This window comes from Bubalus bubalis, chromosome 11 (genome assembly GCF_019923935.1).
Source record: "Bubalus bubalis isolate 160015118507 breed Murrah chromosome 11, NDDB_SH_1, whole genome shotgun sequence".
NCBI classification, from domain to species: domain Eukaryota; kingdom Metazoa; phylum Chordata; class Mammalia; order Artiodactyla; family Bovidae; genus Bubalus; species Bubalus bubalis.
The window spans coordinates 80,782,994-80,854,361 of NC_059167.1; the positions used below are offsets into that span (position 1 = coordinate 80,782,994).

General features: G+C 43.9%; 2 protein-coding genes and 1 pseudogene across 6 annotated transcripts; 2 read left to right on the forward strand and 1 right to left on the reverse strand.

Annotated features, from left to right (window-relative positions):
* Positions 1-6,431: 6,431 nt before the first annotated feature.
* Positions 6,432-27,993, reverse strand: DAD1 (defender against cell death 1). 2 transcript variants are annotated; one of them, XM_006077837.2, is made up of 3 exons: positions 27,662-27,993; positions 16,822-16,996; positions 6,432-6,673 (listed from the first exon to the last, which is right to left on the reverse strand). In XM_006077837.2, the coding sequence occupies exons 1-2, from the start codon at positions 27,870-27,872 to the stop codon at positions 16,866-16,868; spliced, it is 342 nt and encodes a 113-aa protein (XP_006077899.1). In that variant the 5' UTR covers positions 27,873-27,993; the 3' UTR covers positions 6,432-6,673; positions 16,822-16,865. The 2 variants fall into 2 exon arrangements, with proteins under 2 accessions (XP_006077899.1, XP_006077900.1); XM_006077838.2 differs by lacking the exon at positions 6,432-6,673 and adding an exon at positions 13,529-13,656 and having other exon boundaries at positions 27,662-27,982.
* A 14,216-nt stretch (positions 27,994-42,209) lies between these two features.
* ABHD4 (abhydrolase domain containing 4, N-acyl phospholipase B) lies at positions 42,210-54,641 on the forward strand. Of its 4 annotated transcripts, none has more exons than XM_044925289.2 (7): positions 42,210-42,356; positions 45,734-45,822; positions 47,201-47,573; positions 47,721-47,875; positions 49,607-49,718; positions 52,262-52,448; positions 53,198-53,224. In XM_044925289.2, exons 1-7 carry the CDS (start codon positions 42,295-42,297, stop codon positions 53,207-53,209), a joined length of 990 nt encoding a protein of 329 aa, XP_044781224.1. In that variant the 5' UTR covers positions 42,210-42,294; the 3' UTR covers positions 53,210-53,224. The 4 variants fall into 4 exon arrangements, with proteins under 4 accessions (XP_044781224.1, XP_025151841.1, XP_006077901.1 ...); XM_025296056.3 differs by lacking the exon at positions 53,198-53,224 and adding an exon at positions 53,248-54,641 and having other exon boundaries at positions 42,211-42,356; positions 47,399-47,573; XM_006077839.4 differs by lacking the exon at positions 53,198-53,224 and adding an exon at positions 53,248-54,641 and having other exon boundaries at positions 42,212-42,356.
* A 3,934-nt stretch (positions 54,642-58,575) lies between these two features.
* Positions 58,576-63,756, forward strand: LOC102389325 (annotated as a pseudogene).
* The last annotated feature ends 7,612 nt before the right edge of the window (positions 63,757-71,368 follow it).

Below are 71,368 nucleotides of genomic sequence, written 5' to 3' on the forward strand. Positions count from 1 at the left end.
GTCAGGCTGGACCACCACGCTGAGATAAAAGTGGGGCTGCTGCTTCACTAGGCCAGCGCCCAAGTGAGCCTAGAGTTCTCAGCCCACCAGTGTGTCTCTGTTGCCCACAGGCATTTCTCCCCTCGTTATGGCCCCAGGAGCTTCTGGTTACACCATCTTATGCATTTTCTTTCCCCCTCCACGGCTTCCAGGAGAGCTTGAGGGAGGGGAAATTACAGCACTGGGAGGCCCTGGCAAGGCTGCAGCCGATTTTCAGAACAAAGCCAGCCCTCCCGGCCCCAGGCCACTCCGGGCTGCCCACTCTGCTCTTTGCAACATCCCTGAACACTCTTGCTTTTTATCTCTCCTCTCACCCTCTGGGGCCCGCTCTGCTTTCAAAAGGGCCCCCTTGGGGATGCCCTGGCAGTCCAGCAGTTAGGACTCTGCACTTCCACTGCAGCTGGCATGGGTTCAATTCCTGGTCAGGGAGCTAAGAATCCACATGCCACATGGTACAAGCCTCTCCCCCAAAATGGGCCCCCTTGAGTCCTGGCTAGATGTAAAGTCTGAAGGAAAGAAAGTAGACCACCCCACAATGGGTTGTTTCTCTGGGCAGCCATCGTCCCAAGCCAGAACACCATACATCATCCCAGAGGGGTCTCACCACCTTTGGGAAAAGGGCAGCCCATTCTCACTGTTTGTTTTGGAAATATGGGCACACTCCCATTCCAGAGGCAATAGGATCCAGGGGAGAGAGCCCTCCCATTGTCAGATTCTTTAAAAAATCCCCCCGAGAAGCAGAAAGCGTGCTTGTCTACCCTTTTCCTGAGCCACCCACACAGAATTCAGCCAAGGAGGGGAAAAAAAGGAACGATTAGGGAAAGAGCATATAAATGTGAGACATGGTTGGCAGGACTTCAGAGAGTTTGAGTAGATGAAGGACTGAGGTTCAGAGAGTGGTCAACAACTGGTCTCCATTTCATGCTTCTAGCCTTGATGGGAGGAAACTGGGCTAACATGAAACAGGACTTTTTTCCAGTGGAGATGGTGAGACACTATTTTTAGCAAACTCTAGGGAGGCCTTGCATCTCCTTGCTGACCCAAGCTATTCCAGAGATTTACCGGGGGATGTGGGTAAGGCGACATCCTTATCTGGAATCTTTATGAAGAATAGCGTGTCTGTGCAACACCAAAACTAACATGATCTGGCTTTGACCTTCACAGGAAAGCTAAGCAGTAGGCAGGGTATGGTCCCTCCCTTTCACAAACAGAGAAAGGCGAAGTGGCTCCCTTGCCGTCACAGTGAATGAGGCCCACATCAGCGCTAGTGGACGCCCAAATCCCAAGTGGCTCCAGATACAGCCATCACAGAGGAAGGAGCAGGAAAAGATGGGGTCTCAGGACCAACTGATCGCCCACTCCCACCCCTGCCCCAAGACTGGTGTCTTTTATTCTGTCTGAATTTCCCTTCCCTCTTCAGGACTCTTGATCGTCCTCTAGGATTAGAGTAGAGTTGCAAAACAGTTTGCTTAGGAGACACTCCTTCGGTAAATGTTGTTGATTAGTCATCTCCTGAGGCAATGCTTTCTGCAAAAGCAAACTCCAGGACTCAATCACAAGGCAACGAGAGTTAGTAAAGTAATACCTAGACACACTCCAGCTGCCAGTGCCATGACTGATGATAAATGTCTCCTGCTTAGAGAGGCTTTCCTGACCACTATGTCTAGGTAGCTCCCACCTCATCCCCATTCGTAATCAGGTCATACCATTTGTCCTTCACTCCACTTACAGCAGTTATATTCATGTGCTAATTTGGCCCTCTTCCTGACTAGAATGTAAGGCTCAAAAAGGGAGTTACCATGTCTGTTCTGATCACCTCTGCATGTCCTGGAGAGTAGGCACACAAATATTTTTTAACTCAGTGATGGAGTCATAGAAAGAGTTTCCCCATCAGACGTCTCTTATAGTATCTTGAAACTACACAGGGTAGTGAAAGTCACTCAGTCATGTCCAACTCTTTGCGACCCCATGGACTATACAGTCCATGGAATTCTCTATGCCAGAATACTGGAGTGGTTGGCCTTTCCCTTCTCCAGGGATCTTCCCAACCCAGAAATCGAACCCAGGTCTCTCACATTGCAGGCGGATTCTTTACCAGCTGAGCCACAAAGGAAGTCCTGATGGGGTAAAAAACATGGCTAATTTTTGAAGCCAAATGTTGGGTATCTGTAAGTTTATCTCTTGACATGCATGCGTGTGCATTGTGTGTCTGTGACATTTTCAGTAAGAAAAAGTTAAGAAACAAAGCTGTTCATCCCTGGATTTAAAAAGGCAGAGCAGTTTCAAATAGCAGACCCCAGGGATGTCTCTAGGGACATCTAGGGACTCCCTCAGGATGTCTTTCTCCAGAAAAAGAGGAAGACCTGACCTTGGCCACCACAGTCCTTTAGCTGAAAGCCAGTAAAATTGGACGTGCAGCTGAGGGTGAAAAGCAGTATGTGTGGACACTTTCCCGCATTTCTGACGACTACCTTCAGGGTACCAATACATTTGTACAGCAGTCGTATTAACAAGGTACTTTCACTTATATTTTGTTGGGACAACAGTGAGAAGTCCTACTAGCCCCATGTTAGTCTATCATTTTCTCATAAAGTCTAACCCAAGTGCTTTGAAATCAGACAGGAATAAGATTCAAACCTTCACAGTCGTCTGAGTTTCCATTTCCTCATCTGAAAGGGACACTACCTTCTCTTCATGGGATTATTGTTGTTGTTCAGTCACTCAGTCGTGTCCAACTCTTTGCAACCCCATGGACTGCAGCATGCCAGGTTTCCCTGTCCTTCCCTATCTCCTAGAGTTTGCTCAAACTCATGTCCATGGTGTCGATTATGCCATCCAACCATCTCGCAGGGAAACGTAAGTAACAGGACACTTAATACCATGCCAGACATACGGAGGGCACTCAGCGGTAGCCACTCCTGGACAGCAAGGCTGTTATCTTGTCTCTGGTGATCCCACGTGCTATGCAGCACTATGCCTGGGTGCCTAATTATTGGCTAAATTTGAGAGACAAAACAAAAGGTCTTCCGGTCAACAGACAGGAAGTGGCAGAACATGTCCTTGAATTGACACCTTCAGGGCAAGCACGGTACTTCCAGCACCAGCCGGCTGCCCAGCTAGGGTCTTGAAAATGCCTCTCCTTTTCATCCCATGGACAGGTCTGCATAAGCTTGAACCCGCCTATTAATTCAACCTAAGCAAGTATTTTTTAAAATTCCTCAGAAGTCTTTTTTTTCTCCCTCATTTCCTTATCTAAGATCCTTGTTCTGTGAAATATTGTTTCCTCGTGCAGGAAAAATCCATTTATTTATTTTTAATTGAAGGATAATTGCTTTACAGTATTGTGTTGGTTTCTACCAAAAGGAAAAAATCCATTTTTTATATTCGTTAAGTTTTTAAAAGTTAAAGGCAGGAAGTCATACAGCACTCAGACTGTAGAAGCCCTGAGCCACAAGCCAAGATGGGAGCGGACACAGTAACACCGAGTCTGTACACAAGCGCCCCAGCCCCTAGCAACCACCAGGGCAAGTTTGCTGAGCCAAAACCAGAGAGCAGGCCTCTCTGACCCCCACCCCCCAAGTATTTTCAACCATCATAACAAAAGTGTTTTGAAGACTAAGATGAAAGGATGTGATCAAAGAGGCCAAAGGTATTGGCTGCTAAGAGAAGAAAACACCAATGATGGTTTCCATGTGATAGGGGGCAGGAAGTGTGTGGGCAGGAGGTGCTCAGGGCCGGGCTTCCCACCACTGCAAAGAATGGCAGGGAACAGACCGTGTACAGCGCTTGTGGTGAATGGTTTCCGGCCCCACAGAAGAGCATAGAAAATAAAAATAAAGCTACTTCGTAAAGGTGTTCAGCTGGAGACAGCAGAAAATGCTAGACTATAGCTCACTCTGTGGCATAGTACTCAAAATCCACTGTTGCAGCATGCTCCTCTGGGAACCCATGTGTGAGACCCATAGAGGGGCACCATCACAACAGAGCTGATGGGTATCAAGACCCAGGCTGGAAGACCCATTAGATGAAAAAGATGACCCATCCTGGTTCAGTGCCTCTCATCTAAAAAAAAAAAACAAAAAAAAACCTAAGAATCAGAAATTCCATTGGGGAGAGAGGGAATGTACTTTTTAAACTTTTAAATAGTTTCACAGGTAAATTTTCTGCTTCTAGAGTTGAGAACCACTCAGCTATTAAAAAGAATGCATTTGAATCAGTTCTAATGAGGTGGATGAAACTGAAGCCTATTATACAGAGCGAAGTAAGTCAGAAAGTAAAACACCAATATAGCATATTAACACATATATATGGAATTTAGAAAGATGGTAACGATGACCCTATATGCAAGACAGCAAAAGAGACACAGATGCAAAGACTTTTGGACTCTGTGGGAGAGGGCGAGGGTGGGGTGATTTGAGAGAATAGCACTGAAACATGTGTTTTATCATATGTGAAACAGATCGCCAGTCCAGGTTCGATGCATGAAACAATGCGCTTGGGGCTGGTGCACTGGGATGACCCTGAGGGATGAGATGGGGAGGTGGGAGGAGGGTTCAGGATGGGGAACACACATATACCCATGGCTGATACATGTCAATGGATGGCAAAAACCACCACATATTGTAATTAGCCTCCCATTAAAATAAATAAATTTTTTAAAAAAATAAGAGGAGACACCACTGAACAAGTGAACAAAGCCCAAAAATGAAGTTTTATTAAACTGAATTTAAAATCAAGATTCTAAAAGCTTTCTATAGGCTTTTGCCCTACTGCAAACAGTGAGAAGGCAATACGAGATGAATGTTTCCCACTGATGGTCACTGGCTTGGGTAAATCACCTCTGAGGTAACAGCTAACCCGGTTAAGTGGGTGCTTGGTATCTGCCCCGTGTATCTCAAGATCATGGATAGACATTAAAATGTGTGTATTAGAGGCTCTGAAAGTTGTAATGTCTTCCTTGATAAAATTAGTACTATTATTCCCAGTTTTTAAGCCCATTTATACTGCTTTTCTTATTCAAAATACTGGTCTATCGATCTACACTAAAAATTGTTCAGAAGCCTCCTGATAAAGATACATACCTGCACACAAGTTTGAAAACATTATTAGTTATGAGTGAACTAATATCCCTCAGAATGGTAAACCAAGCCCCAAGGACCAACATCCTGCCTTTGTGATACAGTTTTAGTGAAACACTGCCAGATCATTCAGTGATGACGACTTCTGATACAGAGCTATTCTCGAACCTCAGTGTGTATCAGAGTTCCATGGAGAGCTAAAAAACAGAGGCCCAAGCTCATTACTAAGTTCCCAGAGAATTGTGAAATAAACCAAGATTTGAGAACCACTGGTCTGGATGGGTGCTTCTCAAAATTGTAATATGCCTGTGATTCCCATGCAGACCACGTTCAAACAGCTTTTGCTTCAGGAGGGAGTGAGGTGGGGCTGGAGAGTCTCCTTTTCAAAGATTCCTAGGTGACGTCAATACTGCTGGTCAATGGGCTACATTTTTAGGAACAAGAATCCAGTGGTACTTCTCCAATCTGGCTGCATGTTAGAATCTCCTGGGTAGCTGTACGAAGATGCCACCCCAAAGATTTTTATTTAATTGGTATGGGCTGTGCCCTGGGCATTGAGATTGCAAGTTCCCTAAGCAATTCTAATGTGCAGCCAAGTTGGGGAATCTCTAGAGCCCAACATACCAAGGTAGCAGTCAGCTAAATTTAAATAGTGGAATCCTCAACATAGCTTATTTCCTATATACAGCCCCCAAGATGGAAATAAGGATGCCACCACAATACATATAAATATGCCTAGACTTCAGCCAGCAGACCTATTGTTCCACCCAAGCGTGTCATGAACTCTGATCTAAAGCAAGTTACAAATCGGAGCTTCAATTTCATCTACCTAATGAGGACTGGAACCCCTGAGATAATAGTAAGAACAAAGTGACAATACTGGAGAGCAGGGTCTCATAAATAAGCATATACACAAGTCCCACACTTTTTGTACTCTTCTTACACTAAGAGATACGTATATCACTTTTCACCACTAAATCACAGTGAAACAGATATAAATGGGGAAGCACACATGTAGTTCAATTTCTCACAAAGTGCTTACTGATGCAGTTCCAGGAATGCATTGTGTCGTAAGAGCAGAACCACCTGCAACAATTGAAGGATTAGTAAGGGATTACCAGCTCCAGGGAAAAGACAAAGGGCTCTCCTTTCCCAGGGTTGTCAGAGCTGCCTTTTGTCATTAACTTCAAATACACTGAATGAAAACATGGAGGTAGATTCACAGTTGCAAGTTATCAACTCCTAAAGAAATTTGCACAGAGGACTGAAGGAAAAGGATTTTAATACCAAAAAACACAGCCAGAGGCAGAGGAGGGAGTGGCATGGAACTTTTTAATTTGGAAGGCAAAAAGGTTACACTTCGTGGAAGGCAGAAGCTGTGCTAACAAATGCTTATTACAAAATTGTTCTGGCCCGGAAGGAACCTAGGGAACTTCTCTAGGCTCTCCACCTGCACCCCAAGGAGTTGGTAGTGAGCATAAATCTGAAGAAAATCCATGTGTCCAGCAAACTGCCATCTCAAAGAGCTCTTATCCAGGGGAAATTAAAAAGTGAACCTGAAAGAAAGAAGCAGAGAGGTAAGAAGAGATATTCATGGTTTCTAAAATGTCTTGTGATACTACAGACAGGGCCTCAAATCCTTTAACCTAAATTCTAAACCCGTATAGACAAAGGCAGTTACAGGGTTCCCCAGTTCTGGAAAGTATTTAAACCAGGCTAGAACAACCAAAATAAAGCGAATATTTTTCAATGAACATTTTACAGAAGTATCCATAAAAACTAATGCTCAAATCTCAATTCCAAGATAGAAATGACTTGGAACTGTAGACGCAGTTCTAACGCTGGCTCTACAATTAATCAGCTGTGTGACTTCATATAAGTCACTCTGACCTTCCTGATCCACAAACCCTCTTTGTGGTGAGAGGGCTGCAACTTAACCTAAAGAACTTTTCTGGATTTAGAAAGCTTATAAAGCACTAATTTATCATTGGGGTGGGAGTGGTGGGGAGTGGAAGAAAGAATTTGAAAAACCCAGAAAAAGATCCCCAACCTCAGGTTTAACAAAGGACCAAAAGAGAAGGAATAATTTTCATTTAAAAGTAAGACTATTTTTGGCAAGAACGAGGTAGAGAATAACCCCAAGAGAAGTGGCTTTCTTTCTCACCCCTCTGGGAGGGCCACCCACACAGTGTGCTCCAACCCAGTGTGGCCAGGGGTGACCCCTTGGCTCTAGGCGCCCCAGCGTCCCCAGCCGCAAGCAGTGTGCCATCTTCCGTGTGTGTCATGACTTGAGAAATGTTGGAAGATACTACCTTTCAGAAGAGGGGGGCTACCCGCTACGTGAAAGGGCACCACCTTACTTTGTGTATTGGTTCAGGCGATCTGGAGATTCTAGCATCAGAGCTTAAAGGAAAGATCTTAGACTCCTAGCCAGATTGTCATTTCACTAACAATGGCACTTACAGAAATGCTACATAATTGCAGAATATTCCTACATCAGTGGAATTAGAATATGTAAAACAAAGAGCAAAAATTGGGGAGCAAAAGTGATCACAGTGCCAAACAAAGAACAAAGATCTCCTGAAACTCACCTATTCACTCCATCAAATTTCTTAAGCAAACTCTCTGACAACAGACTATCACATCAGTGCTAACAGCCAAGGTGAGAGAGGACCAGAGCACTGGCCACTTCCGGGAAGAGCCCTGACCCACTGAGAATGCTAAGAGAAATCCTCATTTACTAAGAAAGTCAAGTTTTGCGATCTTACGATATTAAAACATTTAAATCTAAGACATTGGGACTGGTCCATCTAAAAAGCAAGAAAATGATTCATGAGAGTAAATTTCTTTGAAAATGGTTTTCAGAAAATTCCTATTTACATAGATCTGCTCCTTTCTTTTAAGGCAAAAGTATATTTACCAGACAGTATTCTAAAAGCAGAGCTTCTAGGAGTCTTTGAATTATTAGCTCAACAAAACTGAACGATTCACCAGGTCAGAAGAATGATTTCAACTGTTAACCAGGGGATAAAGGTTTCAGGAAACTGACTAATAAAGTTTCCTCCCCTGATAACAAGATATGTAAAGTGGAAGCCACCTGCTGAGGAGAGTGAGCATGGCTTCTTCCATCTATCCACCCGAGCAGGAAAGACAGCACCATTCCATCAACCTGTTCCCGTCATCTCAAGAGAAAGCAAGGCACAACACAAAGAACTATTCAAAATACTCACTCTCTGTGAAGTCACAAAAGATGATGTCAGACAGGGGCATTTCCATTTGGAATGTCTGCTTCCTCAGCACCATCTCTGTTCAGACACCAGCACTGAGCAGATATGCTCAAATACCAATTTTCCTTCAAATCCATCTCATCCTAGATTCTACTCACCCAATTAAAACTAAAATTGGAGAAAATAGGAATCAACGCGCATCTAGTCTTCTCATCTTACAGATGAGGCAACTGCCATCTGAGAGTCTGACAGATCTGTCCAGAGCTGTGCTGTCCAACACCAAAGCCACTGGCCGCACGTGACTATTCAAACTGAGTTAACATTAAATAAAATTAAAAATTCAGTGTCTTAGACGTCCCTGGCGGCCCAGTAGTTAAGACTCTGTACTTCCAGTGCAAGGGGTGTGGGCTCAATCCCTGGTCAGGGCACTAAGATTCCACATGCTGCGGGGTGTGGCCAAAAAGGAAAAAAAAAAAACAGTGCCTCAGTTACACAGCCACATTTCTAATGTTTAATAACTAACTACATGTGACCAGTGGCTACCATACTGGGCAGCTGCAGACTCAAGTTTGCCCAAAGCAAAGTTCTATTGGACAGCGCTGGCCCAGGGTCACCCTCTTGAGATAAAGTCAGGTTTCCTGATGTGCATTCTCCTCCATTTCTTCCAGATCATATTAAAGATGACTTATTGTGCAGAAACATTTACCTCTAAGTTTTTCCCATTTAAAAAAGAGAAGCAACTTTGATACTGTTAAAAGAAACCTTCTAACAAGACATATATATTTATCATCCAAGTCTTTGAACACTATAGAGAAGAAGGAATATAAAAGTTTGGAGTAAAAATGTCAGTTAATGAGTTCCTACTCAGTCACTTATTAGTTCCAGGCCCTGGACAAATTAATTTAAATTTCATCAAGGTTTTCTTACCTCATGTATAGAAAGGGATTACTACTATTTGTCTACCTCCATCCCAGCGTGCTGAGTGCCATGCTGAGTGCCAAAGAATTGATGCCTCTGAACTGTGGTGTTGAGAAGACTCTTTAGAGTCCCTTGGACTGTAAGGAGATCCAGCCAGTCTATCCTAAAGGAGATCAGTCCTGAATATTCATTGGAAGGGCTGATGTTGAAGCTGAAACTCCAATACTTTGGCCACCTGATGTGAAGAACTGACTCACTGGAAAAGACCCTGATGCTGGGAAAGATTGAAGGCGGGAGGAGAAGGGGACAACAAAGGATGAGATGGTTGGATGGATCACTGACTCAATGGATATGAGTTTCAGCAAGCTCCGGGAGTTGGTGATGGACAGGGAGGCCTGGCGTGCTGCAGTCCATGGGGTCGCAAAGAGTTGGACACGACTGAGCGACTGAACTGAACTGACCCCAGCATGAGCTGGGGGATGACACAGGTTGATGTGTATAAAAGTGCACGTGGAATGTGTGAGTCCTGCAAACCTGGTGATGTGATAGCGGTACAACATTCAACAAATGTCTAATTTTGTAAAAGGCTTTATACAAGCATTGTGCATTTTTAACTTTTTACCATCCTGATGGATGATGAAAACCTGGTAATGTATAAAAAGCAAAAACTAAAGGAAAAAAGCAAGGGAAAAAAAAGCAAAGCTCAGCTGAGGATCTACACAGTGTGACCCTCCTCAAACACAAGGGGACTATCATGAATACTATTAATCAGAGGCTTCAACAACTGCAAGAGACTCTGATGACCACCCAGGCCAATTCCCTCCCTGTAAAGATAGGGGAAATGAGGGCTCAGCAACAAGCTTATTTCTCCAACTAGTTAACAGCACAGCAAATTCTACAGCACAGGTCTTCTGACTTCTAGTCTCCTGCTCGTGCCCCACTCTACCACCCTTCATGCAGACTGTTTCCTTGGCTTCGTTCTTCTACAGCACACTCCTCATGTCTGAGCATCCACATAACTAAGGATACAGCTATGTTATACAGCATTTCTTGTTGCTGAAAATGATTTACACACCAAACATGCACTATGACTGTTAGCTCTGTGCTAAGCTCTAAGGTCCCTATTCCCTGGGCATTTAAGAGTCCAGTGGGAGAGACAGGAAAATGAATGGTTTCGTAAGTGTATGGTAAGTGCAGCATTAGGGGCAGGTACCGGGGACTGTGAGAGCCCCAAGAGGCTCCTATGCAACCTGGGGGCAGAATGCCTTGCAGCAGGAATCATCTGAGCTGCAAGGGTAGAGAAAATGAGGCAGGGACTTCATAAACACAAATCTGTAGCAGTCCCCTGGCGCTCCAGTGGTTAGGACTCAGCACTTTCACTACCGGGGCCCAGGTTCCATCCTAGTCAGGAACTAGGGCTCCATAAGACACAAAGCTCAGCCAAATTTAAAAAAACAGAACAAAATTTAAAAAAAAATAATAATAATAATAATCTACCTGATAGTCCCTCTTTTTTTTTTTTTTTTTTTTTTTTTTGCTGGTTTTCAATGAACCAAATAAAAAATAGAGCAAAATCACCAATTAAAAGTCATCAGTTATCAGGAGTTTTTTGTAAAAAAAAAAATAAGCAGATTCAAGGTTTTAAGAATAGGTAAAAAACTAAGCTCATTCTCCAACCAAGGAAAAAAAGGGGGGTTGAAAAAAAGACTATGCTAACTCAAAATGTTTTCTACAAATTTAGAGTATTCCCCTTTTTCAGAACTTATCTGATGGCTAATTCAATAAAGGTGAAATGTCACAGAGAAAATGAAATAGAAACTAACCCCTCACACACACACAAACTTAAAGCTGGCTGCCAGGAGAAGAGCAAAACCAGGCCTCAGTTCAGTTCAGTTCAGTCACTCAGTTGTGTTCAACTCTTTGCAACCCCATGGACTGCAACACACCAGGATTCCCTGTCCATCACCAACTCCTGTCCATCAAGTCAGAAACAGGTCTAGAATAAGCCAAAATGGGAGCTCCTGAACTGACAAGAAAAATAAATAAAAAGTACATCTGTGGGCCACTGTACACTTGGTCTTCACATGTAACAAAATCCCATGGTCACTGTAAGGTTGCATGCCCTTTTGTGCCTCACTCGACACTGCCCACTTCTGGTCAGAATGTAAAGCAACCCCCACCTAACATCTAGGCCCACCTGGAGCTCTGCTGCCCTCCTGTGACTGGAAAGAAACTAGGTTTTATCGCAAAGGTATTTGTGGTCTCTTCCCCTAAACTCAGTTTCTCTTTTGAGCTTGTAGTATACTCTCAGCAATGAAATCTACCAGCCACTAGGTGGCAGTAGAGCCTAAAAAAATCACATTAAGATTCCCTTTAGAGGTAATTTTCTAGATTACTACAGTACTGATATTTACTGATGAATTCGAAAAGCCAACAGCAATTGCTTGTTGGAATATAATTCCCAGAGTTATGTCTCCTTGTAGCACCCTCGCTTCAGCCAGGATTAAACACTATGAATTTTTAAAGACAGCAACAGAGACACTGATGTATAGAACAGTCTTTTGAACTCTGTGGGAGAGGGACAGGGTGGGATGATTTGGGACAATGGCATTGAAATATGTATAATATCATATATGGAACGAGTCGCCAGTCCAGGTTTGATGCACGATACTGGATGCTTGGGGCTGGTGCACTGGGACGACCCAGAGGGATGGTAATGAGGAGGGAGGAGGGAGGAGGGTTCAGGATGGGGAACACAGGTATACCTGTGGCAGATTCATTTCGATATTTGGCAAAACCAATACAATATTGTAAAGTTTAAAAATAAAATAAAATTAAAACAATAAATAAATAAAGTCCTGCAGAAGACCCTCCACCATAAAAACAAAGTAACACTAACAAGGTTTCAGCACAAGCTGGTGGCCAACTATCTCCCCCAGGCTAAGCACACTTCCAAGCGCAGGTCTGTCCCTTTGTCAAAGCCCTGCTCACTCCTCCCCCTGATTCGGGGAGTCATCAGGAACTTCCCTTCCCAAGCTGTGATCCAATGTAGCTAAGTCTCTCTTCCCTTCCGAACACTTGAGGTAGGCTGACATTTTCCGAAAAGAATTTCACAAGGAGACATGAAAAAACAAAACAGGAAATATTCACCTGTAGTTATGTAAATCTTTAAATATTCAAATCTACTGAATATGATGCATTCAAAATAGACTTACTGCCACCTAAGTGCCAAATACCAACACTTTAGAGGTGCATGGATTCTCCCAACTCAGAAGCTCACTGGGAGCATTTTTCCTTTTTATAATAATTTTTTAAATATTATGAAGTCTATTCTTAAACCTAGCAATAGCCACCTATACCAGTGTTGCCAACTGAACAGCTACCTTTTACCACAGGTGTCTCACTCTGCTATCTCTGGACATGTTTTCAGGGGGCCACAAAGTCTGAAGTTTGGATAAGGTTGTGTTAACAGTAGTTTTTACATATTTATAAACTTTAAGAAGACAGTAAAGTCTTACAGCAGAGGGAAACAATGGGGACTGGAGGGATTCAAAGGAACTTTAGCTTAGTTTCTGTTCAAAATCTGTTCATTGCAAGTAATGAACATGGGGGTGTTATATTATTCTCTGTACTTTTCTGTATTTTTAACATTGCCATACAAGCAAAGAAAGTAAGTAATAAAGGAAAAGACGGTGGTAAAATAACTGTGGCCACATTTTAAACACATTTCTCTGACTGTGCAATTGTCAAATACTTTATAATAAGCAATTTTTTTATAAGCAATTTTTTTAAGAAGGGTGATTTTTTTTTATATATGTATTTATTGACTGCCCCGGGTCTTGGTTGCAGCACGCAGGATCTTCAATCTTCATTGCAGCAGGATCTTTAGTTGGGATACAGGAACCTCACTTGTGGTGAAGGAACTCTTAGTTGTGGCATGTAGGATCTAATCTCTGACAGGGATTGAACCCAGCCCCCTTCACTGGGAGCATGGAATCTTAGCCACTGGACCACCAGGGAAGTTCCTATAATAAGCAATTTTAAGCAAAAATTAGGGCTTCCCTGGTGGCTCAGATAGTAAAGAATCTGTCTGCAGTGCGGGAGACCCAGATTTCCCTGTGTCGGGAAGATTCCCTGGAGAAGAAAATGGCAACCCACTACAGTATCCTTGCCTGAAGAATCCCTATGGACAGAGGAGCCTGGTGGGCTACAGTCCGTGGGGATGCAAACAGTCGGACAAGACTGAGCAAGTAACACAAGCAAAAATAGAGATTAAAAACATTTTTTTACATCAGACTGGATTATCAAACTTAAAAGATTTCCAGTAAGGCTCTTTGAATCTTAGTTTCCCGTTCATAAATGGAATTAGCAAGTTTATCCTCAAGAGGTTTGTTCTGAAAATAAAACAGAATAAGAAGCACTTAAAACCTGATCCATGTGAGCATTCACTATCTGCTAACTTCCTTACTTCTCCTTGAAAACATTTCTTTAACTCAATGCCATTTTCTTCTGATCTGCCTTTTTCAGAGTCGCTGCTGGTTTTAAATACTACCCCAAAATTCACAAAAAGCAGTACGCTATATATGTTTATTCTTTTTATACCCAACTCCCAACATACTTGGCAAAAATGGAAAGTATTAAATTTTTGTTGTACCCTCTGATATAAATATTGAAAACTCACTTAAAAACCATTTTTAAAAGTGTTTTAGGACACTGCACATAGAACTGAATTAGAAACACAGAAAAAGAGCAGAAAAATGTCTATTTGAAGATTGAGAGCAGGACAGTATACTGTATGTCAAATGAAAGATCTCTGGGAAAAAAAAACCCTGATGAGTCCCCCACAGAAGAATTTCTCTATGAATACACCCTCTATAGAATGATTTAACACTGTAATCTGGGATTGGAAGATTATGCTGTACCCTGGACCTATAATTCCCAGCTGAACAGGTGGCCCTAGGTCGTTAATATGGTCTGTAGTATGCAGACTCAGTTTCTGCTGAGCCTGCTTTTTTGTCTGTTTTTGTCATAATTTTGAAATACTAAGCTCTCTGCAGCAGAGTCCTCTTCCAATCATGACAGCCCTAAGAAATAATTTTTCATGATTTGGTATCTCCCTGATCCTAGAGAACATCCTTGGACTGTATGCTCTGTCCCCTTGTTAAAGCATACACCACCATGACTCATCTAGAAAAAAGTAAGGCATTTACTTTTTAGACTAAGGCATTGCTCTAAAGTAAGGCATTGCTTTTAGAGGAAGGCAGTCAGAAGACTTATGACCTTTCCAGCATTTTTACTATTGGAGCCCAAGGGTTACTCAGGACGTTCACAGGTCAATGAAGGTCAGTGTTTTTGGCTAAGTTTTCCACCTGCACTGAAGAAGCTGTCATTGGTCAGACACCTCGCCTGCGGCCTCTGCTCCCAGAAAGCATGGCAGCCACCTTCTCTCAGCCCCCACAGCACTTTGTTCAGGTCTTTAGCATGGCTCTAACTGCTGTGGGTACATGCTTCTCCATTAGACTGTTCACTTCTTGAAGGCAGGAACTATGTTTTCCTTTTCTTTGTATTCCCAGTATCAAGGCATTGACTGGCATATGAGAGAACAATTCAAGTCCTGATCAGGTCTCCAAAAAATTCAACTGTATTAGGATAGTAGAAAGAAGTGGTTCTCAACCTCTTTCACTGATATAAACCATCTCTGTCAACTTAACTATTGCCAAAAGTGAAACTTCACCTGAACTAACAGAACTGTTTTTGAGACAATATAAAAAATGGAAAGGCTTTATGTAATATACTAAGGAACTGATTGACTTATGATAGAAATTGAAGTACAGTCAGTCACATTATTACATTTACCTTGCCCATGGCTGTTGTAACTCATGTGTTAGATTTCTGATTAATACAAAAATGACAGCTTTCCAAGTACAACAGAAAGAGGTTGGGCCTCTTCCCCCAGAGACGGTAACATTTCCTAAGGTTCTCTTTTCTCTACCCCAATAATAGCAACATTTAATTCTGTAGGGAAAGGCAGAGAATAGAGTGCATTTACTCATCAGTAGGCAACATAGGATATTGGAAGAGCACCACTGGACTAGTACACTGCTCTGCTACCACTGAGCTGCATGGCCAAGGAAACCCACTAGACTGTTCTGGAACTCTCTTTCCTCATATATAAAATAAGTATTAATACAAAGTCAAGTGCTTCTCAGAGCTTTAGGATTCTGCTTAGGAGGGAAGGATGGAGGGGAGGGCATACTACACACGAGGAGAGCCCAAGCAAAGAGGGCTTTTCAACTCTGTCAATCAAAACAACCCTGGCTCCTCTGCCATTTTATATATTGAGATTCTATTTTTTGGGCTCCAAAATCACTGAAGATGGTGACTGCAGCCATGAAATTAAAAGGCGCTTGCTCTTGGAAGAAAAGTTATGACCAACCTAGACAGCATATTAAAAAGCAGAGACATTACTTTGTCAACAAAGGTCCATCTAGTCAAGGCTATGGTTTTTCCCGTTGTTATGTATGGATGTGAGAGTTGGACTATAAAGAAAGCTGAGCGCAGAAGAATTGATGCTTTTGAACTATGGTGTTGGAGGTGACTCCTGAAAGTCCCTTGGACTGCAAGGAGATCCAACTAGTCCATCCTAAAGGAGGTCAGTCCTGGGTGCTCATTGGAAGGACTGATGTTGAAGCTGAAACTCCAATACTTTGGCCACCTGATGTGAAGAGATGACTCATTTGAAAAGACCTTGATGTTGGGAAAGATTGAGGGCAGGAGGAGAAGGGGACAACAGAGGATGAGATGGTTGGATGGCATCACCGACTCAATGGACATGGGTTTGGGTGGACTCCGGGAGTTGGTGATGGACAGGGAGGCCTGGCGTGCTGCGGTTCATGGGGTCGCAAGGAGTCAGACACGACTGAGCAACTGCACTGAACTGATTGAGATACTTAGGAAATAAAAGAGCTCTACTGCTAAAAAAAAGGAAAACTGACAAATGAACCAAACAGCATCTCATTTTATATTTTAAGGTGTTTTCCCAAGCTAATCCAATTTTCCCATTAATTTTTAATTTAGCACATATATTAGCAAGAAGCTGTCATCATGAAGCTATCATTCATTTAGCATATACTATACATGTATCAGGTGTAAGCACTATACTAGGTACTATGGGAACAATGGCCCAGCACTTGAAGTCATCTGAAAAAAAATTATAGAGCAAAACTAAAACCAAAATCTACAATTTATGTCTCTTCCAAGATCTCAGAGTCATTTTCATGGGGCTATTGGTGCAGAAATTAATGTATTAGCTATAAGCAAACTCCCATTTTCTGCTATCTTAATGATTTCCAGAACAGTGAGAAGAGAAGGCAATGACCAAGATCAGCAGAACTGATGAATCATGATGATATTAACACAAACTTTGCAGACCAATATGGAAAATTCTGCAAACCTCTCATCAGCACTATGGGAACTCTGCCAACCATGTTCAAAACCAGCCCTCCAATCTCTATTCCTAAAACCAACATCATGTGATAAGTGCTAAGATCATCACTTACATTCTTCTAGTCTCCTCCTCCTCAGTTAAGTAAACAGGAATGATTCAGCCAACGAAGTTCATGACGACAAGGTGAAGGATGGTGCTGGCAAAGAGAAAATCAGCAAAGGCTCGCTCTGGGGAGATGCCTTGGAAATCCGCCTTGTTTTGTGGGTTGATCTGTATTCTCAGACAAACTGTACAAGAACAAAAACACAAAAATGATTATCAAGTATGTAACACGTATGACTAATGCACATACTCAGACCCTCTGACCCAATAATTCTATTCCAACAGAAGTCATACCTAAGTCTATCAAAAGACATGTACAGGAATGATACCCATGGTGGCCCCCAAATGGATGCAATCTAATATCTATCAATGGTAAAATAGAGGGTGTTCTCCAGCAGTTCAGTGGTTAGGACTCAGCACTTTCACTGACAGGGACCCAGATTCCATCCCTGGTTGGAGAACTAAGATCTCACAAGTTGAGCAACCCCAAAAAAAAAACAAAAAACAAAAAAAACCCCACAAACAAAACAGTAAAATGGGTAAATTAAGGCATATGCATACAACAGATACCATAAAGCAATGAAAGAACTTCACATCATGGATTTCCACAAATATCATGATGAGCAATACAATCCAGACGCCAAAAAGTACATTCTTATGATTCTACTTCTACAAAGCTTAAAACCGGCCAAAAACAATCTACAGTAATACAAGTCAGGATAGTGGTTTTTAATCTTTCACAGGAGAGATGACTTGGAAAACATGCGGAGAGACCTTTAGGGTGCTGGTAATGTTCTATATCTTGATGTGGTAGTGGTTAAAAGGGTAAATTTTTTAAAGTTCATCAAGTTGTACACTTAAATTTTCTGCTGTTGTTTGTTAAAGGGAATAATATGACTTCTCAGAGTTAAACTAAAAATCAAAAGCTTACTTAGAAAAAATATATATACAACCAGAAAATCTTGAAAACTCTCTTATCTCCTGACTTAAGTTTATAAACTTTTTAAGATGGAGATGTAGTTGAGGTAGTAACAAAGAAGGCAGGCTGAGACCAAGTTATAAAACTGTGAATTATTTCCAACAGAACATGTATATTAGACAGCAGAGATGCGTATCCACGAGGACCTCACAGTTATAATCTTTGATCTCCCAGTTCTAGCAACTGTTGGTCTCAAAAAAGGCAAGAAATCTAAATTACATATAGCTCTGACAGAGAACTCTCCATTGCCACCTTCTGTACCCTTGAAGATTACAACCTGATACTGTAGCCACAGTGACCATCTGACATGAAAAGAAAGTTCTAGGGATACACTTTTCCAAAATATCTTTATACCTGTGACAAATGATTACAGAACTTAAATTTACTTCAGGCTAGCATCTGTTCCCATCACTTCATGGCAAATAGATGCAGAAACTGTGGAAACAGTGACAGACTTTATTTTTGGGGGCTCCAAAATCACTGCAGATGGTGACTTCAGCCATGAAATTAAAAGGCGCTTACTCCTTGGAAGAAAAGCTATGACCAACCTAGAAAGCATATTAAAAAGCAGAGACATTACTTTGTCAACAAAGGTACGTCTAGTCAAGGCTATGGTTTTTCCAGTAGTCATGTATGGATGTGAGAGTTGGACTATAAAGAAAGCTGGATGCCAAAGAATTGATGCTTTTGAACTGTGGTGTTGGAGAAGACTCTTGAGAGTCCCTTGGACTGCAAGGAGATCCAACCAGTCCATCCTAAAGGAAATCAGTCCTGGGTGTTCATTGGAAGGACTGATGCTGAAGCTGAAACTCCAATACGTTGGCCACCTGATTTGAAGAACTGACTCACTGGAAAAGACCCTGATGCTGGGAAAGATCGAAGGTAGGAGGAGAAGGGGCTGACAGAGGACGAGATGGTTGGATGGCAACACCGACTCAATGGACAGGAGTCTGAGTAAACTCCAGGAGTTGGTGATGGACAGGGAGGCCTGGTGCGCTGCAGTCCATGGGGTCACAAAGAGTCAGACACAACTCAGCGACTGAATTGAACTGAGCATCCATTTTACCACTAACCAAGAGAAGGCAATGAACTGAGATCTAACCCAAAGGTCAGAAAACTACTAGACTAATTCTCAAGAGTCCATCACTATGGCAACAGAGTTGTCATTATGCTTAAACATGGAAACAGTCCTGATGTTTTCAGGAACCTGGACTCTACAAAACATGAAGGACACTGACTGAAACAAGGGTGGCCAATTAAAATCTGCTGGGGCAAGTACAGCTTGCTTCATCCATTTGCCAGGGCAACTAGCAACATCTATTATAATGTTTAAAATGTTGCCACCTTTTAACTTAAGAATTTATCTTACAGAACAAGGACATTCTAACAGCATGTACCTAAAGCTGAAAAAAAAAAGTGAAAACAGTCCAAATGACATCAAGGGATTATTTAAATAAATTACACTACAGACATGCAATAAAACCCCATGCAATTATTCAAAAGAATGAGGTGAATTCTCAATAGGTTGACAGTAAAGATATCTAAAATACATTAATTGAAAAAGAGCCAAAAATATTCTACTATTCTATTCCATATTTCTCTTCAAGTAAATATATTTTCTCATTTTTCTTGGAATGTAGGAAAAAATCTGGGGAAAGAGATACCAAACACAATTAACAGTGGCGACTGGGGTGGAAGGTGGGAGTGGAGTAATGCTTGAGAATGGGGGACAAAAGTAAAGAGAAACTCCACATGAAGGTAGATAAGGAAATGAATTGATGTTACCATTTTCACAATCACAGTAACCGAACTTACTTCAATAACAACGTAAGAGTCAGAATCTTGCAGAGATGCAAAGGACCCTGAATGTCATAGAGACCAACATCCCTTACGATGCACAAAATGCCCAAGAGGTGGTGGGGATGGGTATGCCAAGAGGGCTGCGTGAATCAGCTGGGAATCATTTCAAAATATACTTACCATTTCCAGAATCTGATAAGTCATGTCCAGGTAGAGAATTACAAACCATCCAGAGCCTGTGTTATCACAGAGGCAACTATCCCCCACATGCAGGGGTGAAAAAAAAGGCAAAGAACGCCTGTTCAAAAAGTGTTAGTCTCTCAGGCATGTCCAACACTTTGTGACCCCATAGACTGTAGTCCATAGAATTCTCCAGGCAAAAAGAATACTGGAGTGGGTTGCCATTCCCTTCTCCAAGGGATCTTCCCAACCCAGGGATCAAACCTGCATCTCTTGCATTGCAGGTAGATTCTTTACTGTCTGAGTCATCATGAAAGCCCTCTGTTCAAGAAACAACCCCCCACATACAAATAGTCTCTCCCTGAGCACTTCCAAAAATGGAAACGTACTACCTCCTGAGGCAGCTTGCTCCATTTTAGTGGTTCTAATTTAATCTCCTTAAATGCTCATTTATTCAGCAAAATATTTACTGAGCATCTACTATGTGCCATGCAGTGTGCTAGGATTTTGGCACAGAATAAGACAAGAGTCTGGCTCCCAAAGAACTTACACTTCAATGAAGAGAAACATAATAAACAAAAAAAAAAAACAAATAAAGAAATATGAGGTAGAGATACGTGCTCTAAAGAAAACAAGGTAATAGAAGAGTGACTAGGAAGCTATTTCTTATTTGATGGTAACAGAAGATCTCTCTAACAAGGTGCTATTTTAAGACCAAAATTTGATAGGAGCCAACTATGGAAAGATCTAGGGGCAGAGCGTTCCAGGCAGCAAGAACAATGTTGACATGCTCTAGGTACAACATGTCAGACTGACTAGACTCATGATCAAGGGCAAGAGGGGGACAAGGGCCAAATCCAGTGGGGTTTTGTAAGCTTCAGTAAAGACTCTGGATGTAGTTCTAAGAGCAATGGAGTAATATTCCTAAGTTTTGAGTAAAATAATCTGATTTACATTTTCTAAGGATGGTAGAACTGCAATATAGAGAATGGTTTGCAGAGTTAAAGAAACAAAAGAGTCATGTAGAAGCCAAAGAGCTTGGGCAATGGTAATAAAATGGACAGAAGTGGAGAGATACAGGCTGTGTTTTGGAAAAGGGCTTGCTAATGTAATGGATGTGGGAGATAAGAGAAATCAAGGCATCAAGAAAACCTCCTAAATTTTTAGCTTCAACAATTTAACCAACATTGACACTATGTTCTGACTGGTGAAGAGAGGTGGTTGGGCCAGAAGGTTCAATTTGGAGTTGTGTGTTAGACATCAAGTGAAGATGTCAAGTGGGCAACTGGACTTACTAATTTGGAATTCAGGGAACAGGTTAAAACTGAAAATATTAACGTGGTAGTTGCAGTTACATAGGTATTATTTACATTCACCTAAACAGAGAAGGCAATGGCGCCCCACTCCAGTACTCCTGCCTGGAAAATCTCATGGATAGAGGAGCCTGGAAGGCTGCAGTCCATGGGGTCGCTGGGGGTCCAACACGACCGAGCAACTTCACTTTCACTTTTCACTTTCATGCATTGGAGAAGGAAATGGCAACCCACTCCAGTGTTCTTGCCTGGAGAATCCCAGGGACGGGGGAGCCTGGTGAGCTGCCGTCTATGGGGTCACACAGAGTCAGACACGACTGAAGCGACTTAGCAGCAGCAGCAAAGGAAAGAAATAGAGACTGGGTCTGGAACCACACCCTCAGACCGAGAAACACCTAGCACAAACAGTAGGAAAGAAAAACCAATGAGGTGAGAAAGAACCATCAGGAAGAGTGTGGTGTACAAGTTTTGAGAAGTACTTCATTCACGCAGAAGGACGCAGCCAACTATGTTAACTGCTAAATGTTGCCGAGCATTCAGGCAAGGTGAAGTGTGTGCCATTAGATCTGGCAAGATGGAAAGAGTGGTTTCACTGTAGTGGTGGGGAAAGACCACCAACAAGAGTGGGTTAAGAGCAAATGGAAAGTCAGGAAGCAGAAACAACTAGACTATTTTTTCAAGGAATTCCGTGATGATGGAAAAGAAATGGAACAGTAGCTAGAGGGGTATCTGGAGTCAAATTAATTTTAATTGGATTAATTAATTATGCTCTAATTAATTAGAGCATATGTGTATGATGGGAATGATCCAGTGGAGGGAAATTAATGGTACAGAATGCAGGGATGATTACAGAAGCTGAGTCCTTGAGTGAGCAAGAGACATCAAGATGCTCTTCACACGTGGAGGAGGTGGCCTCTGATAGGAAAGGGATATATCATCCACCATCACAGGAAGTCAGAGAGCAGGGGTACAAGTGGAGGTGAGCTGCTATGATTCCTTGCTGGGAAAGGGAAAGCAAAAAAACAAAGCAAGATCAACTGAGAATAAAGGAAAAGAGAAAAGACAGGTGAGAGTGCAGAGAGAAACTACGAAGCATATCTTGGAAAAGCAAACATATTAGGGAAGTGTTACAGGAGCACTATTCTCACCAATACTTCTCCATCACTGCACCACATCCATGTACTTGCCTGCATCTCCCACCAGATTATAAACCCTGTGGGAGTAGAGACCACATCTGCATGTTCCATAGTTAAATTCTCAGTTCCCTGCCAGGAAACCTGACATATAAATGTTCAACATTCCTTAACTTATCAGAGGCACGCTCACAACTGAATATCCATTATTAAGCACTGATTGATGAACAGAGCATTACACACCTACAGAACATGGAAGGAAGACTTAAATCTCAAGAGCCAGGCAAGGGCTCAAAGGGAAGCAGCACTTGAGCTGTCTAAGAAGTGAAGGAATTTTCCAGGCAATCAAACAAAGGTAAAATAGCTTAATACACCTTGGAATGTTCAGGGAATAATAAGTAACACAATAATACTGGAATATAAAATACAGAGGAGGTGGAGACAAGAGAAGAAGCTTGCGATGTGTCCAGAGCCAGATCATCAAAAAGCCTCTACACCATTAAAAAATCTTTTAAATTTCTCTTTGGATACAGACACATTTTCTGTGGGGAGTAGAACAGTTAGATCTGCAAGTCAAATCAAGCCTGCAAACATAGCGGAAGAGGGACTGGAGGGAGAGACAAGAGGCTGGGAGATCAATAAGGAAGATTACAGTAGTCCAGATAGCAGATATTGAGAGCCTGAGTGACAGAAGACAACAGCTAGCAATGGATATGAGATTTAGAAACAGGACTGTCAGGCATAATGCTGCCAAACTCCCAATCTCTTTGATAACAGTTATGGGCCTAGGAATCTAATAGATAATTCCCAAAGAAACACTGGACTCCAGTCTTCACAGCCAAAGAGCTGCCATGAGAAAGAAAACACTCTGAATTAGGCCTCCTTGTCTTTCAAATTCAAGCCGTTTTGGATCTATAAACCAGGGGAAACAAAACTTTGTTAATTCCAAAAGTATTTCATAAAGATTAGAAAACAGAATAGACAAAAGCTGTGAAACTACTTAAAAACTGATTTCAAGATCAAAGACTTATTTTAAAGACAGTCTTAATGTTTTCCACACATCCCTCCTAAATAGCACTTTAAAGGAGCAAAAAGAGGTATTTCAATCAAGTAAAAAAGGAAAAACTAGAAGGGCTGCCAACACTGGGATGCTATTCTGAAAAGGGGACAGGTGTCTCTTCTAGAGATATCTAACCACAAGATAAACAGTCAGCTGCTGAGGATGTCTGAAATCTGTCTGGAAGAGAAAAATATTCTATCATTGAAGTCCTCTACACTGTAAACTGTTGATCAAAAAAAAAAAAAAAACAAACAACAAAAAAAATTTCTCAATGGCAATTTTCTACCTCTGGCTCCTTCTTGAAACCATGGGTAAGTCTCCCCAGTCATGAGGAAATAGAAGAAAACAGATCATTTTCATTGGGCCCAAATAATATCAGGCTTTAAAAAAAAAAAAAAAAAAGTGACAGGATCCTGTACTGATTTATAATGTACTAGTCAATTTCCAAACAGCATATGCTAAATAACACATGCAGAAGGGATGGAAGAGAACAGACTACCAAAAAGAAATTAAGGGAAACAGGTTAGAGAACTTTCCCCTCCAATTTATCCTACACATTAACACCAATTTTAAGTCTCTCCTTCATTCAAATCTAAAAACATTTTTAAATGTTTTAAATGCTTAGACGCATTCCTATTACCTACAGGATAAAATTCCTTGGCCTGGCCCTCAAGGTTCTAGCACCCAGAACTACCTAATCTTTCCACATAATCGCCTACAATTCCCTTTCTCAGCCAAACTGACATCCCCCCTTCTCTTCCAATAGATAGAACAACTTGGGGAAGTTAGAAACCCCAGCACAAGAAACAGACACAAGGCAGCGGTGGATTTAGTAAGGTCAAAGGTGTCAAAAGAAATGCAAACAAAAAAGGACAAATGGGACCAAATTAAACTTAAAAACACTTGCACAGAAAAGGAAACTATAAACAAAAATAAAAAGAAAACCCTCAGAATGGGAGAAAGCAACGGACAAAGGATTAACTTCCAAAATATACAAGCAGCTCACACAGCTCAATATAAGACAAACAAGCCAACCAAAACATGGGCAGAAGACCTAAACAGACATTTCTCCAAAGACGCATCAGTTCAGTTCAGTTGCTCAGTCATATCCAACACTTTGGGACCCCATGGACTGTAGCACGTCAGGCCACCCTGACGTCCATTACCAATTCCCAGAGTTCACTCAAACTCATGTCCATTGAGTTGGTGTTGCCATCCAACCATCTCACCCTCTGTCATCCCCTTCTCCTCCCACCTTCAATCTTTCCCAGCATCAGGGTCTTTTCCAGCAAGTCAGTTCTTCAAATCAGGTAGCCAAAGTATTGGAGTTTCAGCTTCAGCATCAGTCCTTCCAAAGAACACCCAGGACTGATCTTCTTTAGGATGGACTGGTTAGATCTCCTTGCAGTCCAAGGGACTCTCAAGAGTCTTCTCCAAAAGCATCAATTCTTCAGCACTCAGCTTTCTTCACAGTCCAACTCTCACATCCATACATGACCACTGGAAAAACCATAGCTTTGACTAAATGGACCTTTGTTGACAAAGTAATGTCTCTGCTTTTTAATATGCTGTCTAGGTTAGTCATAACTTTTCTTCCAAGGAGCAAGCGTCTTTTAATTTCATGGCTGCAATCACCATTAGTGATTTTGGAGCCCAAAAAAATAAAGTCTGACGCGGTTTCCACTATTTCCCCATGTATTTGTCATGAAGTGATGGGACCAGATGCATGATCTTAGTTTTCTGAATGTTGAGCTTTATGCCAACTTTTTCACTCTCCTCTTTCACTTCCATCAAGAGGCTCTTTAGTTCTTCTTCACTTTCTGCCGTAAGGGTGGTGTCATCTGCATATCTGAGGTTACTGATATTTCTCCCGGCAATCTTGATTCCAGCTTGTGCTTCATCTAGTTTCTCATGATGTACTCTTCATATTAGTTAAATAAGCAGGGTGACAATATACAGCCTTGACATACTCCTTTCCCGATTTGGAACCAGTCTGATGTTCCATGTCTAGTTCTAACTGTTGCTTCCTGACCTGCATACAGATTTCTCAAGAGGCAGGTCAGGTGGTCTGGTATTCCCATCTCTTTCAGAATTTTCCACAGTTTATTGTGATCCACACAAAGCCTTTGGCATAGTCAATAAAGTAGAATTAGATGTTCTTCTGGAACTCTTGCTTTGTTGATGATGCAGCAGATGTTGGCAATTTGATCTCTGGTTCCTCTGCCTTTTCTAAATCCAGCCAATAAACACATGAAAAGATGCTCAACATGGCTCATTATTAGAGAAATGATCTAAAGAAATCAAACAACAATGAGGTATCACCACCTCACACTGGTCAGAATGCTGCTGCTGCTGCTGCTGCTGCTAAGTCGCTGCAGTCGTGTCCGACTCTGTGCGACCCCATAGACGGCAGCCCACCAGGATCTCCCGCCCCTGGGATTCTCCAGGCAAGAACATTGGAGTGGGTTGCCATTTCCTTCTCCAATGCATGAAAGTGAAAAGTGAAAGTGAAGTCGCTCAGTTGTGTCCGACTCAGTGACCCCATGGACTGCAGCCTACCAGGCTCCTCCGTCCATGGGATTTTCCAGGCAAGAGTACTGGAGTGGGGTGCCATTGCCTTCTCCGCTGGTCAGAATGGCCACCATCAAAAAATGTATTATACAAACAATAAATGCTGGAGAGGATATGGAGAAGAAAGAACCCTCTTCCACTGTTGGGAACGTAAACTGAGGCAGCCACTATGGAGAATAGTATGGAGATTACTTTAAAAACTAGGAATAAAACTACCGTATAACCCAGGAATCCCACTACTGGGCATACACCCTGAGAAAGCTGTAATTCAAAAAGACACATGTACTCCAAATCTCACTGCAGCACCATCTACAATAGTCAGGACATGGAAGCAACCGAGATGCCCATCAACAGATAAATGGATAAAGAAGCTGTACATACATACAATGGAGTATTACTCAGCCATAAAAAGGAATAGATTTGAGGGTGCTGAACTGAGGTGGATGTACCTAGAGCCTGTTACACAGAGTGAAGTTAGTCAGAAACAAAAAAACAAATATCATATATTGCCACATATATATGGAATCCAGAGAAATGGTACTCATGAACCTATATGCAGGGCAGGAACGGAGAGGCAGACAGTAGACTTGTGGACACAGCAGAAGAAAAGGGTGGGATGAATTGAGAGAGTAGCACTGAAACATATACATTACCATGTGTGAAACAGATAGCTAGTGGGAGGCTGCTGTGTAACTCAGGGAGCTCAACCTAGTGATATATGAAAACCTAGAGATGGGGGATGGGAGTGTGGAAGTGGGAGGGAGTTTCAAGAGGGAGGGGATACAGGTATCCATATGGTTGATTCACTCTGCTGTATGGCAAAAACCAACACAACATTGTAAAGCAGTTCTCCTCCAGTTAAAAATAAGTTTTAAAAGAACAAAATTTAAAAAGTAAAAAGAAATGCAACCAATACCCTTCCACAGCAACTATGAATTGCCCTGAATCCTTTTTCCTAAAGCAATTTTCATTTCTTAGACCCAATTACCTATTACTCAACAGCTATGAAATCACAATCCCCCACAAGAACTCCATTACTCCCTCTCACTAGGCATTTTCTTCAATGACAAGCCATCAACTTCTCATTGGGGAGGAAGTTAGGGGGTCTGCCAATTCAATTTTAGCCACAGCAGCCTCAAACCCAAAGACATGGCATAAAGAAAAATAAAATTCTTCTGATTGTATCACACCAATAACAGAATTATGAGAATGAAAGCTGAGTTCAAGACAGTAAAATAACAGCTTCAGAGTTGGGTTTTCCGTTTTAAAAGTTTACCAACTTCAAAGCTGTGTTAAACTTAAGTTAAAGATGAAATGCAGTTTTCCCTGGACCAATATAAAGTGAAGTGGATCACCAGGTTGAGGAGCAGAATGAAGGTGTTTCTAGATTTAAGTCCAGTTCTTCGGCGGCTTTTTCGCGTTAGGTACGACAACTTGAATGAGCCTCAATTTCCCCACTCACAAAAACACAGCAATGCAGATTACCCTCACAACTTCAGAAGGCGGTGGTCTGATACAGAACCGAGTACTGTGGAAATAAAAGTAAAGTGAAGTCGCTCAGTCGTGTCCGACTCTTTGCGACCCTGTGGACGGTAGCCTAACAAGCTCCTCCGTCCATAGGATTTTCCAGGCAAGAGTACTGGAGTGGGTTGCCATTTCCTTCTCCAGGAGATCTTCCCGACCCAGGGATCAAACTGGGGTCTCCCACATTGTAGGCAGACGCTTTACCTTCTGAGCCACCAGGGAACTGTGTGGAAATAGAAGTACGCACCAAAGCAACACATTATTATTGAGATCACTTATAGAATCATTACCCGCTAGGATGAAGCTCCCCACACAAGAGATGAAGCCCGAGAGGAAGGAGTTGAAGGGGAAGGTCCCCACGAGGAGACAATAACCGAATTGCAGCGCTCCAGTCAGCAGTATATACAGGAGGTACGCATCCAACAACTTCAAACGCTGAGGTGTGGCGCTCAAGTACTCTTCTAAAAACCGCGAGATGACCGACAACACAGACGCCGACATGGCTACAGTCGGCTACAAGCTGAATATTCCCGCCGGCCTACCCTCAAACTCCTAACTGAACAGACCACCACACGGGATATAGGCTTGGCGCATGCGCACAGCTAATATGCAAGCTCCGCCCTCCTCGAGTTGCCACTTTGCGCAGGCGTATAGGCCGGCCAAGGCGCGAAACAAGTGATGCGCAGACGCAGAATACGTCTACGGCATGAGAACCACAGCCAGAGAAAGCTAGTGCGCCTGCGCAACGGATCTGTCCCGGAGCTGGAGACGTGTACTCTTTTTGTCCTGTTTCCGCCGTCGGGTTAGTGACGCCCACAGTTGCTCTAGCAACAGGGTAGCGTGAGAGGAAGAGGAGGACAGGTTTTTCAGCGGACAGTGTGGCTACCCGAGGGTTCCGGCTTTCTTTGGTTCTTGGGCGTCCTTATTGGATCTGCTTTAAGTCAATGTCTGGCGCTTCCTGGGTTTCGGTACCCGCTCGGCCCTATATCTGTTAAGAGCACTGACTGCAGATGCCTGTCCCAGATCATTAGAGGAACTCAAGTTGTCCCGCAGTGAGAACCACCGGAGCCGGTCACTGCGAAGGCATCAGTTTAGACTTGGTTATTGCAGAAGGCAAGTGCGGTGCGAAGGTGCGGGAACCTCCGCCAGGCCCTGAACTCGATTTGGGAGCTGACCTCTTGAGGACGCTTAGGAATAAGCGCGGTAAAACCTAGTCCCGCAGGTGTTCATTCAATCAGCAGACATTTATTGGACGCCTCCTCCAGCCCCCATTTTGCTAAATCGTAGGTCGTTACGCTAAGAGTTGGACACGACTGAGCGACTTCACTTTCACTTTTCACTTTCATGCATTGGAGAAGGAAATGGCAACCCACTCCAGTGTTCTTGCCTGGAGAATCACAGGGACAGGGGAGCCTGTTGGGCTGCCGTCTATGGGGTCGCACAGAGTCGAACACTCCTGAAGTGACTTAGCAGCAGCAGCAGGTCGTTATGCTAGATTCTAGGTATCCTCAGGGAAATACGATATAGTCTTAAAAGAGCTGGTGATGGGCAGGGCGGGGAGAAAGTCCATTAAATTGCATAAGGGTATATGATGAAGTTTGCTGCTGCTGCTAAGTCGCTTCAGTCCTGTCCGACTCTCTGCGACCCCATAGACGGCAGCCCACCAGGCTCCCCCGTCCCTGGGATTCTCCAGGCAAGAACACTGGAGTGGGTTGCCATTTCCTTCTCTAAGTTTAGCAGCCTTCTAATCCCAAACTATCATCTTGAACCTGTCGTACTATCCAGAATGACAGCTCTGAAAGGCCTGTAAGAGCATTGCCTGGTGCCTGGTTCAAACCCTACCAGCTCCGACTTATTTTGCAGAGGAAACTATAAAGGTTTAAGGGTTTGTATTTTAACAAGTGAGATCAACTATTCATATCTAGCATTTTAACTTTTTTTGAAAAATAAGATATACCTTAATTTCTGGCATTTTCTGCGTTTTAATTTCATATGAATCTGACCTTCCAGACCTAGTCTTTCTCCCTCTGAGCTACAAGTAGTACATGAACCAGGTATTTTTACAGCTTACATTTAATAACTTTGAACTATTCTAGGCATTCAAGCAAAATTCCTAAAATAGCAAGTTTCCTTCATTCATTTTCACTTTTTATTTGTGTTTAAACTGGAACCAAATGAGCATCACAAATGTACTGATTAACAGTCGTGAGCAAAACCTTGCTTAGTTCTAGAAAGAAGAGATGTAATCCATGTCCTCAAAAAACTTTATAATCTATTTGAAGATATATTCACACTCATGGAGATTTACACTGTTATCAGAACTTCAATCTAAACTCTCTTATATTGCTGAGAAAAAAGTGCAAAACCATGCCAGTTCTGAATTTCAATATAAGGCAAGAAGCCTCAGTTTCTCTGACAAGTTGAAACTTTCTCCCTGCCTCATCAGTAAGTAGGACGATAGCTTCCTCACCAGTATTCAACTTCAAACTTGAAAGACTAGGCAGATGCTGTTTAATCATTTAGGAGTGGATTCCTGAGGGGAATCATCCGGGCTCCTTCCAGTAGTCTCTCCCTTACGTTTTGTCTACCTTTGATCCTTATCTACTATCATCATTAGCATCTCCACAGGAACTCCCAAAGGGGGAAAGCGCAAGAGATGAAAAACATCAAATTCACTCACCGAATACATCCTTTTCCAAGATCTGCAAAGTCAAACACCGATATAATGAACTAAAGTTTTCTCGACTACCTAAAACAGCAAGTAGTCTTCTGTGTTCAGTTTATTATTCTGTTAGGGGAAGCACACTGATTGAAACCGCCCACCCTGGCCAGGCACCATAGTAACTATTTGCATGAGATTCTGGTAAGGAATACGGAACTAATAAGCCACCACCAACTGAAAGAGTTCGGGAAAGGTCGAAAGGAGACACCGCGTGTCCGTCCACTTCCCAGAATCCCTCTCGCTAGCATCCATCTTGGCTGAGCGATGCGTGTGCCACCAGGAAAGACTCTGAATTAGAATGATTGGCCAAAGACCGACCACCTGGAAACTAATCCCATCACCATAAAACCCGAGACTGCAAACCACGAGACAGAGCAGTTCTCCTGGGTTCCCTTACCCTACTGCTCTCCACCCCGGTGCCCTTTCCCAGTAAAATCTCTTGCTTTGTAAGCACATGTGTCCCTTTGGACAATTCATTTCCGAGTGTTAGACAAGAGCCCAGTTTTGGGCCCTGGAAGGGGTCCCCCTTCCAGCAACAATTCTATAATCATTGAAACATTTTTTGGACTGATCTCTCAGTGGGAAATTGTTAATACTAGTGTTAGTTTGAATATTTTAAATCAGAATCTCTATGTAAAAAGTCACATCCTAAGTAGTGGACATACTCAAGAGTCAGACAATCCTGGATTTGAGCCTTGATCCTGCTGTTTTATTGTTGTTTAGTCGCTAAGTCATGTCCGACTCTTTGCGACCCCGTGGACTGTAGCCTTCCAGGCTCCTCTGTCCTTGGGATTTCCCAGACAGGAATACTGGAGTGGGTTGCTATTTCCTTCTCCAGAAAATCTTCCAGACCCAGGGATCAAACCCATGTGTCCTGCATTGGCAGGCAGATTCTTTACCACTGAGCCACCAGGGAAGCCCTGCTGTTGACTGGTTCTCTAATCCAGAACAAGTTAGTTAGGTTGACAGCCTCATTTTCCTCTTGTTCAAGATAGAAAGAACAATACCTGGCTTATTGGATTGTTGACTGAAGTAAAAATGCACAAGGTGAGAGCTGTGAGTTTCAGTTTTACTTGGGAATTTACTGAGGACTATAGCCCAAGAGACCGTCTCAGGTAGCTCTGAGGAACTGCTCTGAAGAGGTAGGGGAGAGGTGATCATGTCTTTGATTGTGGAGAAGGGAGTGGGTAAGTGCTGTCAAGCACATCTTGGTAGAGGGCTACTGCTAGTCACAAGGCACAGATATCTTAGTTAATTATTTTAGTGCTTTTCTAAGTATGGGAAAAGGCAAGAAGTTGTGTTGCAGGAAAATGGGGCATGAGAGGATGGTCACTTCACAAGTCTTCGGCAAGACCCCAGGATAAGCCACAAAGTGAGGGTCCTTAGCTTCCTAAAGGAAATAATTCAAGAACTAGATGAAGTAGAGTGAAAGCAGGTTTATTGAGGGAGTTACATACTCCATAGACAGAGCGTGGGCCATCTCGGAGAGAAGCCCCATGATTGTAGTTTTTATAGGTTGGGTAATTTCATAGGCTAACAAGTAGGAAGATTATTCCAACTATTTGGGGAAAGGAGTGGGGGTTTCTAGAAATTGGTTTACCGCTCACTTTTTGGGCTTTTATGGCCAATCTCAGAACTGTCCTGGTACCTACGGGTATGTCATTGAGCATGCACATGTATTACAGTGAGCTTATAATGAGGCTCAAGGTCTATTGGAATTTGAATCTCCCACCATCTTGGGCCTACTTGGTTCTAAATGGTATTTTTCCTATCCTCTATTTTTTTTTTTTTTTTTTTGTGGGGGGGGGGGGAAGGGAGGGGGATGGAGGGCAGGCCACATGGCTTGTGGGATCTTAGTTCCTCCATCAGGGGTTGAACCTGGGCCCCTGCAGTGAAAGCATCAAGTTCTAACCACTGGACCACCAGGAAATTCCCCTGTGTATCATTCTTTTAATGGTTGTGCCCTGCCTCCTTCCCTCCTGTCTCAATTGGATTCAAATTTTCTCCTGAAAATATCCATCTGAAGGCCTGTTCTGCCAGTTTTCCCAAAGCACAGAGTGCCTCATTCCTGATCTCTACCCTCAACTCCTTTCAGAGTGTGTTGAAGGTCAGCCACCACAGTGACTAATGACTCAGTCCTTTTAGAGATACATGACAAGCGTGACATTCTTTAGTTCAAAGGTTGTGGGGATTAAATGAGATAATGTTAACAGTAACTAACACAGCACTTGACATAAAGTAAATATTAAGGAAATATTTGTTCTTATTAACTATCTTAACCCAGGTAATTAACTATGTCTGCTTTGTTATTTCTCTGAATAATTAGAAGTTGGGCAAAGCACAGAGCCCCAGTGTTTGGGCGTGCAAAATAATGGGTACTGGAGGGACTGCAACTCTTATGGCTTTCAGAGGACAAATCAAATTAAGTTGAAGCTGAAATCAGTGTAGAACTTAGACCTTTTGTTACTAAAACAGTTAGAAAAGAAAAACTGTTTCCCTCTACTCAGGTTCATTGGGCCTATAATTAGACTGAGGAAAGACAGATTAACAAGAGGAAAACCAACATGTTTCTTAACATATGCATTGCACATGCACGGGGAACAGTCAGTTAGTAGTGACTCAAAAGGGTGGTCAGAACTTGGGCTTATCTAATGTTAAAAAGCAAAATTCAACTCAGCAAATGTAAAGATTTTATTGGCTTTATTCAATAATTTATGAGGCAGCATCCAACCAACAGATATAAAGGTGCTCTGAGGAGTTATCTAAAATAAGAGACTTTTATAGGCAGAAAGGAGACAGAACAGTTAATTATACTAGACAAAAATTAGATTAGTTACAGCAAGGTCATTTTCCTTTAGGGGATGAAATAAAGTGAAGTGAAGTTGCTCAGTCATGTCCAGCTCTTCGCGACCCCATGGACTATAGCCTACCAGGCTCCTCCATCCATGGGATTTTCCAGGCAGGAGTACTGGAATGGGTTGCCATTGCCTTCTCCAGAGGATCTTCCTGACCCAGGAATCAAACTCAGGTCTCCTGCATTGTAGGCAGATGCTTTACCATCTGAACCACCAGGGAAATCCTTTTAGGGGATGGCAGGGATCTATCAGGCAGATTACCTTAATAGTACAGCAAACTACTCCAGTATTCTTGCCTGGAGAATCCCATGGACAGAGGAGCCTGGCAGGCTACAGTCCATAGGGTTGCAAAGAGTCAGATATAACTGAAGCGACTGAGCATGCACACAGTACTGATCAGGCAATCCCTGATTGTCTGGTTTAAGATTTCATCTCTGGGAGCACTGAAATTGTAATTAAGTTAGCATAAGTGACTCCATTTTAAGCCTGTTGTCTTGTTTTTAACAGTAGTATCTTAACCCAAGAAAGCAATAAACTTTTAGAGAAGTAACAGAGGAAAATGACTTTGAGTTTAGATATTCAAAGCAAGTTGTGAGTAAATACATGAAGTTGAGCAAGTAAATATATGAAGCATTAATGAAAAATAAGGGCCAGTTAGTAAAGTTTGTTATGTAGATTCCTCTGGTGCCCTCTCTGGGCTGATAAGGTCAAGAGTTTTCTGTCCTTCCTAGTAGAGAGAGAAGTAGGAACACCTTTCTGTCCTGCTTTTAGGCAAATAAGAGGAGGGCAGAGAACCTTTATTTTTAATTATTTATTTTTGGTTTTGGCTGTGCTAGGTCTTCTTTGCTGCTCGCAGGCTTTCTCTAGTTTTGGTGAATGGGGGCCCCTCTCTAGTTGTGGTGCATGAACTTCTTATTAAGGTGGCTTCTCTTGCAGAGGCTTTAGGCATTCAGACTTCAGTGGTTACGGCATGTGGGCTCAGTAGCTGTGGAGCACGGGCTTAGTTGCCCAGCAGCCTGCAGAATCTTCCTGGATCAGGGATCGAACCCATGTCCCCTCCATTGGCAGGCAATTCTTAACACTGGACCACCAGGGAAGTCCAGAACTTTTCTTGTATCTGTGTCTTCTCAGTTGCTTTCAGCTCAAAATAATGCTATACTAAAGTGGAATAGTTTGGGGTGGCATATTCTGCTACCCTTGAACACTCAACATTATAAAACAATGGGAAAGTGGAAGGTCATGAAGGTCCCCTGATAAACAAAAGCCATGAATGTACAGTGTATCTCACTATGGTAAAAATGACATTCTTTATCAAAAGAAACATATATCTTCCTAAAAAGAGGACTCTTCTAAAGATAATCTTTGTGTGAAAAAGTCTGTTTTCCAGTTCTTTTCCCTTTTATTTTCACTTTCTCCTTCAAATCCTTTTTTTTCTTGTCTCTGCTATTGCATGTAACAGCTCCACCCTTTAAACTTTGGCCTAGTGTGGCCAAAACCCCCTTTCTTTGTATGACAGTATGATACAATAAGAAATACATATTTGTTCTTCATCTCCAGGTCTGGCACATAGCTTTCAACCCTCATTATTTCCTAAGTGGTAAAAGCAATAGGAGCATCTTTTGTTATATTTGTTTTGGTCCCGTTTCTGAAATAGCTCCGGAGCAATAAAGGTGGAAGGTATGTCTTTTGTTTTTCATAACAAGGCCTTTTCACCACACTGGAGTTTATATTAATGAAGTGACTTTTGGAAAGCCCCTAAGGATGGAGGCTGGATGCCAGGGGAGCCAACCACATGATTCCCAGGTTGGAACTTTCGTTTCCTTCTCAAGGTCCAGTGAGGGGAGAAGGGCTGGAGATTGAATTCAATCACCAGTAGAAAATTATATAATCAATCATGCCTATGTAATGAAGCTTCCATAAAAAACTCTAACCAAAGGGGTTCTGAGAACTTATGAGTTGCTGATCACATTTAGATGCTGGGAGGGTGACACAATCTAAAAGATAAAGGAAGTTATGTGCCTTTTCCCCTGTATCTCACCCTGTGCATCTCTTCCTTATGGCTGTTTCTAAATTGTATCTTTTTATAATAAACCAGTACTCTAGTGTTAGCAAGAATTCAACAGAGTAAATTTTAAAGATCTAACTGCCTTTACTGAAAAACTCATAAATCAGGCAGCATCCCAACTTACCATTAGAGAAGAGCTCCAAAAAGTTACAGAAAGGGAGAGGTTTTCAGAAGCAAGACAAGAAAATCATAAACAAAAAAGATTATTTCAGGACTTCCCTGGTAGTCCAGTGCTTAAGTCTCCATGTTTCCTCTGCAGCAGGGGGCAGAGGTTTGATCCCTGGTCAGGGAACTAAGATCCTGCTTGCCTTTCAGCACAGTCAAAAAATCAATAAATAAATAAAAAGATTATTTCACGTTTAGACAACCTAGCTATGGGAGACAGAATGGGTCTTTGTGACAAATTACCTAACCTTTCTTTGGAGGATGGAAAGCATCTCATTGGTCCTGACCAGAAAATTCTGCACTCTCTAATTAGAAATTGGTTTTAGCACAAGTGACTCCATTTTGGACCTGTTGTGTTTTTTTGCTTGGTTGGTTTTTGTTTGTTTTGTTTTTGTTTTTTAGTTCCCTAACCAGGGACTGAACCCACATCCTTGGCAGTGAAAGCACAGAGTCCTAACCACTGGACTACCAGGGAATTCCCTGTTGTTTCTCCTTTAATATTAGTAAGTAAATTGTTTTCCTGGGGTCTGCGAACCATTGCAGTAAGTTATCAAACCTTAGGAAGGGGTCTTGGGAACCTCCAAGTTATAGCCGGTGATCAGAGGCACAGGTGAAACCTGAACTTGAGATTGGCATCTAAAGCAGAAGGAGGGGAGAGTCTTGTGGGACTGAGTCCTTAACCTGTGGCATCTGCACTAAGTCAGGGCAGTCAGTGCCAGAACCGAGTAATATTAGGAACACCGAGTTGGTGTCGACCGAGAACTGGGAAAATGCCTCGTATGGGAAAATCCACAGATTTGGTGTCAGAAGTGTTGTTGTTTGAGTACAGAAAAAGGAATCTTCTTTTCTTTTACTTTGTTTTCTAATATAATAAATAGGTTATTATTTTCTTTAAAAAAAAATGTTGAGGAATCTAATTGCAAACAGCGCAAAGTCAAATTTCTCAAGTATCAAGCTTCAGATCTAAGCCCTAGTACGGCAGCAAATAGCTTCAGTAAGCCCGTATCACTTCATCCTAACATAACTGTCCTGGTAGTCCCTGATGGAACAGAATAAATTTACAGGCTCCTTTCATTTTCTTCCCTTCTAGTCTTAGGGAGTCCCATAAAGAAAAACCCTCATCTTGCTTCCTCCCTGACACCCATAAGAGAGTTTACCATATTGTCCTTTTCAAAGGCCAAACACCCTCCATAACATGGGACTGAAATCATCACTGCTTGAGCAACACTGTCCAACAGAATTTTCTGTGATGATAAAAAAGCCTCTGTGCCATGCAATATATGGTAGCCACTAGATACATGTGGGTGGCTGTTGGGTGCTTGAAATGTAGCTAATGTGACTAAGGAACTTTGATTTTTTTAATTAATTCAAATCTAAGTAGCCACATGCAGAGAAGGCAATGGCAACCCACTCCAGTATTCTTGCCTGGAAAATCCGAGGGACGGCAGAGCCTGGTGGGCTGCCGTCTCTGGGGTCGCACAGAGTCAAACACGACTGACATGACTTAGCAGCAGCAGCAGCAAGTAGCCACATGTAGCTAACGGCTATCATATTGGAGAGAGCAACTTTAGAGCTATTTTACTCACTTTCTTTGTTTAATCTGAGGGTCAGACCTTAGTCATAGTTCATTCAAAAGGCAGTGACACCCGTTTGAAACCAAAGAACAATCTATCCCTGGCAGGCATAAGCTATCAGGTCATCAATTCCACCTATTTCCGGAAAATTTAATGTGATTTACAGGCACAGGAAAGAGGGTTTGTTAAAAATTAGTTTCCATTCATAAAGACCATATTCATACTTTAATCATACATAAATCATACATAATATCACATATGTTAGAGGTAAAAGATACACTTGTACACAGTGTATTTTATCTTGAAGCTAGGGAGAAACAAGTACCCTGCAGGCCTAGAGCAGGCCCTGAGAGTCTTCTCCATTCTATAATTCTAACAGATCCAGCCTAACCCTGAGATATCTCAGCTCTGGGGATGAAACCAAGCAGAGCCCTATAGGACCCTCCCTGGTACAAAAGCTCCTCTGTGTCCCCGTTTCTTGTTTGAAGAAAAAGGCTTTGTGGCTTCCCTGGTGGCTCAGTGGTAAAGAATCCGCCTGCCAAGGCAGGAGACATGGGTTTGATCCCTGATCTGGGAAGAGCCCACATGCCCTTGTACCACAGCTCTCGAGCCTGTGCTCTAGGGCCCTGGAACTGCAACTACTGAGCCCAAGAGCCACAGCTACTGAAGCCCGCAAGCCCAGAGCTTATGCTGCACAACAAGAGAAGCCATGGCAATGAGAAGCCTGTTTACTGCAATGAAGAGTAGCCCCAACTAGAGGAAAGTCCGAGCAGCAAGGAAGACCCAGCACAGCCAGAAATAAATAAATAAATAAAATCATTTTTTAGAAAAAGTCTTTGGTCTCCTAGGCCTTCCCTGAGTGCCAAAGAGCAGACCCAAGCGGTTACTAATTAGGGAGATGAGGGAATACAGAAACAAAAGACCGGCAGTTAAGAAACAATTTAAAGCAGCCCTGGTTCCTCCCCAAAGAATATACATAATGATCTGACATTTATGTTTGAGGTGTTCTGCAGGAACTAACGCCCCCAATCCCAGTGGAGGACGGTGACTACGGGCTGAACACAAGCTCATAGACCCCAGACTGGATGGAACCAGAAGGCTGATGATTAAAACTCCTGAAACCTCACCCTGTTAGCTCACCACCAACCAATCAGAAGAAAGTCATGCACCTTGTAACCCTCACCTCAAATGTTCCCTTTAAGAATGTATGTATGTGTATAACTGAATCTCTCTGCTGTACAGAAGAAATCAATGCAACATTGTAAATCAATTATACTTCTATTAAAAAAAAAAAGTGCTCAGTCATGTCTGACTCTTTGCAACCCCATGAACTATAGCCCACCACACTCCTCCATCCATGGGATTTTCCAGGCAAGAGTATTGGAGTGCGTTGCCATTTCCTTCTCCCGAGGATCTTCCCAACCCAGGGATCGAACCCAGGTCTCCCGCATGGTAGGCAGACGCTTTACTGTCTGAGCCACCAGGGAAGTCACAATATCTATTAAAATATATTGATTTTAAAAAATTTTAATAAGTTTTTTTTAAGAAGAAAAAATAATAACCCTTTCCTGAAAGCCTTCAGGGAGTTCAGGTCTTCTGAGCAGAAGCCACTTGTACTTCTGGCTGGGAGCCTACAATAACCACTATACTTTCCTTCACCACAACCCAGTGTCAACAAATTAGCTTTGCTGCTCAGCGAGTGGACACAAGTTCAGTTCAGTAACAGGGACATCTTAAGAGATCTCTTAACTTTAGTTATAAAAGGCATTTTCCATACGTTCAAGTTTCCCACTCATGACCATCCTCTACAGTAGAGGTGATTTAGCACACAAAGACAAAATACAAACACCTCTGTACTGCCTCAAAAGTTGAGGTCTCGAGAGATCTAATATCAGTTCCAGCCAGGTCATCAGTTGAATTCAGTTCAGTCGCTCAGTTGTGTCTGACTCTTTGCGACCCCATGAACTGCAGCACGCCAGGCTTCCCTGTCCATCACCAACTCCCAGAGCTTACTCAAACTCATGTCTATTGAGTCAGTGATGCGATCCAACCATCTCATCCTCTGTCATCTCCTTCTCCTCCCACCTTCAATTTTTCCTAGCATCAGGGTCTTTTCAAATGAATCAGTTCTTCACATCAGGTGGCATTTCAGCTTCAGCATCAGTCTGTCCAATGAACACCCAGGACTGATCTCCTTTAGGATGGACCGGTTGGATCTCCTTGCAGTCCAAGGGACTCTCAAGAGTCTTCTCCAACATGACAGTTCAAAAGCATCAATTCTTCAGTGCTCAGCCAGGTCTGCTGCTGCTCCTGCTAAGTTGCTTCAGTCGTGTCCAACTCTGTGCAACCCCATAGATGGCAGCCCACCAGGCTCCCCCATCCCTGGGATTCTCAAGGGAAGAACACTGGAGTGGGTTGCCATTTCCTTCTCCAATGCATGAAAGTGAAAAGTTCTACATCTTACAGGTTTTCTGAAAAGTGGGAGATTCTGTTAACCTGTCTAACAGTGATGTAACCTGGAATATCCTGTATGGTACAGCTTCCAAAAGCCCTTGACACTGTCAATCAGAGAAAAATTGCACAAACTGAAAGTTGAGAGTTAAGTTTTATTTGGGGACCTTACTGAGGACTATAACCCAGAAGACAGCCTCTCAGACTGCTTTGAGGAACTGCTCCCAAAAGGGAGGAGCCAGGATATATTGCAGTTTTTGCTGGGGATGGGGGGTGAGGGTGGGGGTGTCAGGGGGTGGAGGCATGTAGTAGAACATGGAAATCACAAAAACCAGACATCTCAAGTTAGTGATTTTAGTCCTTGACTACCTGTAAGAATTATTCCTTAGATATGCACCTTAACTATCTAGGACAGACAGTTTCCTGTTTATCTCCATCCTGAATTCCCTTCAGGGCACACCATGGAGGGGTGGGCTGAGTGGGCAGCCAGCAGTTGCTCTGGCTGATGGCCTGATGGCAGGCAGCATTCATTGTTTACTGGAACGGCAGGTAACGTTCTTTGTTTATTGGAATTATATGCAACATTCCCTTTTCATAACACTTAGCACCTTGTTTTTTTTGGTGTGTGTTTTTTATAATTAATTAATTTGGCTGAATCAGGTTCCAGTTGCGTCATGCAGGATATTTTGTTGCAACGAAATGAGTCTTAGCCATTGGACTACCAGGAAAGTCCCTGTTTCTTTACTTTTGATAATGGTGTTCTTAGTGCTTAACACTGGAGAAGGCAATGGCACCCCACTCCAGTATTCTTGCCTGGAAAATCCCATGGATGGAGGAGCCTGGTAGGCTGCAGACCATGGGGTCACGAAGAGTCAGACACAGCTGAGCAACTTCACTTTCACTTTTCCCTTTCATGCATTGGAGAAGGAAATGGCAACCCACTCCAGTGTTCTTGCCTGGAGAATCCCAGGGATGGGGGAGCCTGGTGGGCCGCCGTCTATGGGGTCGCACAGAGTCAGACACGACTGAAGCGACTTAGCAGTAGCAGTAGCAGTGCTTAACATAATGCTGGGCTTTGAATAGGTATGTTAATAATAATAGTAACTTTTTAGCATAAACAATGTACTAAATGTTTGAATTATCTTGGTTAATTCTCACAACAAGATAGGAGACAGAGGAAGAAAATTTAGAGATGCTATATAATTTACTCACAAACATGTAGCAGATAAGCTGCAAAGCCAAAATTGCACCCAGAATTCTGACCCTAGAAACATCTTCTAATTTCCAATGAGTCCTACTGAACTTTAGCATCTGAAGTGCTTCCTAAAAATGCAGCTATTAGCATCAAACCAAACTTAATGAATTAGAATCTCAGAGGGTAGGGTTTAAAAACTTTTTTTTTTTTTTTGGCTGCACCTCACAGGCATGTGGGATCTTAGTTTCCCAACCAGGGTTCAAAGCCTGCATTGGAAGCATGGACTTAACCACTGGACTGCCAGGGAAGTCCTGGAAACCTGAATTTTTAAACAAGCCCTCCAGATGATGGTCATGCACCCTGAGGTTTAGGACCACTCTGGTAAGAACAAGTGACAAGACGGGTCCACTTTTGTTAGTACTACTTTGCCCCACACCTTGCAAATTCCCAGACCCCTAAGCTCTAAAAATGCCCATTCTCTCTTTTTTTAATTAATTTTTATTGGAGTGTGAAAGTGAAAGTCGCTCAGTCCTGTTCTACTCTTTGCTTGATCCCGTGGACTATACAGTCCATGGAATTCTCCAGGCCAGAACACTGGAGTGGGGAGCCTTTCCCTCCTGCTTTACAATGTTGTGTTAGTTTCTATTGGACAGCAAAGAGAACCAGCTATACGTATACATATATACCCTCTTTTTGGATTTCCTTCTCACTTAGGTCACCACAGAGCACTGAGTTCCTTGAGCTATACAGTAGGTTCTCATTAGTTAACCTATTTCATACATAGTATCAATAGTGTATTAAATACCCATTCTCTTGAACTTCCTGTCCTAATAGTGATAATCAGATCAATTTAACACTGTGTTACATGAAAGAAGAAATCTCAGACTCTCCTGAGTCCAGCAGAAAGCCTAAAAAAAAAAACCAAAAAAACCCACCTTGACAAACCCTACCATCAGTATTCTCCCACCCTCCACTACTTCTAGTCTGGTTTTAACCTTATCAAGAGGATGCCTGCTTCAGGGACATCAGGCCTTGTTACCCAGTTCAGGCAAGTTCTGGAGCCAGCCAGCCTTAAGATTTGGCTCCTCTACTGAGCAAACCAATCAGGACCTCTCTCCCCCTCACCACCTCCCCCAACCCCCATTCCAGCTACTTAAAACCGACCCAGGTTTACAGGTTAGTTCTTCAGCTTCCCTCCTGGGGGGAGGGGAGGCAGGGATCGTCCAAACTGATGGAGACCTGGGGTTGAGCCACCTTGTTCCTGAGAACCAGGCTGGGGCCAAAGACATCCCCGGGGCTGAGGAATGTTCATCTTGGCAGGCGTGGCTTAAGTTTGGGGTGGCCAGATAAAATACAGGATGCTCAGTTATGTCCCAAATATTGCACAGGACAGACTTACTCTAAAAAAGTAGTTGGTGTTTATCTGAAATTCAACCTTAACTAGGCGTCCTGGTTTTATTTACAAAATCTAGCAGCCTATTTGGGCCACAAGCTCCCAGGCCCTTCGTAGGAGCGTTCCACCGTTGGTACTGTGTCCACAAACATCTTAAGCATCTGGTTAGAAGGAACGCTAAGGAGAGGACCTGGGAGGACTGGGGTCTGTAATAGGGAAGATTGTGGGAGCGTGCAGGGGTAATTCTGTTACCTTTTAATTATCAGAGAATGGAGGTTTGACGGAGGAACTCGTAGTTTCAGTACTACTTACCTCCCTCACTGTCCCCAAACGTGTGGCCGGACTGCGGTCCTAGCTTAGGAGGGGCTCAGAGACAGCTCACGTGTCCCGGCCGGCCCAGCCTGAGTCCTGCGACCCCGCCTCCCCCGCCGCGGCGCTGGCCACGCCCCACTTTGTTATCCGACGCTTTTCTCGGTCAGCTGGTGCTGGCGTCAGGTGGAGGGATGGGCTGGCTCAGCTCGACCCGGCAGGGCTTGTTTACTATGGCCGATGATCTGGAGCAGCAGTGAGTTAACCTTGTCTCTTTTCTCTCTCTCCCTCTCTCTCTCGGGGCCGTGAACCTGGGACTGTCTGTGGCTGAGGAACAGTTTTAGACATCTTCCCGCCTTTCCTTTTCAGGTCGGCTTCCGGGGAGGGCTGGGGGCTGCGTTTGCTTGCTTTGCTTTTGCCCAGGAGTTGCGGCCGCGAAGCCGAGGGAGCGATGGAAGATAACGCTTGCCTGCAACCCAGCGATTCTTACTTTCCACTTTAGTCTCGGCGATCATTCCTCGCTCCCCTCTAATGCCTGCGCCCTGGGATTAGATTTAGTGGTGATGTCTCAGATCCCTCAAAGCAAGCGTGTGTGGACGCGGGTGCGGGGGTAGCAGCCAGGTCTGCTGCTAGTCTGCGTTTGCTCCCCGACTCGAGTCGGAGGTGTGGGAAGAGCATCGCTTAGCCCCACAACGCGAAGGCTTGGAAAGCGGAGAGAGGGCTCCCCTGGGCTGGGATTGGTCTGGGTTAATAGGCTTGCAAGTTCCTTTAGCTTTCGCCCGGCGAGACGCTTAGTTGCCAGCAATCCTAGTTGATAGTTTTTAATCATCATTAACAATCTCCTTAATGCTACGGTTTCAGAATTAGAGCTTTTGGATTTTGTTACCGCGATCTCAATGACAAGTTTGGGATGCCACCTGTAGGTGGTGTGGCAAGCAGTTCACCGTCTGATAGGAACAAGGAAAAGTTGCTTGGAGAATGACTCAGCTTCCACCCAAGCCCGGGTTATACCAGAACTGGGCCTTTCCTGAATCCCGTGTTCCCCCCATTTTGGAGCTGCTTGCAAAACTAATAACGTTATGACAGTAATAGCTTCCCAGGCTTGAAGGAATTGCCAAGGAGAGTGGTACTTTCCAAAATGATGCTTTCAAGAGGAAATTTACAATACCTACAATGACTTAGGGAAACACAGAATATTAGAGTTGATATTCAGTCAGTGCAGTTTCTTTCTACAAATGAAGAATCCAGTGTCCAAAAAAGTTAGACCGCAATATCACAGAGGTCTAGAACAGGCTTCTTACAGCACAGAACCTCTTCCGGCTCACCCACCATCAGGGTAAAGATCCCTTGACCCTAGAGGGATGAGACCACCCCAGTCAGGCTAAGCTCATGGCTAAGGGGCCACTTTGCTTCTTGCCTCAGTTCCCCACCCCCAGGCCTCCGCATCTCCCCAGGGGTACTGAGCAGATAGTGTGCCAGGTGCTATACCTCCAGCACTTTACTGGTAACATTTTCAGTGAAGAAGAGAGGCGGGATATCTGAGGATCTCTGCAGAGCAGCCCATGATGCTGTTGTTCTTTGGGACAGCATCTCTCCTGAGTGCTGCTTTGGGCAGATACGAGGCCATGTGGGGTCCAGATGACATGTTCTGACTTGTCACAGTCTCTGTAGGATGGAGAGAAAGTTTGCCTCCTAAGACCAGCAACATTCTATGGTCTTGGTGCCCGCACTTCAAGCCTGTAAGGAATTCCAGTGGATCATTTGAAGGGTTCTGAGTCTTCGTAGGATTGAGACCAACAGCTCTCATCTGGCTAAAGCCACTGATGGACCAGTTTCAGCTGTAGCTCCAGTAATTCAAACCTCTTAAGATTTGAGTAACTGAGATCTGCTACTTGAAAAGCACAGAATATGGATAGTTTATGATTTGGCCAGGGGAAAGAACATTTACTGAGAGTGTGTACTGTGCTAGGCATTATTCTGTGCTTTAATTTATTCGATCTTTATGACAACCCTATGAAGTAGATACTATTATTACCTCCCTTTTAAAGATGAGGAAACTCTGACAGAGAAAGGCTAAATAATGTGCTAAGGGCACATTGCTGGTGAGTAGTGATGCCAGGATTAGAACTCTGACCTTTGGCTTTAGGTCACATGTCCTTTCAGAAAGCAGGCAAGTGTAAAACTGGTTGTATATTGAGTATCCATGTGTGGCCTTAAAAAGCTGAGGCTGGAATGTCCAGAGGAAACACAAGGAGAAACCTGGATTTGACTTTTTTTTTTTTTTTGGCCTTGTTTCTCAGCAGTGAAAGCACGGAGTCCTAACCACTGGACCACCAGGGAATACCTGAAACCTGGATTTGAGATCCAGGTCCTGGTTCTGCTTCTTTTTCTAACTAGATGTATGGCCTCTTTGGGCATCACTTTGCTCATCTGTTAAATTAAGAGGCTGGACTAGATTTCTAAGGAAGTAGCCTAATCTAAAATTCTGCACTTCAAATGATGCAGCACGGTGCCCAGTGTGTAGCGAGAGGGGATTAGTAGTGGTTGCCCTCACTCCTTCACAGAATGCCCCTGCTTGACTATTCTGATGTTTACAAGACCTTCCTATAGCTGGTAATGTCCATCCTGAAATCCACTTCATCCAGGCAGAGTTCAAGAAAAGAATAATATGGGATGGAAGAGGAATAACAAAAGCGATTCATTGAGCATCTGTTTTATCCCAGGCACCTTATGAGATTCCTTTCATTTCTGGATGCTCAAAGACAGATTATTTATCAGGCCAACACCACTGTGCTCATAAATGACATTACTATGATGTAAATCTAGGGTTTTTTAAAAAATTACTCTAACACTGGTCTGTTCAACCTGTACCCTGCAATGACTTAAAGTCCCCTGGCTGTAAAGTAGAAAACAAGATAGGTTATCTTACCTGTTTTACTGCAAGCCATTGGTGGCAAACTTTCTACTCATTTTATAATCTGGAAACAAGGCCAGAGGCAACATGTGTCCTATCAGGGAATCAAAACTGAGCTTGAATCCAGGTCTCCCTCCTCTTACTCCCTGCCTATCCCAACACATCATTCAAGGCTGGACTGATTGCCTGAGAGCCCCACTGGCCACTGACACAGTGCTCTGGACTCCCAGGGGCTGGGAAGCAGGCATACACCAACCCTGGTACTCTGCCAGGAGGGCAAGTGGCATGGGAATTTGTCCTACTCTAAAGGAACATACAGTCCTAGGGATGGCAAAGGAGAACTGAAACATTAGTTAAAAGTTGGCTTTTTCTCCCCCCTTGTAACCTCTTTGAACATTATAATAACCAATAACAAAGGGGAGTTGTAAAGCTCAAATGAGATAAAAAATGTGAAAGAGCTTTATAAACTGTTAAGTACTGTACACATAGTATTCTGAGTATCTGTTGAAACAAAGGGTATGTTGTTGCTAATAACCATTTACCAGAGAAGAGTAACAGTTTATCAGGCAGCCATGGAATTGCTGACTGCCACAGGGGCAGGTTTCCTGAGCCTGGGAAACACCCTGCACCCTGATAACTCTTTTGTAACTGCCAGCAAGACTGGGGGTATCAATGTTTGCAATATTGCTAGTGAATGTTTCTGTGTGTTCCTGTCCCAGGCCTCAAGGCTGGCTGAGCAGCTGGCTGCCCACTTGGCGCCCCACTTCCATGTCTCAACTGAAGAATGTAGAAGCCAGGATCCTCCAGTGTAAGTAGAAGGTGGCTTGTGCCACCTCCCTCAGGAGCCCCAGGATACAGGGTCTTCCCAGAGCCTGGCCCACTGAGCCCACTGATTCCTGGTTGACAATGCTTGATGTGAAAGGAAGGGATGTCCATGATTGGAGGGACGCAATTTGGGCAGAGGATGCACATTCTATGATAGCAGTTCCTTAACATCTCCTGCCCTGTCCATCAGAACAGAAACCATTCAGCAGAAACCATTCTGCCACATCCCACAACTTCACCTCAAACCCTGTACCAGCTATTAATACACAATGTGTACAAATACACATTCACTTCTTCCTTCTCTTATTCTTTTTCCATTTCTCCCTTTCTCATCAGACAAACACTTAGATTTACCACCTTCCTAGCCAAGGACCAGCAATCCTATATTCTCTAATAATACTGTTCCTTGTATTCTACCCAATAAGCCACCCTTCCCCTTCATCCAGTTACCAGAGTAGTTGGGGATTCCCACTGGCCAGCTCTCCTAGGCAATGTTCTGTGGGGTCAGGGCATCCCCCTAGGAGCACCAGCAGCCACCAGCTCAAACAAGCCCCTTGGGCCCCATCTTCCCATATTTTTCATATGATCTTTCCTGCCCTGCACCTATTGCCCTAGCCATGGCTACCCTGTCTCTTATGGGCCTGAGTAAGTACAGCCACAGAACAGTCAGTTTTCAAGCCTTTGTCTGAAATTCATGTGACTTACCTCAGGTAGCTCTGTTGTGTGACTGCCTTCACGCCAGCAGAGCAAATACTGCCCACCTTCATCTTTCCCTAAGAAGGACCTGGCTTGACCCTCCCAGATACCCTCAGTGAGGACACACTCTCCCTCCGCCAAGCCCCAGGCATATACAGGTACAAGAGTAATGAATGCCAGAGCTCTGTGGGGTCACTTCTACCCTGGACCCAAAGGGAGCCCAAGGAATACAATGGCCCCTCTTAATGCCTATGGATATCTACAAGGATCTTCCCTGTAGCTCAAATGGTAGAGAATCTGCTTGCAACGCAGGAGACCCGGGTTCGATCCCTGCATCAGGAGGATCCTCTGGAGAAGGGTATGGCAATCCACTCCAGTATTTTTGCCTGAAGAATCCAATGACAGAGGAGCCTGGCAGGCTACAGTTCATGAGGTGGCAAAGAGTCAGACACAACTGAGCAATTAAGACTACTAACACTAGACATCTACAAATTGTACTTGGAGTTGAACTCTTAGGCTGTATGATCAGAGAGTTGTAAAAGGAAAGGTGAGAGAGGCCAGGAAGGGTTTGGGGATGAGAGAGGGCTGAAAAGTGAGAGTCCAAGCAAAAAGATGACACGGTCAGCACACAGTCTTATCCCTTTGCCCTGGACCCCTCTCCCCAGGCCTCCAGAACAAGTTCCTGGCTCGATATGTGTCCCTCCCAAACCAGAACAAGATCTGGACAGTGACAGTGAGCCCTGAGCTCAGGGACCGCACCCCACTGGTCATGGTGCACGGCTTCGGGGGCGGCGTGGGCCTCTGGATCCTCAACATGGATTCACTGAGCACCCGCCGCACATTGCACACCTTCGATCTGCTAGGCTTCGGGCGAAGCTCGAGGCCAACGTTCCCCAGGGATCCAGAGGGGGCCGAGGACGAGTTTGTGACCTCAATAGAGACGTGGCGGGAAAGCATGGGAATCCCCAGTATGATCCTCCTGGGGCACAGTCTGGGAGGATTCCTGGCCACTTCCTACTCGATCAAGTACCCTGACAGGTAAGGAGGAGCCACCTGTCTCCATCACAACAGTGCCTTGCTGGGAGTCTTCCATTACTCATTTCCAGTTGTTCTCTTCCTGGGCAACTTAAGGGCTATGGTACCTTCAAGCAAAGAAAACTTGTCTTCTCCCTTTCCCTCTTTTAGAGTTAAACACCTCATCCTGGTGGACCCGTGGGGCTTTCCCCTCCGACCAGCTGACCCCAGTCAGGTCCGTGCACCCCCGACCTGGGTCAAGGCTGTGGCCTCTGTCCTAGGGCGTTCCAATCCACTGGCTGTTCTTCGAGTCGCTGGGCCCTGGGGTGAGTAGCCTGCAGATAGAGAAACTGTCTCCTCCAACCACAGCTGTCCCATTCTAGAAGGCCCCCCCTGCGTCTGGATGCTCACCATCCCCTTTTGTTCATGAAAAATGGGAATAAGCCTAGCGTTATTTTTTAATGTTAATCTGGACCAAATGTCTTGGTCGGCAGTTTCAGAAGGTTTTTTTTTTCCCCCCTTCATCTGCATGGAAAAAGTTTTTCTATTCAAGAGACAGATGGAACAGAACTTCTACTCTGTGTCCCCAGAGAGAGAGAAAGGGGTTTCGAGATGACTCTTCCTCTACTGAGTTTTTATGCTACATGTGTGGGTTTGTGGCAGCTGTTGGTGTTTCAACGTGGTCACTATGGATCCCATCTCTGCAACTCACCCAGCATCTGTTGCCAGGAGAGGTCAGAACCAGAGCCTCCAGTATCACCTACAGAGGCAGACAAGCCCCTCTACACCATGCCCTGCCCCAGTCAGACACCACATCACCACTTAGTAGCTGTTAGCAAATCCTGTGAGTGAAGGGAGGAAGGAGGCAGGGCAGCCAGAGTGCATAAATTTAGTAGGCCCCAGCCTTCTGACCTCACACTGCTGGCACCTTCCTGTCTGGAGAGGAGCCTTTTAAGGAAGTAAAAGCAGCTTCCCTTTATGGTAAAGGTGGGCGACGCTCTATCTTGCACTGATGGCTTATATATACACGGTAATGTTCAGCAGCCAATTATTAGGGGTTAATTGCTGGTGGCTGAATAAGAGTTGTCTCTCTAGGCCCTTCAAGAGAAACAGAATGGCTCTGGGTAAAAGAGAAAAGCGAGCATATGAGCAAAAGGTAGGAGTCTGGGGAGAAAGGAAGGAAAACAAGAGACACAGGTGCCAAAGGGTACTAAACGGGCAGAGGACTGGTCTTCTTAGGGTGCCCAGCACTGTACACTCCAGCAGACCTTCCCTAATCCTCCAGGCAGGAGCCCTGTCCTAATCACTGTCCCCATCTCTGGACTTGCCTCTGGCCAGGGCCACACATAGACATCAGAGCTAGTATGGTAGGGGCAGGTGGCTGGCAGCCATGGAGGAGGGCGAGTGCCCAGGGGATCCTGCCACACCTCCCTCTCACCCCTCTGCACACAGAGAGAGCAGACTGGAAGAGAGAGAGAGGCCAGGAGACTAGGCCCAATTTTTACAGTGTGTTTCAAGTGCCGTACTGCTTGTGTATGGACTATTTAAAGAAAGGTGAAAGGAACAGATTTCTCTAAAACTGTGCCCCGAGTCTGAGATGCCAGTGTTAGGTTTGCCTCATCACTTGTATTCTGTTACAGGCCTGAACCTGAGAGGGCTCTTGGTTCCATCCACTACCCTCAGAAGATTAAAAGGCCACAGATGGTCTCAGGGAGAAAGAGAACATAGCTCAGACCATAAAAGCAAAGCATCTCAACCATGGACTCTTGTGGGGTTTGTGATCCTTGGAGGAAAGGATCTTGGGATTTCATTGAGCTGCAAGTAATCCAGTTCCTCAGTGACCTTAGACTGTCCAAATTCTTTGGCAACTAACTGACTCTCATTTGAGGTTACCTGGAGCTTCCCAAAAGACTTAACATGCTCTGTGACTATAACCTTAAGTGTACAAAGCAAACAAACCCTTAAGAGAAATAACGTTTGGTTAAAGTTGTTAAAACAATGACAGGGGTCTTTCCTCCCCACTCAAACTGGCTCCCCCACGTTCTGTTCTCTCCCAGGGCCCGGCCTGGTACAGCGATTCCGACCGGACTTCAAGCGCAAGTTTGCAGACTTCTTTGATGATGATACTATATCAGAGTATATCTACCACTGCAATGCACAGAATCCCAGGTGAGGGCAGCTCTGTGAGTCAGCTCAGCGTCGATGGGTTTGGAGTGAAAACTCCAGAACTATCCCAGGATCAGTCTGTGCTGTATTTTTTTCCTTCCACAGAGCTCTCATCTAGTTAGGAAAACATAGGCGTTAGCAGGCTTGCTTATTTCCAGAGACTTCCCCAGGGATAGGCAAAAAGGGATGGAGAAAATAATAGATTAATTAAACATACCACCTCTCTCTATAGAAGAAGACCCTTACTCTTTCCTGGAGGTAAGCAGTTAGCCTGACAGGCAAAGAGTCTGGAAAACATTTGCAAAGATCTTTTTTTTTTTTTTAACTGAAGAAGTATTATGAACATGGTATTGTTGTAAAGGAAAAGAAAGGAAGCAAGTCCTCTCCTGTCCCAGACCTGTAATTCCCTCATTTTCTTGTTATTTTCTCTCTGAGATATCATGTGATATTGCTTCAGAGAACCTCCTTGTGTATCTTCCTTGGCACATGTGTGACTGTACCGCTAGGCTATAGTCCTACAAATAGAATTGCTGATGGAAAGATTATACATTTTAAAACGTAATGTTTGTGCACCTTGAAATATTTACTGTTGGGATAGGAATGCCTTTTCTGTCTTTTGGAGAATTGAGGATGTCCCCAGAATCTGAACAAGTTTATGTTTGTGACAACTCAGACAGTGGGCCCCTGGCCCGTACCCTGTGATCCACAGTCTTGGCAGCCACCAGCCAGGGTGGAGTCAGGGAGGTAATCTTCCCTTGGGCAGTGCCATGTGAGCTGCTGATACCATGAGGCACCACCTCTGTGGGGAGTTCACCCCAAGCTGCTAGGAGGCGTCACAGGCGAGCCAAGATCACTGGGAGCAGCAGTACTGCCCTGCCTCATTTCAGGCCTGTTCAGCCTGAAGCTGTGAAGCAACTGGGACTTTGCATTCCAGTACCACTGTCTGAGCATTAACCTCAAATTCAGACTGCTTTCAGGCAGCGTGGGAACTGTCCATCTAGCGTTCCTCAGAAGCTCAACTGATGGAAAGGCCCTGCTTAAACAGCAGTCTAGAAACTCAGTTCAACAGTCAAATCAGCTTTCTGCTCGTGATCCCTCTCAACTGGGCTCGGTGCCAGTCTCATACCCCCTGAGGCCTTGCAGGCCCACCCCTAGTCCTTTCCCCAGAGTGTTCCCCAGTCTCAGTCCTACTTCAGTATAATGAATGGCCTCCCATCTAAGCCACAGAGTATGTTGTCACACAACTCACTCAGGTCCTGGAAGAAGCAGAGATGATATTGGTGATAACCAGCCGCTTCCCCCGTTTGGGGGGACCATCACTCAATTTTATAAGCCCCTGAGTCTTTTTGAGTTGTAATCTTGAGTTCATGGTAACTGTTACCATTCCCTTGGAAAACATAATTTAGCCAAAGAATAATATTTGGGGGGTGGGATACTTATTTCGCTTCACTAAACTTAGGGACTTTGTACGTATTTTCATTTTCCCCATAATAACCTCAAAAAGTGGGTATAATTTCTCTCCAGTTTGTAGATGAGAGAACTAAGGTGTATTCTGGTTCCACAACTTGCTAAGAAAGTAGAACCAGGATTTATAGGTATGTCTCTCTGACTCGAGAGTCCATGACTGTTCCACTGTGCTGCAGTGTCTTAGAAAAGGACTCTGTTCCTGGTGACCTGTGCAGAACTCAGGCTCCCCTTCATCTCAGGGATGCTAAGGAGACTGGGGACATAACCCCTGAACAGACCGAGCCTGCTGGGTGCCAGTCTCCCCAACCTTTCCTGCTTCCCACAGCAGTGACAGAGCCGTCCGGACAGCTGGCTTCCCCTCCAGCCTTGCAGACCCCTCCTGACACAGCCTCTGAAGGCTCTCCCTCAGGAAATGACCAGGGAGCAAAGTAGATTAGATTGGCCGTCCTTGCTTCTCAGGTAGCACGAACTGCTACTCCCCCTGGGTCCTCGCAAGCCTGACGTCTCATTCCCCAGGCTCCTCAGTTAACCCTCTGTGCTTCTGTAGTCCTTGCCCATCAGAGCCCACCTCAAGGAGCCCTTCGACCCTCTCCTCCAGCCCCAGCCAGCCAACTCCCTAGTCTGTGTTCTCCTAGAACTCCACTACCCTTTCATAATTCTTGGGAAATCTGAAGTTAAGTTAATTCATTATGTGATGCCTGAAGGATGAGGAAAATGGGAACTCTGGGAGGGCAGGCACTGCATGTGTCTTGTTCATATGTGCCCACCCTCCACCCAGGCTGCCACATCAATAGCTGTTAAATACATATTAACCTGTATTACATACAGGTTAATATGGCACTCCTCAGTGCCATGGCATGGGGTTTTCACAAGTGTGTCCCTCCTACCTCATCTGTGTGCAGACCCTCTGGAGATTCAGTCCTGTCTCGTAATCTTCCTAATATTTAATAAGCCTAATGCTGAGCTCGGAGGTAAACAAAAAGAGGCCAAAGATGCTGCCCCAGCCTCCGAGAGACCCGCAGATTGACATTTTATGCTGTGGCATTTACTCATCGCCTCACCCTGTTTTGCTTTTCCAGTGGGGAGACGGCATTCAAAGCCATGATGGAGTCCTTCGGCTGGGCCCGGCGCCCCATGTTAGAGCGAATTCACTTGATTCGAAAAGATGTGCCCATCACCATGATCTATGGGGCCAACACCTGGATAGACACCAGCACGGGAAAAAAGGTGAAGCTGCAGCGGCCGGATTCCTACGTCCGAGATTTGGTACGTTGCCACCAGGGCAGACAGACTGAGGTGGAAATCTTGCAACATGCAGCACATGCTGATTTGACTCAGTGTAGCTAAGAGACCAGGTAGCGAAGGGTGATGGGAGAGTCAAGGAGAAAGAGTGGAAAGTTTGAGATAGGGTCATGAATTTGAAAGGGTTGGCTCTCTGTAATATCATAATTCAGGGTTCCTTGCCTCTGTGTAGCCAGTCAAGCTAAAACGAAGGTTCTTGTCCAGTAGTCAGGCCTAGGGAGCATGCTGCCCTCTTCCCCTGTAATTCTCACTCCAAATCAGAGCTGGGTACAATAGAGGCTGCCAAGAAGCCTTCCCACCATTCTCCTGCCTCCACCTTCATTTGCTAAGGAGTGTGCTTACTTATGGCTACCCACTCCAGTATTCTTGCCTGGAGAAGTCCATGGACAGAGGGGCCTGGTGGGCTATAGTCCATGGGATCACAAAGAGACATGACTGAAGAATTTTCACTTCGTGCTTACTTAGACTGGTGCCTCACGGGTCCTGGGTATCGAACCTGTGGATGACATGAGCATGGTGGGACTAGTGTGGAAGGAAAGATACAATCAGGGACCATAGGAGAAGTAAGGATGAGATATTGGGATTCACTGGTTGCCACTGGGAAGTGCCAAGATATGGGGAGAAAGGTGGACAGTTGTCTTAGAGAAAATAAGTGCTTATGGCAGCAGGCGAGCAGGTTTACAAGAAAAATAAATGGTGTGGCCACTTTCCAGTGCCTAGAATAAAGGGCCATCCTGCCCCTGGCGGGGTCCTCCCTCCATAGGAGATCGAGGGTGCCTCGCACCACGTGTACGCAGACCAGCCGCACATCTTCAACGCGGTGGTGGAGGAGATCTGCGACTCAGTCGATTGAGCTGCTCTTCCTGGAGGACGAGGAGAAAGCCAGAGAGTTGCTCTCACCTTCCTGTCTCCTTACTTACCCCTCTGTCCTTTCCTCACTGACTAACATGTGCCAGCCAGGTGGAGTCTCGGGCTGTCCCCAGGGCAGGACCACAGAAGAACAAAGAGCACTATGACCCCACGCTGAAGGCTGGAGGCAAAAGCTGCTAGAGGCCTTGCGCTCCCCACCCCGGGGAAGCATAAAGGGTTGTAGAGTGCCACCCTATTCTCTCCATGCCAGCGTCACCAGGCAGTGGTTGTGAAGGGACTGCACCAAGCCATGCCTCCCTGTGCCAAGGGAGGGCAGCTGCTCCTCCTGGACAAAGGAGAGGCTCTTAACAGCTTGCCCAGGTCTGGAGTGTGTCTGCGGGAGGAGGGGGGAGGTTCCATGCAGGACATCTTTCTCCTCCATCACCCCAGCCCCCCAGCCCATGCCAGTTCTGTTCAGGGGCTGGTTGGGGAGCTACCAAGAGCAGGTCCTGGAGCTCTCATGACCTAAGAGGTCATATCCAAAGCTCTCATTAGCAGAGGAGGCAAAGGGCAGGGCATGGCTGGTCCATGGAGAAACAGCTCAGGGCTCCTGGCGGACTCTGTTTGCTAAGGTTTGAGGCAGGCATGGAGGCCACGGGGCAGGTCCTGGCCAAGGATAAGCCCACCTGGCCGCACATTCCAGCCTCTTTGTACGGGGATTCTGTTTTCCTGCTATGTCTCAGCCCTGGCTGCCTAAGCCGGGAACACTCAAGTGCTTCCTTCCCTGCCCCTTCTTTATCCCATTGGGAGGCCTCTGGGCCTCCCTCTGTGCCTTGGGCCCTGAAGCCCCACCCATAGTACTGAGAACAGTGAACCCTGATGGAGAGAAGGGAAGGCCCTTTGACCCCAAGCCGTGTCTGGATCCCCATCCTCTCTAGTATCTGCAGGGTTTTTTTGCCTGCTCACGTGAACCTCTGCCCAGGACCCAGTGGGGAGCCTCCAGCCAGCAGTTAGTTCCCTGTCCTCATCAGCCACAGGATGGTTCTCACTGCCTGGCCCTCCATCCCTTCTGCCTGTCCTTCTGGTCTCCAGCTCATCTGTCCCCGACCTACCTGTCACTCTCTCCCGGGGACTGGTTCTGGGCAGTAGGCGGGGCCTGGCCCCAGAACTAGGCTAGCTCCCACCTACTTCTTCACTTTTGTAAAGCCAACCCTTTCACCAGAATAGTATTAACTCCTGGTGCTTTGTACTACTGGTCCAGCTGCCTTGGGCTCCTTTTCTATATTAATAAAGAAATGAATAAAAATCGCTCATGGTGATGATGTTTAATATTGCTCTGACAAGAGTGCTGGGGGTGGTGCTGAATTCACAACCTCTCCTGTGATGTCTGAGTCAGAGGAGGGGCCCTGAGAGGTACCCATGCACAAGCCCCCCCGCCCCCATCCCATTTAGTGCATCATCTGCCCTCTGGACCCCGCCCAGTCTCCAGGTCAGCACAGGTCATCTCAGCCAACCACTTGAGAGGATCGATGAGGGGTGGGTGGGCCAAGCCCCAATTCATAAGAGAATTAGGCTGAACCGAGTGCTCCCTACTGTCCATTAAATAGCCCTGTCATCTGAAGTTCACCTTGGCCTCTACCTGGACAGCTCCCTCTGCCCTATTCTGCTTGCCCTCAGTATTAGCCACTCAGTGGTGTCCAGCTCATTCCGACCTCATAGACTGCACCCTGCCAGGCTCCTCTATCCATGGGATTCTCCAGGCAAGAATACTAGAGTGGGTTGCCATGCCCTTCTCCAGGTGATCTTCCAGGCCCAGGGATAGAACCCCAGTCTCCTGCAATACAGGCAGATTCTTTACCATCTGAGCCACCAGGGAAACCACTCATCCTCAACCTCAGTTCAAGTATTCCTTATGCATTATGCAGGGAAGCCTGCCACTGACCCCCTCCCCAGACGAGACCTGCATCCCTTCTTCTGTGTCTCTGTGGCTTACTCAAATGCCCCTTTGTAAAACTTACACTTGTAGTCACTTGTTTCATGTCTGTCTTTCCTCCCCAGACCACAAGCTGCTTAAGCAATAAGGGGCATGTCTGGCACCTAGTTCTTGTTCAGTAAATGTTTATTTTGATTGAGCCAAGAGAAGTGAGGTGTGCCAAGTGTCCAAACATGTTCAAATCATTACCAGCAGTGCCTGCTGTGCTGGCTGACTCCAGCTAGGCACAGAATTCAGCATCTCAAAATGGCACTTAATACTGCATTTGCCATTATGAATGAATAAATAGACAAATTAGTAATCTGTATGTGATTTTATTACATAATGTAATTTGGGTATAATTACAAAGCTCAGGTCCATCCCAGGACCTGCATCTTCTCTGTGACTGAAGATTGCTTGATTGCCAACACCTGCCATATGGAGGCCAGGATGGGGGGGTTGCTTTCTTTTTTTTTGGCCACATCACACTCCTTGTGAGATCTTAATGCCCCGACCAGGGATCGAACCTGGGACCCTGGCAGTGAGAGTACCGAGTCCTAACCACTGGACTGCCAAAGAATTCCCAAGGCAGGTATTTAGTGCTTACTGTGTGCTAAGCACTAGGGCTATGATAATGAAGAAACATGGTCCCTACCTTTATGGGAAATTACATTCTACATGGAAACGTGTTTAATCAGATCATTACATCAATCAGTATAAAACTGCAACTAAAAAGTGTGGCCCCTGAGAGGTTGGGAAGGCATACCTGGAGAGATGATGACCTCTGAGCCTGAAGGAAGGGCAGTGAAGGGCGTGGGGGCAGGTCTGTGGATTAGCAGGGACAATGGCTGGGAGATGAGGCTGGAGAGGTGGATGGGGATCTGGGCCTCTGGCTGTGAGAAGAATGTCGTGTTCATCTAAAAGCAATGGGAAGAAATAACCAGAGTGAAGGTCAGAATCTGGGGGAGTGTGACAGAATCTGAGACTAGAAATGACCACTCTCACTGCTGCTATGTGGAGTACTGACTGGTGGGGGGTGAGTCCTTGCAGGGGAAGCTTGGAGGCCACTTCAGTGGTCCAGGCCAGAGAGGCTGGCAGCCTGGACTTGGCCAGGGACTAGTGGACACATAGAAGATTCAAGAAATGTTTAGGAGGTAAAGTCAAAAGGGCTTGATGCCAGCGCTGAGTGCTGCTACCATCCCCTTGGAGAAAAGGCCAAGTGAGACAGTAGTCAGCAAACCTGCTCACATCACAAAACAACTTGGGGTACTTTTTAAAATATAGATTCCCAGACTGTATACCCCAGAATTTGATTCAGTCTACCTGTGTGGAGTTAGACCGTGACATCTGCATTTAAACACATGCCCTGGGAGATTCTGATGCCCCCGTCTGCAGGCACTGATCTAAGGGACTTTGTGTCTCTGACCCTTGACGCAGAAGATCCATGTACAGAAGTAGGGCCTATGGCCCTGAAAGTCCATCCCCTGTGTGCTCCAGAACCACTTCTCTTTGGGAGGCTGCATAACACACTGACCTGATTTTCCAACACAGCGCAAACACATTGCTCAGAAGCAGGTACAAGAAGGATCTGAGGGTATAAATGAACCTACTTACAAAACAGAAATAGATTCACAGAGGTAGAAAACAAACTTATGGCTACCAGGGGAGAAAAGAGGGAGGGGATAAATTGGGAAATTGTAATTGATATATAAAATAGATTGACTAATGTATAGTTATACACTAGTTATACAGGAAACTCTTCTCAATACTCTGTAATAACCTGTATGGGAAAAGAATCTAAAAAAAATGGATACATGTATATGTATAGTTGATTCACTTTGCTGTACAACAGAAACTAACACATTGTACATCAACGATACTCCACTCAAAAAAAATTTTTTTTTAAGTCTGAGGAAGGTCAGTCAGAGTGCCCTGTTTATACTACCACACCCAGCACATGAATGCATGCCAGCGTGTACACACACACACTCTATCTGACAGGGGCCTTCCTAACCTTCCCAGGGTGGGGACTAAGAAATCACTATGAACATACCACCCAATCGGCACCTTTCCTGGTAGGTTCTAAGGATTTATGGTTACAGTTCACGCTATAAATTCAGGCTCCTCACAGGCCTAGCAGTTTATAAGGAGACCGTCCACAGATAGACATAAAGGCCTGTGACTAACTCCAGACTCAGAAGGTCTTGCACTGTTCAGTGGCTAGCAGGAAATGTGCTAAATATAACTTCCTCCTCGAGGATAGACACCAAAATACGTGTGCTAAAAATGCAGTCTGATTTCATTGCCAAAAGGGTGATGAAATCTTGATGAATACCTCTCTTCACTCTGGCATGTCATACTGAAAGCCCACAGCTGCAGGTACAGTTTGTAACCAGATAGAAAATAATCCTACTGACTGATGATAGTGTGCAATAATTGGTGCAAGACACCACTTTTCTCATCATGTGACCTATCAGTTCACACTGAATCCTCCTTAGATGGGGTCTAGAGGGTCTTTTCTCTCTGAGCTCCACCCTCTCTACCAGGGTCCCGGTCTATCTATAACTCTCTCTTTTTAAAAAATATTTATTTGCTGTGTCAGGTCTTAGTTTCAGTACATGGGCTTCTCTTCAGTTATGGCAGTGCATGGGCTTAGTTGCCCCACAGCATGTGGGACCCTAGTTCCCTGACCAAGGATCAGACCCACATCCCCTGCATTGCAAGGTAGACTCTCAACCACTGGACCACCGGGGAAGTCCCCAGGGTCCTGGTCTAGCGGAAAGAAGCAAGTGAGGCACCTGAGATTTTGAGGGTCAGTCCCAACACCATCCAGGGGGAATAGCTCAAGACAAACCATTTCTTTATTTGCTCATGTTGACTGTTTTCCATAGAATAAGTTCACCATTATTATACCAGAGAAGTCTTTACCTTTATCCTACTAAATACCACTCTTCACTAGGGTTGAGGAGGAAAGACAATCCTAGTTTGACACTTGTGAGTATGATGAATTCCTAGATTAAGGAGGATCCGTTAATGCCAATAGATGCACAGAGCCCTCCTCCAACCCAGGAAGACAAGACCCCAGTCTGTTGGTTGGTGATTCTGTAAAAGGGTAGGAGGAACGCTCTGCAGACCTGACCTTGCTAATGATACTCCTTCCTCCAGTGTGTTCTGAGGCCTGATGTGGAGTCTGTTATAATTAGGCAATCTCGTATTTGAGTTGATATGTGTGAAAACAAGTTATACAACTTTAAGAAGCCTGGGACAAAGATGACTCTGAAGGACATGGGGTTGTGGATGGTATTTTCATCTCTGTGTGAAGAGTCTGACTTTGGAAAAGAAAGAGCACAAGGCTGACACCCGATAATTGACATGGGGTCAGAGAACAGGATTTGGGGGAGGGCTTGTGACTTATAACAAAAGATTTATGGACCTCTGGTAAATTATATGGTAACTAAAAAAACCAGCATCATGTACTTCCCACAATTTTCAAGGAAAGAGAAGTGTCCAAATAAAGCTGCCTAAATATGTATTACAGGGACTTCCTTGATGGTCCAGTGGCTAGGACTCTGGGCTCCCAATGCAGGGGGCCAGGGTTCAATCCCTGTCAAGGAACTAGATCCTATCTGCCGCAACTAAGAGTTCACATGCCTCAACTAAAGATCCCAGCCTGTGCGCCGCAATTAAGACCTGTGTGTGTGTGTGTGTGTGTGTGTGTGTGTGTGTGTGTTCAGTCACTCAGTCGTGTCTGACTCTTTGTGACCCATAGACTGTAGCCCACCAGGCTTCTCTACCCACTGAGTTTTCCAGGCAAGAATTCTGGAGTGGGTTGCCCTTTTCTTCTCCAGGAGATCTTCCCAACCCAATGATCAAACCTGCGTCTCTTATGTCTCCTGCATTGGCAGGCATATTCTTTACCACTGGACCACCTGGGAAGCCAAACTAAGACTTGGGAGAACCAAATAAGTAAATCAATATTCAAATGGAGACACAGACATACAGAACAGACTTACGGACAAGGGGAGAGGGGAGGAGAGAATGAGATGTATGGAGAGAGTAACATGGAAGCTTACATTACCATATGTAAAATAGATAACCAATGGGAATTTGCTGTATGTCTCAGGGAACTCAAACAGGGGCTCTGCATCAATCTAGAGGAGTGGGATGGGGAGGGAGATGGGAGGGAGGTTCAAGAGGGAGAGGATATATGTACACCTATGGCTGATTCATGTTGAGGTTTGATGGAAAACAAAATTAAAGCAATTATCTTTAATTTAAAAATAAATAAATTAAAAACAAACAAGCAAACAGGTATTACAGTAGTGGTTTCCTGCATGAATCTGCAGAATGGAGCTGGACTGTGATAAAGGATTTCTGGTCTAAAATGAAATATTTTTTCAATACTTTTTAATTCTGAAATTATATCCTTTCTAACCCTACAAAGATTAAGCTATGTTCTTTTATGAAAAAATGGTGACATTCTAAGATTGTTTGGAATAAGAGGGAATATCATTTCTTTTTTATCAATTTCAAGGGATTTTCCTCTGTAATTAGTTAACTTTAATAAAATCCTAAAGCCTGGAAGTGCTGCATCAGAGAAGACCAGAATGGGAAAGGAACTTGAATCTTTTCACAAGAAGACAAATAGTTGATGTAGAACTCATGACTGGAGGATGCCCATGGAAAGATAACAGTGTTCAGAGGAAGCAGATCTAATTAAAGATTCAACAGTTAGTGTACAAGTCCAAAAGGAAATCACAAAACTGTAAGTGAAAGCATTTGGATGACAGGAAAATAACACCTGGCAGGAGTTACAGAATAGATGTTAAGATTAAAGGAAGACATGGAGGGATGATGCTTTTTAAATTCAGGTTGCAAAACTGTTCCAAGGCAAGATACCAAGGTGCCAGAGGTCCCAGAATCAGGGCATAAACTCCAAGTCTCCCTCTGCTGGAAGCAGAGCACCTAGTATATTCTTGCCCTATTGACAGTTTCACTTACTAGAATTTTTTTACATTGAATTATAATTGATATATTATACTAGTTTCAGGTATATGACATAGTGATTGATATTTTTATACATTATATAATGATCACCATGATAAGCCTAGTAACCATCTGTCACCAACACAGTTATTACAATATGATTGACACTATCCCCTAAGCTGTACATTACACCCCATGACTTGTTTATTTTATAACTAGGAGCCTGTACCTCTTCATCCCATTCACCCATTTCACCTGCTCCCTCAGCCCTGTCCCCTCTGGCTACCACTCCTTTGTCCTCTGTGTCTATGAGTCTGTTTCTATTTTGTTTTTGTCACTTCCTGGAATGTCGAAGAAAGATGGTCAGACATAATTTTACTGATTTCAAGTCAGATTTCAAAATGTTCCAAGAAAAATTACCTGAGGGGCTCAAAGGGGACAGCTAGTTCTCCTGTGTGAAGCTCCAGTATTTTGTTTCCCCCAAAGGATCCTGCTGAGGAAAAAAAAGAGCCTTCACCAATTACAAAACTGCACTGGTTGTTCTCTGATGTGATCAAACTATGAGCAGGGACAAATGACAAGTCTCTTACACTAAAAAATGAACCAAACAAGTAAAGCAAGGACGCAGTTCATGTGAAAATGTTAAACCAATATGAAGGTTTTAGTGGACTGAAAGGTCAGTTTGAAGTGGTAAAGGATGAGGCTGCCAAAAATACTAATGCAATGTTAGGGCTTATTCCTTGCATTCCTAGGTAAATGTGATGGTTCCACTGGACTCTAACCTGAGCAGAAGTTCAGTTCTGGGAAATTTTTCCTTTTTTGTGTGAACAGAAAATTTTCATTTTAAAGAAATAAGGAGAAGCAGGACTTTAAAAAAATCATTCAGGGCTTCCCTGGTGGTCCAGTGGATAGGATTCTGCCTGCCAATACAGGGGACATCAGTTAGATCCGTGGTCCGGGAAGATTCCACATGCCTTGGAGCAACTAAGCCTGTGAGCAGCAACTACTGTACTGAAGCCCGTGCACATAAAAGCAGAGTAACGCAACAAGAGAAGCCACCACAACGAGAAGCCCACGAACCGCAACTAGAGAGTAGCCCCCACTCGCCACGACTAGAGAAAGCTCAAGAGCAGCTGCAAAGACCCAGTGCAGCCAAAAATAAATAAATACATTAATTAATTAAAATATTTTCTAGACAACATAATTCTCCTATAAGAAAAGGGGGGAATGAGAGAGTCATTTCCTAGGCAGGTTGATAGGGAGTCTAGGGGTCCCCAAGGAGAGAGGGGTCTGGAATTATCAAGGAGGAAGAAAGGACAAACTTTTTTTTTCCTTCTCTACATTCCTTAGGATTATATAACAATAATGTATCCTGCCTAAGGACAGTCTTTAGATTCAACCTTCGGTTATCTTAAAATGTAAATTATGGGAGTAGACCTGGTCTTTATAAGGATGTATCTTTCCTAAGGACAGTGTTATCTTAAAATGTAAATTATGGGAGTAGGTCTGATGAGGTCTTTACAACCTCCAGACATTCTTTGGATTATATAACTTCATTGTTAACACTAGCAAGCGGGTACTCTTTCTGCCCTCTTCTGATGCCTATGTCAGAAGCTTTCTCTATCTCCTTTATACTTTAATAAAACTTTATTACACACACACACAAAAAAAAATTTCTAAATCATCCATAATTACACTATCTAGAAATAACCACATTAAATATTTTAAACATTCTTTAAAATATTCTTTCTTTTAAAGGTTGTTCCCTGCCCCCTTCCCTCCTGTTTCACTTGTGGAACATGCACAATATAAAAGAAAGAAAAGAATACATATATACATATATTCTTTCTATATCAGTAAATATAGAATATAAAAATGCAGCCACCCTGTAATAGGGAAGAAACTTTTATATTCTATTACAAGATAATCAGGGCTTCCCTAGTGGCTCAGCAGTCAGAAATCCTGCCTGCAATGCAAGAGATGCAGTTTCAATCGCTGGGTTAGGAAGACTCCCTGGAGAAGAAATGGCAACCCACTCCAGTGATCTTGCCTGGGAAATCCCACGGACAGAGAAGCCTGACAGGCTACAGTTCATGGGGTTGCAAAGGAGTTGGACACAACTTAGTGACTAAACAACAATAAGAACTAAGAGTAGGAATTTATGCTAATAAATTTTAGCACCGTTAACAATATACTAGAAATCTCAGTGTCCATTGTTTATAAATGTGACATCTAAAAGTAAATTATGTAGTTTTGTTGGTATTGACATGCAATGATATTTTAGAGTATCAGTTTGCAGACAATTCATATAATGCCATCCCATTTTTGTAAAATAAAAGTTTGTATAAATAAATATGTGCATGTTCTACAAGTGAAACAGGAGGGAAGGGGGCAGGGAACAACCTTTAAAAGAAAGACACAGCGGTAGGGCATGACAAAAACTGGTTAGAACCACCTTTTTTCCTCAGCGCTTGGCGCTGACCAGTTGCTCGCCTCTTTTCCTCCACTGCCTCCCAGTTCTAGATTAGCTATCGCCATGGGTTTTGAAAAGCCCTGCTGGCCTCCAGGTGCTCAATGACTACTTGGCGGACAAGAGTTACATGGAGGGGTATGTACCATCACAAGCAGATGTGGCAGTATTTGAAGCCATCTCTGGCCCACCACCTGCCGACTTATGTCATGCCCTGCATTGGTATAATCACATCAAATCTTATGAGAAGGAAAAGGCCAGCCTGCCAGGAGTGAAGAAAGCTTTGGGCAAGTATGGCCCTGCCAATGTGGAAGACACCACAGAAAGAGGAGCTACAGATAGTAAAGATGATGATGGCATTGATCTCTTTGGATCTGAGGAGGAGGAGGAAAGTGAAGAAGCCAAGAGCTAAGAGAAGAACACCTTGCCCAGTATGAGTCAAAGAAAGCCAAAAAACCAGCACTTGTCTCCAAGTCTTCCAACTTATTAGACATGAAATCTTGGGATGATGAGACTGATATGGCAAAACTAGAGGAATGCGTCAGAAGCATTCAAGCAGACGGCTTGGTCTGGGGCTCTTCTAAGCTAGTTCCGGTTGGGTATGGCATTAAAAAACTTCAAATACAATGTGTAGTTGAAGATAACAGACTTGGAACAGACATGCTGGAGGAGCAGATCACCGCTTTTGACGAGTATGTACAGTCGATGGACGTGGCTGCATTCAACAAGATCTAAAATCCATCATGGATCAGTTCCCTTAAAAGTTTGAAAGACAAAAAAAAACCCACAAAACTGGTTAGAACCAACGCAGCTCAAGATGGCAGAAGATTTGACTTCCAGTGGACCTTGAGACTCATTATACATTCATTATAATTCATTAGCATGCTAAATGACACACCCACCAGTGTCATGACAGTTCTGAGGCCAATCATGAAAGTCCAAAAAGTGGGCAGTGGCCTAATTCCTGGAAATCTCCCACTTATTAGCCTATGAAATTACCCAACCCATAAAAACTTGTCGGGAGCCGCGTTAGGCATTACTGACAAAATGGAGGCACAGCCCCAACCCCCTCTCCTCATCTCGCAGGCACGGCCCCGGGATGAAGGAGTTAGGCCTTGTGATTCTGACTTGTTCTTTCCTTTCTTCAGTTGAGTTGGCTGGAAAGAATGTTAAGGTGCTTGAGAGAAGCATGAGAAAGCACAAAGCCTTCTACAGTTGTGCCCAGAAAATAATCTATAAAATAACCATTGACATTTGTTCAAGGATCTTTACAAAGAATGTCCCAGGATGAGCACGTAGGCTGCAGCTTGAGGCCATGGGAAGGATTGTTATCTGAGACCTGTTTGTGAGGGAAATATTTATGGCAAAAGAAGATTGCTGAGTTTCAGTTCAGTTCAGTTCAGTTTAGTCGCTCAGTCATGTCCAACTCTTTGCAACCCCATGAATCGCAGCATGCCAGGCCTCCCTGTCCATCACCAACTCCCGGAGTTCACTCAGATTCACGTCCAGTGATACCATCCAGCCATCTCATCCTCTGTCATCCCCTTTTCCTCCTGCCCCAAATCCCTCCCAGCAACAGAGTCTTTTCCAATGAGTCAACTCTTCGCATGAGGTAACCAAAGTACTGGAGTTTCAGCTTTAGCATCATTCCTTCCAAAGAAATCTCAGGACTGATCTCCCTCAGAATGGACTGGTTGAATCTCCTTGCAGTCCAAGGGACTCGCAAGAGTCTTCTCCAACACCACAGTTCAAAAGCATCAATTCTTCGGCACTCAGCTTTCTTCACAGTCCAACTCTCACATCCATACATGACCACTGGAAAAACCATAGCCTTGACTAGACGGACCTTTGTTGGCAAAGTAATGTCTCTGCTTTTCAATATGCTATCTAGGTTGGTATCATAACTTTCCTTCCAAGGAGTAAGCGTCTTTTAATTTCATGGCTGCAGTCACCATCTGCAGTGATTTTGGAGCCCAAAAAAATTAAGTCTGACTCTGTTTCCACTGTTTCCCCATCTATTTCCCATGAAGTGATGGGACCAGATGCCATGATCTTTGTTTTCTGAATGTTGAGCTTTAAGCCAACTTTTCACTCTCCTCTTTCATTTTCATCAAGAGGCTTTTTAGTTCCTCTTCACTTTCTGCCATAAGGGTGGTGTCATTTGCATATCAGAGGTTATTAATATTTCTCCTGGCAATCTTGATTCCAGCTTGTGCTTCTTCCAGCCCAGAGTTTCTCTGCATAGAAGTATGTACTCTGTATAGAAGTTAAATAAGCAGGGTGACAATATACAGCCCTGACGTACTCCTTTTTCTATTTGGAACCAGTCTGTTGTTCCATGTCCAGTTCTAACTGTTGCTTCCTGACCTGCATATAGGTTTCTCAAGAGGCAGGTCAGGTGGTCTGGTATTCCCATCTCTTTCAGAATTTTCCAGTTTATTGTGATCCACACAGTCAAAGGCTTTGGCATAGTCAATAAAGCAGAAATAGGTGTTTTTCTGGAACTCTCTTGCTTTTTCAATGATCCAGAGGATGTTGGCAATTTAATCTCTAGTTCCTCTGCCTTTTTTAAAACCAGCTTGAACATCTGGAAGTTCACGGTTCACATATTGCTAAAGCCTGGCTTGGAGAATTTTGAGCATTACTTTACTAGCGTGTGAGATGAGTGCAATTGTGCGGTAGTTTGAGCATTCTTTGGCATTGCTGAGCTTAGGGCTTAGGAATAATTAAGAATAGCTAGAAGCCTTATTTAGGAGATAGTGATCTTAAGATGCTAGGGGCAAACAGGATTTAGAAAGAAAAGAAATAAACTGAGGAATGTAGCATGAGTTACAATGTAATCACAAGTTAAGTACAGTAAATTTGGGTGAAAGTGAAGTCACTCAGTCGTGTCCCACTCTTTGCGACCCCATGGACTGTAGCCTACCAGGCTCCTCCCTCCATGGGATTCTCCAGGCAAGAGTACTGGAGTGGGTTGCCATTTCCTTCTCCAGGGGATCTTCCCGACCCAGGGACAGAATCCAGGTCTCCCGCATTCCAGGCAGACGCTTTAACCTCTAAGCCACCAGGGAAGCCCCAAATCTGGGTGGGGGAAACTAAAAACGTCAGACCTCTGACTTAATGCTTTTTGTCAAAGTATAAAAGAGAAGCTGAAGCTTGAAATAAACATGTAGTTCCGTACAATGAGTCAGAGACTACATCATTGTCCACCGATGTAGTTCCGTACAATGAGTCAGAGGCTACTTCATCGTCCACCAACACCCTCACCCCTTCAGGCTGATTCCCTGGCTGCTGGAGCTGGACTCCAGCAAAAACTAACCACCCCATATTTTAGGCCCCATATTTTAGGGCCTCTCACCTTCTGACAGTCCACAACCTGTCTGTGGAATGTGCTTCTCCTAAGTCCACTCCTTACCTATCACTGTCTCTAACTGAATTCTTTCTGTGACAAGACATCAAGAACCTAAGCTTTATTAAGTCCTAAGACCAAGTGTATGATCTCAGTTAAAAGATGTGGGTTCAAGACCCATCTGAGGTGCATGGTCTCAAAAGCACAAATTGCTTAATTAATAATGTTTGCTGCTGGAGAGTAAAATTGGCTGATAAAATTCTCATGGTTTATTTTATGGTTTATTTTCGGTACTGGCTGAAATTTTACAATGAATGTGTATTTTTATAGTTAAAAATTAAAGATCAGAAACAAAAAAGCTCTCCAGTCAAAGGTGATCCTCATTTTGATTTATATTCATCTGTCACTATCAGACGGGAATCAGGTGTGCCCACTTTGATTCCTACCTGGCCCAGCACAGGCATTTACCTAATAGTTGACAAAGCTTGGAGAAGCAAAAAGCATTGCAGGAATGGACTCCCAGAGGGCTGGGTAAGGTCAAATAGAAGTAAAGTAAGAGGCTGTGAGGTAAAATTCATATGTTATAGCAAGACAAGAAAAATTTAAACAGAAAAATTTCTTCTCTGCCCTTTAGCCTCCTCTCTTCCCCACTGTGCATTGTGTATCTGAATTATGCATCAACCAAACCTCCCCAGTTGGCAAGAATACCTGCTCAAACATAAAAAGCAACATTCTCTTAGAATCAACAGGACAACTTAAAGATAGCATTTCTGGACTTCCCTGGTTGTCCAGTGGTTAAGACTCTGGGTTCCCAATGCAGGGGACATGGGTTCTATCCCTGATCAGGGAAGATCCCACTTGCCACATAGGGAGGCCACACCCTCAAAAGATAACATTTCTTTTTGATCTTATAAGGTGTAACTTGATCTACCATGATGAAGTGTGTGTGTGTGTGTGTGTGTTAGTCGCTCAGTCGTGTCAAATTCTCTGTGACCCAATGGACTGCTGCTTGCCAGACTCCTCTGTCCATGGGATTTCCCAGGCAAGAATACTGGAGTGGGTTGCCATTCCTTTCTCCAGGGGACCTTACCAACCCAGGAAGTGAACCCAGGTCTCCCACATTGCAGGAAGATTCTTTGTCATTTGAGCCACCAGGGAAGCCCATAATGAAGTTTAGATCTGGATTACATAAACTGTCAATAATATGTCATTTGATATACAACCCTTTGTCGTATGTCACATGTCAAGAAACTCATATAACTGTGTCTTGACTTCTTACTGGTTCAACAGTTCTCAGAGCTTTCTGAGATGCTCCTCCTGGGTTATAATCCTCAAAGTCAGCTCAAATAGAAGTTTCCATTTGTTTATTAGATTGACTGATTAATTTTTCATCTACAAGGCTAAATTCTCCCTGCTGAAAATAAGAGAAGAGCTGTCTCTTACCCTTTTCTGAGATATATACTTTAGAAAACTTGTGAGTTCTGTCTGTTCTTTGAAATGTACATAAATATTAAAGTATGTTTATGTATATAAATCTTAAATGTACATAAATCTTTAGTTTTAAATTTTAAATCAGCCTCTGGCCAGCTTTGTGACCCAGCAAGTCTTTCTTCAGGACCTTGGAACCATCTCTTTGAAGTAGAATCAAGAAAGATGTCACCCTTCCTCCCAGTCTCCATGGGAGAATAGGAACCTAGCTTGGAGGACGCCTCACTCTCAAACTACCTTCGGTCATAAAGATATGAGAAGTTTATTTTTCCTCTGGATAAAGCTAATTAGCTAACAGATGGCTATGCAATTACCAGATGAAACTAGGATATTACCTGTGACAAATGTAAGAGGTCTTGACCACACCATTTGTCACCATTTGCGTTCTAGTTCCCTGACCAGTGGTTGAATCTGGGCCCCCTGCATCAGAAGCACAGAGTCTTAACCACTGGACCACCAGGGAAGTCCATAGCCCCTATTCTCATCTGAGTGGCCTTTGCTTCCACAGCACTCGACAGAGTTGCCTTAGGTGTGTGTTCCATGAAAAGCACAGGTGTTAATTCAGGCAAGGTGGATACTGCAGTGCTAGAGGTCAGGGAGGACAGGAATGTAAACCCTCGTGTTTCTGGTGACATTGAGAAAAGTCTGGCTTGAACTAACCTGAGCCATAGACCTACATGGTGCCAGTCACATATCTCAGGCAGTGTTTGGGCACCAAGAATTCAAAAAGTTTAGTTAGAAATAGGCATCTTTCTAATTCCTCAGAAAGGGGGAAGGGCTACACTTGGTGCAGAGAAAGAGCTTTAGTCAAACTGTTTTTTAGTCATGAGAAATAATGACCTTCTCAAAAGTGCTCAATAAAGAGGGGTTTGATATATGGGTACTGGCAACTTCATCAAATCCAGGAATAGGAAATAAAGCTGTCACTGTCTTGACCTGGGAAGTCATTACAGAGGAGGGCCCTTCACTCTTATGTCTCTGCAACTGAGTTGACTCTCATCCATCTCTTCTCTATTTTCTATTTTCTCTATTATTCTCTATGATGGGCAGACTGGGCTCCTCATTATTCATCAGCTTGTTGCAATAACTTATAATGGAAAGTGTCTGAAAAAGAATATATATTCATATATACACATATGTGAATATACATAGCTGAATATGTATAACTGAATCACTTTGGTGTACACCTGAAACTAACATAAATTGTAAATCAACTACACTTCAATCACAAAAAAAAAAGAAGAGATGGAAGGACCCCTGCCCCCACCAAAGTAATTACTCATCAGCTTGTACCTGCCCCAAATGGCCACTCCAGGCACCAAGTCTCCTTGAGCTTCCAGAAAGAACATCACCATTGTCTGGTAGAATCACTACATCTCTTAGTTCAAACTCTCAAAAAAGAGACATTTGTTTGTATAATTTATCTGTCCTAAAGCCACACAGGTCATAGATCTGTGTGATCTATGAGCCCAAAAAAATAAAGTCTGACACTGTTTCCCCATCTATTTCCCATGAAGTGATGGGACCAGATGCCATGATCTTCGTTTTCTGAATGTTGAGCTTTAAGCCAACTTTTTCACTCTCCTCTTTCACTTTCATCAAGAGGCTTTTTAGTTCCTCTTCACTTTCTGCCATAAGGGTGGTGTCATTTGCATATCTGAGGTTATTGATATTTCTCCCAGCAATCCTGATTCCAGCTTGTGCTTCTTCCAGCCCAGCATTTCTCATGATGTACTCTGCATAGAAGTTAAATAAGCAGGGTGACAATACACAGCCTTGACGTACTCCTTTTCCTATTTGGAACCAGTCTGTTGTTCCATGTCCCGTTCTAACTGTTGCTTCCTGACCTGCAAATAGGTTTCTCAAGAGGCAGGTCAGGTGGCCTGGTATTCCCATCTCTTGAAGAATTTTCCACAGTGTATTGTGACCCACACAGTCAAAGGCTTTGGCATAGTCAGTAAAGCAGAAATAGATGTTTTCCTGGAACTCTCTTGCTTTTTCGATGATCCAGTGGATGTCGGCAATTTGATCTCTGGTTCCTCTGCCTTTTCGAAAACCAGCTTGAACATCAAGAAGTTCACAGTTCACGTATTATTGAAGCCTGGCTTGGAGAATTTTGAGCATGAGCATTACTTCACTAGCGTGTGAGATGAGTGCAATTGTGCGGTAGTTTGAGCATTCTTTAGCATTGCCTTTCTTTGGGATTGGAATGAAAACTGACCTTTTCCAGTCCTGTGGCCACTGCTGAGTTTTCCAAATTTGCTGCCATATTGAGTGCAGCACTTTCACAGCATCATCTTTCAGGATTTGAACTAGCTCAACTGGAATTCCATCACCTCCACTAGCTTTGTTCATAGTGATGCTTTCTAAGGCCCACTTGACTTCACATTCCAGGATGCCTGGCTCTAGGTGAGTGATCACACCATCGTGATTATCTTGGTCGTGAAGCTCTTTTTTGTACAGTTCTTCTGTGTATTCTTGCCACCTCTTCTTAATATCTTCTGCTTCTGTTAGGTCCATACCATTTCTGTTCTTTATTGAGCCCATCTTTGCATGAAATGTTCCCTTGGTATCTCTAATTTTCTTGAAGAGATCTCTAGTCTTTCCCATTCTGTTGTTTCCCTCTATTTCTTTGCATTGATCGCTGAGAAAGGCTTTCTTATCTCTTCTTGCTATTCTTTGGAAGTCTGCATTCAGATGCTTATATCTTTCCTTTTCTTCTTTGCTTTTTGCTTCTCTTCTTTTCACAGCTATCTGTTAGGCCTCCCCAGACGGCCATTTTGCCTTTTTGCATTTCTTTTCCATGGGGATGGTCTTGATCCCTGTCTCCTGTACAATGTCACGAACCTCAGTCCGTAGTTCATCAGGCACTCTATCTATCAGATCTAGTCCCTTAAATCTATTTCTCACTTCCACTGTAGAATCATAAGGGATTTGATTTAGGTCATACCTGAATGGTCTAGTGGTTTTCCCTACTTTCTTCAATTTAAGTCTGAATTTGGCAATAAGGAGCTCATGATCTGAGCCACAGTCAGCTCCTGGTCTTGTTTTTGCTGACTGTATAGAGCTTCTCCATCTTTGGCTGCAAAGAATATAATCAATCTGATTTCGTTGTTGACCATCTGGTGATGTCCAGATACTATTCTTATACCCCTTATATCGGTAAAGAGTCTGCCTGCAATGCAGGAGACCCGGGTTCAATCCCTGGGTCAGGAAGATCCCCTGGAGAAGGAAATGGCAACCCACTCCAGTATCCTTGCCTGGAGAATCCCTTGGACAGAGGAGCCTGGTGGGCTATATATAGTCCATGGGGTCACAAAAAATAGAAATATGATAAAAACAAATGTTGAAGAGATGGTGAATCCATATAAATTCTTTTTTTTAATTTTTAAAAAATGTTATTGAAGGGGACTCCCCTTCAGTAGGAAGGGAAGTGGTCTGGTGGTTAGGAATCCACCTTGCAATGCAGGGGACCTGGGTTCAATCTCTAGTCCTGGAACCCTGTTCAGGGAGCTCAGGGCCCACGTGCCACATGGGCATGGCCAAATTAGTAAAAAGAAAAAGTTTAATGAAGGCAAAAATACATGCATTAGATTGTAATAGGATCTTCTGTGCTTTAGGCAACCCAGAAATTATGCTACCTCTAAGCTCAGATCTGCTCATCCAGGTTTTGCAGACATCTAGAACCTTCTATAGTAATTACCTTGATTGAAAGCCACAGTGCACTCCACATCAGACCAGTAGCACCTAACAGGGGAAATTAACCCCTC

Excerpts from the sequence above, each read along its gene's own strand:
- ABHD4 (XM_006077839.4), top strand. The coding sequence starts at position 42,295 with ATGGGCTGGCTCAGCTCGACCCGGCAGGGCTTGTTTACTATGGCCGAT. Across the intron at positions 45,823-47,200 it reads AGAAGCCAGGATCCTCCAGT|GCCTCCAGAACAAGTTCCTG; the intron begins GTAAGTAGAAGG and ends CCCTCTCCCCAG. Across the intron at positions 47,574-47,720 it reads TCGATCAAGTACCCTGACAG|AGTTAAACACCTCATCCTGG; the intron begins GTAAGGAGGAGC and ends TCCCTCTTTTAG.
- DAD1 (XM_006077837.2), bottom strand. The coding sequence starts at position 27,872 with ATGTCGGCGTCTGTGTTGTCGGTCATCTCGCGGTTTTTAGAAGAGTAC. Across the intron at positions 16,997-27,661 it reads GGGGAGCTTCATCCTAGCGG|TTTGTCTGAGAATACAGATC; the intron begins GTAATGATTCTA and ends GTTCTTGTACAG.